Source organism: Setaria viridis, chromosome 6, assembly GCF_005286985.2.
Source record: "Setaria viridis chromosome 6, Setaria_viridis_v4.0, whole genome shotgun sequence".
Classification (NCBI taxonomy): domain Eukaryota; kingdom Viridiplantae; phylum Streptophyta; class Magnoliopsida; order Poales; family Poaceae; genus Setaria; species Setaria viridis.
This window is the reverse complement of record NC_048268.2, coordinates 28,745,698-28,813,095: the sequence shown is the minus strand read 5'-3', so window position 1 is coordinate 28,813,095 and position 67,398 is coordinate 28,745,698. Positions and strand designations below refer to the sequence as shown.

Here is a 67,398-nt window from a genome sequence, read left to right as displayed (position 1 = left end):
TTCGTGCGGGCTGAAATCAGTTTGACTGGAGTGTGATGAAGTAGTGAAGTTTACGTGTACCCAAAACGGCTTTTAATTTTGTTTTTTTTGGAAATTAAATATATAGTTTCGCATCCATTGTATGAGGAAGTAGGTTAGGAATCCCACGCAAAGGTGAAGCGTAAATGCACTGTATAAGCTTTTGATTTTCTTTTATTTTATTTTGTGGAAATTAAATGACGCACCTGTTCGTGCGTGCTGAAATCAGTTTGACTGGAGTGTGATGAAGTAGTGAAGTTTACGTGTACCCAAAACGGCTTTTGATTTTGTTTTTTTATGGAAATTAAATATATAGTTTCGCATCCATTGTATGAGGAAGTAGGTTGGGAATCCACGCAAAGGTGAAGCGTAAATGCACTGTATGAGCTTTTGATTTTCTTTTATTTTCGTGGAAATTAAATGGTATACGCACCCGTTCGTGTGCATGCTAAAATCAGTTTGACTGGAGTGTGATGAAGTAGTAAAGTTTATGTGTACCCAAAACGGCTTTTGATTTTGTTTTTTTATGGAAATTAAATATATAGTTTCGCATCCATTGTATGAGGAAGTAGGTTGGGAATCCCACGCAAAGGTGAAGCGTAAATGCACTGTATGAGCTTTTGATTTTCTTTTATTTTCGTGGAAATTAAATGGTATACACATCCGTTCGTGTGCATGCTAAAATCAGTTTGACTGGAATGCGATGAAGTAGTGAAGTTCACACGCACCAAAAGCGGCTTTTGGTTTTTGTTCTATTCCGTGGAAATTAAATAGTTTCGCATCTATTGTACGAGGAAGTAGGTTGGGAATTTCACCGAAAATGAAGCGTCAATGCACCGTAGCGGGTTTTGATTTTTCTTTTGTTATATGTGAAAATAAATGGTCTACGCATCTATTTGTGCATGCCGAAATCAGTTTGACCGGAGTGTGATGAAGTAGTGGATTTTATAACATTATATGCACCGAAAGCGGGTTTTGTTTTTTGTTATGTTTCATGGAAATCAATAGTCTCGCGTGCATGCGTAAGTTTATTGGAATCCCACGAAGAGGTGAATCGTAAATGCACCGCAACAGGATTTGATTTATTTTTGTTTTGTGGAAAATAATAGTCTACATACCTCTTCATGCATGCTAAAATTAGTTTGACTAGAGTGAGATGAAATTGTGAAGTTTCTATACACATAAAAGCGGGTTTTGAAACTTTTTTGTTTCATGGAAATCAAATGGTCTAACACCCCCCCCCCCCCCTCCTTGTATCCTAAAATTAATTTGACTGTAGTGAGATGAAATAGTGGAATTTTATACACATAAAGCGGGTTTTTAATTTTTTTTGTTTCAAGGAAATTAAATAGTATCGCATCTGATGCATGCGGAAGTAAGTTGGTTGGAATCCCATTTTATTTTTCCGAAATTAAATGGTCTATGCACCCGTTCGTGCATGCTAAAATCAGTTTGACTAGAATGAGATGAAATAGTGAAGTTTTTATACACAGAAAGCGGATTGTGATTTTTTTTCATGGAAATTAAATAGTGTTGCATCTAGTGCATGCCGAAGTAAGTTGATTGGAATATCACAAAGAGGTGAAGCATAAATGCACCATAGCGGGTTTTGATTTTTCTTTTGTTTGTAGAAATTAAATGGTCTACACATCCATTCGTGCACGCTAAAATCAACTTGATTGGAGTGTGACGAAGTACTGAGGTTTACATGCATCGAAAGTGGATTTTGATTTTGTTTTGTTTTGAGAAAATTAAAAAGTCTCGCACCCGGTGCAAGTGAAAGTAAGTCTGGAATCCCATGAAGAGGTGAAGTGCAAAAGCACCGTAGCAGGTTTTGACTTTGTTTGGTAAAATTAACCGGCTTCACACAGGTTCGTTTCCGCGCATACTTCTTCCACAAGGAGCAACTCACCATATGTAAAAACTTTTAGAATTTGCCTCACCATTCTTCTACTCCCTCTGTCCCAAAATAAATACACTTCTAGAGTTTACGTAAAGAGATCAATGTTATTCAGAAATCATTACACTTCGAGAGAAGAGAAAGTAAAAAAAGAAAACTAGTGCCATACCTAGATGTGCACTTATTTTGGGACAAATTTTGAACTCTAGAAATGCATTTATTACGGGACAGAGGGAGTACACAAAACCTGGGATTGTCTTGGTCTAAACACCCTGGACGCAGTCACGCAGGCCTCGATCATACTGTCCGGTCACCGTGAAGGCGTGGGCTGTACAGAGACGGGAGATCCCATACCGGAGATGGAACGATCGAGCAGCAGTACGACGGGTGACTGGAGAGAGCCGGGCAGTTCAAGAGACCTCTCGCTCCAGAGAGACCTATTGACCAGTTTTAAGCGAGGCTTTTTATGTCGACCTGATCGAACGAATCGATCGATCCATCGACGACAGGGCAGGTACAACAAGACCCATGGATTTACAGATCAGGGAAGGCAGCATACGATGGTCGACAATGTGTGTCTGCTGGTCCTTGGGCGTAGCGTAGCTCACTCGAGTGCCGGGGAGCGCTGGTCCCGGCTGGTCTATTCGTACCGTGCCCTTGGGCTCGAGCAGAGCAGCCAAGCTTCATCGATCTGGTTTGCATTGGACATTTTTGGGCACCTTCCCGGCCGCTCAGTTAACCCCCTATGGCACGCGCGCTGTTACCATTGCAGGCGAGCAAGAGTTCTAGGACCATGAGGAAGACGAGGACCAGCTGCACGGCACACGTGAGGAGGATGCAGCTCCGCAACGGGGATAGCTGGGGCTGGGAGTGTTTACAATCTGTCTGGGCACAGTCAAGATTGAAATCTAAATTCGTTGGATTTACTTTAGACTTGAACAGCAATGCCAGAATCATTTTCTCAAATGCAACCGGACTTCGGCAGTGGGCAGTATGCTGTTGCGGCTGTGGTCATGGGGCGTGGGCGACCGGATCTGCGCATAGGTGTGTTGGTTGCGCCGTGGTGGCGTGGCCAACGGCGGTAAGCTTGGTTACGAGCCAATGACATCATGGTGGCATAGCTGGTGGTACACCACCAGCGAGGCTTGCAAGTTGCACTGCGGTGGTGTGGCTTGTGGCGTTAGGCTGCCACTTGTGCCTCTGATCTGCACCTGTAGGGCGCTGGGTGGTACTGCTGGCCTCCTTGGCTTGGCCAAGAGGGCTCGAGCAGGGTGGCAAGGTGAGGTGGCAGTTGGAAGTGCCAAAGATTGAGGCCTGGCGCGTCGGGAGTACAGCAGCAGTGGTCACAGAGGCGTTGCTATTTTGATGTGGTGGTGAGGTGACCGGCCATGCGTGGTGGCGGTGATGGTGAGACCGGAGTTGAGTCGAGGTGGGTAGAGACCAAGTTGAGAAATCGAAGTGCAGGTGCCAACGGTGGTGGACGGTGGCCAGATGAGGGTGCTAGTGTGGAGTTTAGTGGGCAGGAACTTCTGTTTGGCAGTTGAGGGCGACGGTTTTGGTCAAGTCGTACGCTATGGTGACCACGAAGTTGGCAAGGAGGCTTGCGTGGGAGGAGGTGGCTAGCAGAAGCGTGTTTGCCATTGTAAGAGTGGTGTGGCGGCGGGCGGTTCCGCATGGCGGTGGCTGCTCCAGCGTTTGGAGGCTTTCCTGTAGTAGCTGGAGGCCTGGGTGACACTTCTGCTATCTTTGATGAGGCGACTAGGTTGTCGTGACCCTTGGTGTGTGACTAGATCTTGATCGGTGTGGTCAACTTGATGACGGTCAGAGGCAATTGTTTATGTATCGGCTTAGCGGCTTGCAACGGACTATGGCGGCTAGCTCTGATGTGAGGGGCTAGTTTCGGTGTGGTACAACGTCGTGAGACGGCGCAAGCACATCCGATGGTATGGCAGCTACACTAGTTGTAGCGATCTGTGGCGGTGAGCCCTGCATGGCAATGGCTGGCTCGGTGCAGGACAACATCAGGCAACACAAGCAGTGCGATGGCGTGTTGACTTGTCGGTCCTATCATCTAGTGATGGTGGTACAATTTGGTGATCAGCTTTGGAGTGATGAGCGGTCGATCCATGTGTATCCGTGGAGTTTTGTAGTGGCGAGTTGTTGTGACATTGTGGTGGTTGTTTTGTAGTGAGATGTGGTAGTGTCGTAGTTTTTTCTCCCATTTGTTGTTTTACCCAATCTGAGGTTACTTCTTTTTTTTAATATAATCGGCAGCTTTTCTGCCCGATTCGTTTCAAAAAAAAGGAATCGTTTTCTCAATCAAAGGTAGATCTTGTCTCTATCTTTTCCTTGACATCAACCCCCCGTTCGTCCCCTGAGAACGTTGACTATATACTCGGGCTACTCGCCATGCTGTCTTCAACACACAAAGCTCCCTATGAGGCTGTTTGGCATAAAGGAAGAGGTGCATTTTTCTGGTGGGTCTAAACGGATATGTCCTTACTGAAACTGATGACTGATCACTCTGTATCCCAGCTAGATACTCCTTAAGGTTCAGGTTGGCAGCCACATGGCTTCACTTTCTGATTAAATGTTGATGTGGATCAGATCGACAACTAGCAATTATTCAACGATAAAAATATCAAAGGGATACCAATGATAATGGACCATGCAATGGGCAACAACACACCTTTTAAAATTTCAGCTTGGGACTTCAAAAACAATATATAAGAGACATATGCAAAGGGGGACAATATTTGTGAAGATTGGTATAATAACCTTCCATTTTTATCATTTTTTTCTCCTTGAACTCAAAAAATTGAAGGTTTGTATATATTTTTTGAGCAAAAAGGTTTGTATATATGAAGGTTGAGAAGAAAACAGAAAAATCAAATCTATATATGTCGTCTTACTTTTCAGAAAATTTCCATGCTCATTACGTCTGTGCCCCTAGCAGTAGTTTGGATTTGATATCGCTCTTATCTGCTTGCATTGCCATACGATCCATACCTCTCGGTGAGCACTCCATGTTCATGTCATTCCTTCAATTTGTCATATTTCAGAATTGCTTTTCATGTGCCTGCGGCCTCTTTCTTCGGGGTTTGTCGGTTTGTCCTTCCATGTTTATGTTGATTTGCCTTTGGTGACCACTCCGTGTTTCTGCAGAGATAGGGAGACGCATGAAAAACATTCTGAAATTTCAGAGTAAAAACTGATTTCCTTTCATGTGGCTTCATTTGCATCTCCATATATCTGCAAGGATGAAAGCTACTAGAGTACTATTTGAGACTAAAAATTTGCCGGCCAAAGTACAGTGCTAACTTAGCTAGCTACTAGAGTAACTTTTTTCAATGTTTCTTGTAGAAAGTTGCATGAATCTACTAAGAATTAATATTGACATGGAGTTTCTGAAGGACTATATTTTGCTAATTTTAGATGGTCTGCTTTACTGGAAGTTTTTCATGGATTTGCGCTTAAGTGGAGTTTGTATGTAGCAATAATAATTTGCCGTGCTAGCTCAAATTTGATGAAAACAGCCTTCTTAACTACCGACCGATTAGGATCTAAATGAATTACTCCCTCCGTTCCAAATTGTAGGTCGTTTTGACTTTTCTAGGTTCATAGATATTATTATGCACCTAGACAAATACTATATCTATATCTAGATGCATGTTAATATCTATGAACCTAAAAAAGCTAAAACGACCTACAATTTAGAACGGAGGGAGTAGTATAGTATGGTTAAGACTCCGTGCATTCATTACCATTAATTCAATCGGTATATTGTTACTTCAAATAGGCCAATTATTGCTTTTTTTTAAAAAAAAGGCAAATAACACAACATGACACTATGGTCAGAATCTGGGAATCAATCGATATCCTAGTTAATACTTTGTCAGCTGACAATACATAGAAAAACAAAGTGATTAACACTGAATTGGAAAACTTATCTGACGTAGCACAACTTTGCTTCATTTAGCATCAATTTAGATATGAGATCAATGTCAAGCCAACAAAAAAGCACTGTGAATAGACTAGAAACTTCTCATTTCTATACTGCTGCTAAATGAAAAATGAGAAGTGTGAATGTCCCTCTTTTTTTTTGTGAAATAAGAACGCACCATGGTTCGACCAATATAATATAATGAGAATTTCTGCTTTGCAAGCTTGGGGTGTCGAGAGAATTGTTAGCAGTAAACAAACACGTGAGGTGGCGTAAGGTATAGGGTCAGCATCGTTCGCTACTATACAGGATTAATATGGAAAGAGGGAGGAGGAGGACCACGTACGGACGCTTTCAGTGCACAAATCCAAGTCTAGCTACCAGTGACCAGTTGCAAACTTGCAACATTTCATTGGAATGGAGCAGGACATGTTTCTTCAGTTTCCTGACCAGGCCTCTCGCTGCGCAATCCGGTCTGGGTTCAAGTCTGGCACCTAAGAGGTGTTTGGATACGAGGCGCTAAACTTTAGGAGGGTCACATCGGATGTTTGGACGCTAGTTAGGAGGACTAAATATGAGCTAATTATAAAACTAATTGCAAAACCCCTATACTAATTCGCGAGACGAATCTATTAAGCCTAATTAGTCCAAAATAGATTTGTCTCGTGAATTAGACTCCATCTGTGCAATTAGTTTTATAATTAGACTATATTTAATACTCCCAATGTGACAGGTACTTGAGGGTGTATCCAACACCCCGGACGGAGGGGAGAGACCGTGTGCTTCCATTTTTTTTTCTTCGTTATTAGATGCTACTTCTACTTCTTGTAACTGTATTTATCTTACGTCATCGTGGGACATCGTGGGAGATGCTGCTGCTGCTGCTACTACTACGGTTAGCGTAGGAAAGAAGTGGGGGGAAAATGGTTGGCATAGGGTGGCGCAAAAATACACTTCCACGTTATCTTATCATTGTTCAATGTTGAAAAGGATGCTTGGATAAAATTTGCCCATTTCATTTCAACATAATTGTATTGGGATAATGATGTATCTGTTTGAGCTATTCACAGAAATGGGGTGAAAATCTGCCCCCGCCGGGGCTAAGCTTCAAGCCTTGAAGCCTTGAACAATATAAGGAGGGAAAAAACATGCACGGAAAGAGCAAGGCCTAGCAATCCCAATCTGCACCATTTAATGAGAAGTTAATGGTGTACATTCAGTCGCAAGCCCATTCCTTTTGAACTGTTCGCTTTCCGAAGCATACTGTGTACATTTGATTCACTACCGACCATAGCACGCAACAAAAGCGAACAACAGACTAGGAGGGAGAGCACAGAGCACCATGGACGCATCAGGAGCAGCTCTACCGTGTAATGGCGACGACAGAAACTGGCGGACACAATTGGAAACCGGAAGGTCCCTGACCGTAAAACGAAAACCGTCACTACAATAGGAAGAGCTTGCAAGATCGTGCGCCAAGCTGCAACGTCCCCTGTTTCTTGATTCAACAAGTTGCCGGCTGGGTGGGTATGGATAGCTCTAGAAGACTAGAAGAAGAGGTAGCTGGTCGCAGAATCGAGGAAGAGATATCATTTTCTTTTGATAAAGGGACCGCGCGCGATCTTTGTGCAGTTTTTTTTTCTTTGAACGACAATTTCAAAAGTTTCTCAAACATAACTTTTTCGGAAAACACTTACATTGATTCATTACAAAGAACCCTGGTATACATATGATTGAGCACGTGCCTGAGAGTAGCAAAGGTGAGATACCGGGCCGTGCGCTCGTTGTACAGAAGCATTATCGAATTACTTGTACGTTTTTACTACTGCTGTCCAATTTTACTTAACGTTTTGTACGTTTGATGGTCTCCGAGACGTGAGTCTTTAACAATTACCTTTTGTAAGAGTAATTTTGTTGAAATTTATCAAAATTTAATTATTCGAAAGTAGTAGTCATTACAAGTTTGTACTGATATATTCGTGTGTATTTATGGTCAAAGTTTATAAAGTTTGACCGAAATATCCCTGAACCCAATGGAGGGAGTACAAATAAGTTTAATCTGTAAAAGCCAAAATCATAAATACATACCATTGACTTTCTATCTGATTCCTAGTCGCTTCTCGTTACGTGTCTTCAACGATGACAAGTGTCGGCTAACTCACCACATGTCATCAGCCAAAGCTCTCCGAAGTGACAAATGTCCTAATACTAATGCTACCAGAAGACGGAGCGAAGATTAAACGAGCTATTAGTTGGGAGTTGAGACATTGACACACGGTCATGTGTAATTTAGGCTCACTATGAGATGAGTTCAAAGAGCGAGAGCATTTGTTACTGCGCGAGTTCCGCGCGCTCGTATCCAACCGATCAGGCATTGGCCTCGTGCGTCCATCACCAATCGATCGACGCATCAGCACCGAGGAGCACGTACTGATCTGATGCTGCGGCATCATCCGCTTCCGCTCCGACAAACCTTAGGGACTGTTTGGTTATGGATGCTTATTTATAAGTTGTTTATTTGCTTATTTGTAGTTGCTTATTTATAAGTCTAGGTATTTGGTTTGGGTTGCTTATCTGATTGCATATGACATATTTGCCCCTGCCATCCTATCTTCCTCTACCCGAGCTCCTAGCGCCAGAAGAAGCGGGAGCGGCGGACTCGCTGGGCGCATGCGGCGGCGGGCGGCGGGCGGCGGGCGCAAGCGGGAGTCTCTCCCTCCCCATGGCCGCCTCGCCGTCGGAGTCCTCGCGCCTCCGTATGGGCGACGACATCGCCTGATCCGAGATCAACGGCGTCTATGACCGCGACGACTCCCTCAAGGTGAACACCAACCCCAAGTGCCTCCTAAAGAACCACCCCCACCACAACAACAGCTCCTCGCAGCGGTTCTCCGGCAACCTCAAGCCGACGGCCGCGCCCATCATCGGGCTCTTGGGGAAGCTCGGCGGCGCGCGACGGCAGCACCACTACCCGCCGGCCATCTTCCCCAAGAAGGCCAAGACCGGTGGCGGCGGGCGGCGGGCGCGAGCGGGAGCGGCGGCGGCGGGTGCGAGCGGCGGTGGGCGGCGGGCGCGAGCGGGTGCGAGCGGCGGTGGGCGGCAGGCGCGAGCGGCAGCGGGCGGCGGCGGCCGGCGGCCGGCGCAGCGGCGGCGGCGGGCGGAACGACGCCAGAGTGGTGATGGGAGAGAGGAGAGAGAAAGGGGAGAGAGGAGAGAGAATGAGGGTAGGAGGAGTAAAAGTGCCCCATAAGCAACTTATAAGCAAGTTTATAAGCAAGAGTGTTTAGGTTATAAGCAACTTATTTGCTTATTTTTAAGTTGCTTATGAATAAGCAACCATAACCAAACAGGCCCTTAGCCGAGGGGAGGAGGAGAACGGAGAGGCACGCCGGCCGGCCGGATCAGCTCGATCGCGCGTGCGTGCGTGCGTGCGCAGGCTGATTGACGCTCGATGTCTAGAGCAGTAGGCGCGCCTTCGTCGTCGCCATTAAAAGGGTGCCTGTCCTCGGATGGCATGTATGTATGTCTCCCGTCGCCATTAAGAGGGTGCCCGTACATAACCGTAACCGTGCGCCGCCGCCATTGCTGGTCACAGCCTCACAGGACAGCGGCCGCATGCATGCCCGTAGTATTCGCATCCTCATTTAGGCCGCCGGGAGCTCCAGTTTTCGACTGGTGTTTAGCCGAGGAAGTTTGACTTGGTTTGCGGATCCGGAATAATTCAGGTCAATTTCAAGTCAACTTGGTGGTAAAACGGAAAAAACTTGATTAAACTGGAAACTTTGTTGCGCTAATCAAATCAAACTACCTTAAACGATTAAGAAAAGGCCCCCTCTTTGCAAAAAAAGATTTCTGCATTGGTGAAACAAATTTGTGCTGTGCAAGCCTGATGTTGAGAACTCAAGCATGCGACATCGTCTAAGGTACAAGCCAGTACCATTCGCTGTTACTGTTATATATCCTGTACTGTATATTGATTCGGGAAAAGGGTGGCAAATGGATCACTACAGAACGAGCGTTTTTCCGTGCACAAATCCGAGTCTAGTAGCTTTCGGTCACCAGTACAACCTTTTATGGCTTGGAATAGGACATTTTCTTCAATTGCGTATACACACGCCCGTTGTCTCGGATGTCACTAAGGCTAATCCCAGTGGGAGTTTCATAGAGGTTTCATGCACATTAAATACGGTGACACATCAGCATATGTGATGACATGGCATGGTAGTTATGAAGTGAGAGAGGGAAGGAGTTTCATCAGGATGAAACTGTGTATACACTGTTTCCAAGACTATGAAACCTATTGAAACTTGCATTGGGGACTATAGAGTTTCATTTCATCTAACCATATCCGGTCACATGCCTCACAATTAAATGTCATGGGCATCCTATAAAATCGTGAAATGAAACTGTGCACTGGGACTCCCTGTTTCATTCATGAGAATACACCTCATGGGATGATGTGGCATCTTTGGAAACAGTGCAATGAAACCTTGCACTGGGACTAGCCTAAGATCGATTAGATCGAAATATAGGAGACCTGTGCTGTTACACTTTCAAATCTTTCTGGAAATTTAAATGGAAAATAAATATGGTTTATGATTCTGCTCCTAGGTCGGTCGCAGGTATTTCCCCCATTACTTATCATGATTAAATGACATCTTAATAAATCTTAAGAAGCTTGCAAACATCTCGCGGACAACCTGACTCATAAATAGTGTGTTATGTTATAAAAATTGTTTATGTATCAGCTTATTTATTGTTCATGAAACTTTCATTGAGAATGGTCTGAGGAGTATAAATTTACTCATTAGCGTGACTCCTATTTTGCTGTGATATTAGTGGGGCCATTTTGGTCAAATTGAACCCGAATTAATTCTTCTTAGTTCGCACAATTTGTCAGAAAGTTTACAATAACATGCAACTAGTAGATGGAGTAATGATCATATCCTTTTCGTCGCTGATTTAATGGGCTGTATGCACTCTCCATTTCTGAAACAAACATGCTGTTTGGTAGTGATCAGATGAAGATCTGCTCTGCTCTGCCGCGCGCGCCGAGGTCGATCTGCTGTGCCGCGCGGGCGACACCGCCGTGTCTGTTCTGGCGCCGGGGCCGCGCCACCGCGCCCCACGCTGGCTGCGCTCCCCTCCCCTGGGCTCAACAGAGGCCCCGATCGACAGGGACGTCGGCCGGCTCGTCGTGGCAGGTACCACGTCGAGGTCCTCGGCTTGGACCGGGCATTCAAACCGGCGTCGTCGATCGATGAACACAGGGAGACAAGCAGGGGCATCAGGAACAATCCCCGCGCGTGCGAACGCGCGTCATGGCGTCAGTACCGGTTCGTCGATCTTGCCCGTAGTCCACTGCCCGCGGGTAGGTTCTCCCATATCCGCACGAGCCATTTGGCCATCACGCGCGACGTCATAAACGCTCGCATCTACTTGGACGCGACGCGAACGCAACCTGTTTCAGATTCAGGCCGGCCACCCAATGGCCGTGGAGCGTGCATCAACGCCGGCCGGTACGCCGAATCCGATCGAAACCTTCCATTGGCCGCCGGAGCCCGGAGACCACCGCAGCCGGCACGCCGAACTGCGCGCGTGCTGCGAACACGCTCAGTAGGCGTACACTCTTCTTCGTTCATAAAAGAGCTTGGCCACCACGGGTGACAGGATATCGCCATCCTATCTCCATTAGCCGGAGTAGTTTAGCATTGAATGAATCGAGCACGGGCGGCGTACTACGGCGGCGCGTCGTCAACCCACGGGCCTATAGGATCGCCGCCGGACACGGTGCCCGGCAGGCCGTCGCGTAGAGTGCTGTAGTCCAACGTCTGAACCGTACGTACTGCCGACGCCGGCCGGCCGGTGACGGCTGACGGTTGCGCCCCCATCGATCGGTCTCGGCCGTTACTCGTTAGTCCACGCCGCGAGCTCGATTCATTTGCCTGGCAGATGCCGCGTGCGCCGTTGGCTGGGATTTATTCTCCGGCATGCCCTTTGACCTAGCTGGCCAGAGTGGCCACTGCGTGCACTAGTTCCCCGTGCGCCGCCGAAACCAAGTGGTATTATTGCAGGAAGCGAAGTCGGCGTGTCCGTGTAGACATGACGGGGAGGATGAGCCGGTTGATCTCTCGCCGTACTGCTGTTCCTTGACCTTTTTGTCCGTTTGCCATCAGTGTGGAAAGGAATGTACTATGACTGCATCGGCAGCCAGGCATGGGGGACAGCAGCTATGCCATCGGCCGGGCATGAACCTTGCGCCGCAATTGTTGATCAGCACCGGCCATTTTTGTCAAGAGGCGTCGCTCGGGGTAGCATCTGGTGGTCTCATCGTGTCGGCAGTCTCTCCACAACCTAGTACGGGTGTTTATACGAGAGGAGATAGATTCGAATCTGAAAGTGGCGGCTGTCAAAAAAAAATCTGTACCTGTGATCGAGGATCGCTAAAACTCGGCTGCCCGCCAAAAAAAAAAACGATCGCTAAAACTCGGCCCAAAATATGGGCAGTCAAAAAAACTAAAATAGTTCTCGAATGGGCTTCAGCTTTCTGGTGGATGCGTTAGATTCAGCCCACAAGGCCCAACAAGCGGTAGGTAGCGAAATGTGAACCAGACGACGAAAGCCCAACCCGGCAAGCCGCCAGATCAAGCGAATCGATCCGAGCCGTCCGCTCCCCGTGGCCACGCGAGCCAACCATTTATACCCCTATCGCCGCCGCCGCGCAGCCCTCTCCTCCCCTCTTCCCCCCCCACCTCCTCCCCCCACGCGCAACCAAGCCTCACTAGGGTTTTATCGGCGGCGGCGGCGAGATGGTGCAGCGCCTCACCTACCGGAAGCGTCACAGCTACGCGACCAAGTCCAACCAGACCCGGGTCGTCAAGACTCCAGGTGCGGGCGCCACCATCTGTTCATTCCTGCTCGATTTGGGAGGAGTTTTTTTCGTTCTCTTGATCTGTGCTGTGTTCTTCGTCGTATTGATGGGTTCGGTGGATTCGTGCAGGTGGGAGGCTCGTGTACCAGTACACCAAGAAGAGGGCGAGCGGGCCCAAGTGCCCCGTTACCGGGAAGAAGATCCAGGGGGTGAGTGGTGGGGGCAGCTTCTAATCTGGTTTTGGTTTGGTTGTGGATTCGTGTAGTCTCTGTGTTCTTGTAATGTTATAGTTCGTTAATCGTTGCTCCTAGGTACTGCAGTGGCGAAATAGTAGCTATGTCTGTGCTTATTGGTTGCTTAGATGGTTTACAGTTTCCTTTACCTTGCTATGGTGGATGGAATTTCTGTGGTACAGGCAATTTGACACTGCATTGTGCTTGTATAGGTCTAGTGGAGGATGTTTTGTACTTATAATGTCTTTATATCTTGTTTTTTCACAAAAACTCTACCTTGTGTAAATGGTGGTGTTATGTAGAGTGAAAGTCACTGGTTGAAATAGTTATGTGCAGTTCCTATGATTTGGGAGGTGTTGCTGTTTACTGGCATGTCATTGCCATTGCTTACAAATGGTGTGCTTGCTGACCCAGGGACACATTATTGATTTGTCAATATCTCTTTTCTGCTCCATGCTGCAGATTCGTCATTTTGTCTTGCGTCATCTTTTGTAGATATTTTTTATATTGTGAGGTACATACTATTGAATGCATTGTTCATCCTGTGGATACCTAGACTTTGACTATAGGTGGCTGAGTACCCTAAATTGATAAATTAGGAGAATCTGTGTTATTTTTAAGCCTTGCTGAGTTTTGAGGAACAGGTTATGTTATCTACCCAAATTAGCTGACCTTAGTCTAATCTTGGAGCCATTTCTCTCATCATGCTGTGTTATGTGGTGTTTGTTTATTTATATCTGATCTTGTATCCAACAGCTAATTGGAGTTGTGTCAACATTGGTTAAGTAAACATTTATGTTTGGATGCTGCTGCCACTGAAGCAACATTAGCTGAGTTGGCCTTCTGTTGGTGTTTGATGTTAGAACTTGCAATTGGTTGGTTTGATCACTTCACGTGTGCATGGCCTATATTTGGTTGTTTCTGTCGCAATCGCAAAATATTCTCCATAACTTATTATTTAGTTGACATCATCTCCTAATTTTCTTATCTGAACAGGCCCAAAGCATATTCATCTGCTGTTCAGTGTGAATTTTCTACCTAATATCTAGTGCTATTTTTACCATTTTTACAGATTCCCCACTTGAGGCCTGCTGAGTACAAGAGGTCCAGGTTGTCTAGGAACCGCAGGACTGTGAACCGTCCTTATGGTGGAGTGCTCTCTGGAACTGCTGTTAGGGAGAGGTCAGTAAATAGAGCTGTATATATTATGATGTGAAAAGTGAACCTGGGATCTCTCATCTTGTAGTCTTACAAGTTACAACTATTCATCTGCAGGATCATCCGTGCTTTCTTGGTTGAGGAGCAGAAGATTGTCAAGAAGGTCCTGAAAATACAGAAAACCAAGGACAAGGCAGCCACAAAGTAGAGCTCCTGAATGGAAGCGTAGCGCTGTTTTGTACACTGCGAAAAGTATTTTTGGTGGATGGAAAATCTAGTTGCCTTTTGTGTTGAATGTTTAGCATGTGAGAGACATACCTGTCGAGTTTAGAGCGTCTGGAGACTGAAATCCTCTTCACCTTTCATTGTCGAAATATCGGGACTTCTGTTCCCCTAGTTGCTTTGTTATGAATTCAAATGTTATCTGGGGTACGATCAGCTTGTCGAATTTACCTTCTGTTTTGTAGCAATCCTTTTCGTCCATGACCTGTTGCTCTTCTGTTCTATGCCATTTCTTGCATGACCATTGTGCCTATTTTATTGCTACTGTAAGCAAAATTCTTAACCGTTTAATTGTTCAAATCAACTGTGCACTGTTGGAACCATTTTCTTGCTTTCTCTATTAACTATGCAACAGCGAAACCACCCTTCGATATTTTCCTCTGATGTTTGTACACGATTGTGACACCAGCCAATGCCAAAGCTTAATATTGTTTTGTCGATCGGTACCCTAAGGATTTATTCAATTAGGCGCCCCAACAATTTTGCACTCAAGTGCAACATGATATCACCATAGCACAAAAAGCTTATCTGTTAGCATTTCTGTCGACAATGGTATAGTAGCTTACGGTATGAACATGGCACCCCAAACTAAAAGCTGAAAAAAAAATGCTTCTGAGGCTAACAGTTGAAGGCAATTCGCACACTGTACATGGGACCTATGAATAGTATCTTTTTTTTTTTAACTAACCTATGAATAGTATCTCTCTGTAGACTAGTGCAAAGCAAATTGCAAACTGCCCTGACGTGGCATGGCAGCTCAGCCTGGACAAATTCAACAATTTCACAGGTTATGTGAGACCAACAGATGATGCTTGATATTGTTACGTTGATACAAGTATTGAAACACGCCCAATATTTTCACACTCAGAAACTCACGTTTTCGCACTGAAAGTGCAATATCATCTCATAACACTGAAAATAATGTATGTACAAGTACAACACAGGGTTCCTTCTCTCTGTTAGCTTTGCTGTTAACAAGTATAGCTCACTGCTCACAGTATGTACATGGCACCCCTAACCAAAACTGAACAAAAATATATGTCTCTGCAGCTAACAGCAATGCTAACAGATGAAGGCAACTCACTCACTCAGCATCTGTACATGTAACCTATGAAATAGAAGTACCTCTCACTCTTTGTAATGCAATGCAAGTATCAAACTGCTCTAGTGTGGTAGCTCAGTCTGGACAGCAGCTGGGCTCAGGAAGGACTCCCAGGGTATGTTGCATCTCCAGTCCTCTGCAGAATCTGCACCCAGATCAAAAGGGAAGTTGATCCTTCCCACAGCTTCCCAGTCACTGCTGTTCATGCTGAAGCCATTGCCAGGCTTCCTGGTGGATGAGTCCTGGCTCCTGCTACCGATGCCGCCATTGACATCGGCAGAAGAATCGACCACAAATCCACTGAGCTGATGATCAGGCTGTGTGCTGAAGAACATTGGCGCAGCGGCTGTGGTCTTCTGCGATGTTTGCACTTCGAAAGGGAAGCTGCTGATGGGGAAGTTCTGGGGTTCTAGGGACTGGCTGCAGTTGAAGTTGATGAGCTTGCAAGAAGAGCCGTCTAGAGATGGATTGTTCACCTTGTTCTGCTGGTGACCTTGCAAGCCATGTCTGCTGGTGAACTGACTTGCAGGTGCAGGTTGTGCAGCTTGCAGTGAGCAAGAGGAGCTCTCCAGAGCAAACTCTGAAGCTTGCACTGACTGGAACGCAGCGAACATCTCTGCCTCAGTTGCACCTGGCAGTGGAGGCCCCCAGGTGTGCGACAGCGCTCGTTGCGCCATGGAGCTGGTCTTCTTGAAGATCCTACAGATAGTCCAGGAGTCCTGTTTGTGGCACAAAAGAAAAACCTCTTTCAGAAAACTGGACATGACATTTAAATCCAGCTCTTTTGAACTGCACAATATGAATTGATAGTGCTTACATTGAGTGGAATGGTCTTGTCAATGGGTCGCTTGGGGAGCGAGGGATCGTTAAGTGAAGGGAGCCTGAATTCATGCATCATCCAGTCAGTTTTCATCCCTCTTGCCGCTCTCCCTTTGTAGAACACAAGAGACTTCTTCAGGCCTATGCACTTGGTACCCTCAGAGGAGTAGATAGGCCTGTCTGTCCCTGTGGCCTTCCAGAACCCAGCTGCTGTGACTCTGTTTGGTCTCACGCTGTTGCGGTATTTCCTGTCCCTCGGACAATAGAAGTACCACTCTTTCTCACCAGTGCTCGCAAGCTCTGTCGATGAACAAGAACAACGGAGTCAGAAATGAAAAACTGCAAACTTATTCACTACATCTTTTGATGTTATCTCGAGTGAAAATATTTGAAGTTCATAGTTCACAAAAGTCCAATACATTCATGGACAAAAGGTGTAAGAAGTTCTGAAGTTGGTGGCAGCTTACTTGGGAGATCCCATGGATCATATTTGTAGATGTCCAGCTGCCTGATGAGCTCAATGGAGATAGGCTTTTGCTGGATCTTCCTCTTGAGGTAGAAGCTGACCAGTTCTTCATCAGTCGGGTGAAACCGGAACCCGGGCATGAGGATCTCATCTGACCTGTCCATATTGATATCATTTCTGGCCTCCATAAGAACAAAGAGATGAAGCTTGAAGCCTGCTTGCTGATTGTTACAAGCTTACAAATTAAGCCTGCTCTTGTACTACTTGTGCAGTTTCTAATGAATGGCTTTCAAGGATGAAGCTTGTGAGGTGAAGACAACCACCAAGAGCTGTATACTATTGCACTTGCAAATCTAATACACACCATGTGTATATATATGAAAAGCCAGAGCTGCTAGGAATGACTGGATGAGGCCCACAACTCTGAAGGATTAAAGAAGTGTATTTAGTTCCTTCTCTATTTGAAGCTGTCATGAATTGTTTAATGATGGATTAGTATCTCAACGAAGACAAGCTCAGCCAGCATCAGGAAATCCCAGTCCCTTTCGGTTCACACTTAGAATACTCAAGTACGGCAGTCAAAACAATCCTTAAACTAAACAACAGTGCTTCACTCTCGTCTAGATTTCATTTACCAGTTTGAGCCTCCCCAGGTAAACAAAGGAACTGAAATCCTATTCCAATACACCGAAGTTTGTTGGTATTCAAATTTTCAACGGTGCCAGGCAAGAGTTTGGAACTCTTCTCAAGTATGTTTACTTTTACCTGCATGAACTTCAAGATATATTCCTTCAGTATCTGGATCCAAAAATCCCTTCCCACGTAGATGTATGCATTACTTTAGTCAGCTTATGCTTTGGGATTCTAAAATAATTTGTGCCCACTAAATGCATTTTATGTTGAATTTGACATAAGCCTAACCAAGAGAGAGAAGAGTTTGTTTCCTACTACCTGATTTCTCTTCAGAAATTCTTTTCTGTTATCCAGAGACAGTGATGGCCTGACCTGTGTAACTTTCTCCATATTTTTATTAACTAGCTAGCGTGTGTGGCACTGCGAAGGGTTGGAATGGAGAAGCTTCTTATTCTAAGCACAGTTTGTTACACTAAATTTTATTGCAAATGAGTTGCCACCGTGGAAATCTGGTCCAATTTGCTCCAACAGTCAGCTTGCTTCATGGCATGCTGGCTATGGCTGGTCCTCCTTCCACATGGCACAATTAAATTGTTTTCTGCTCATTCCACAGTCCATAAAATTATGTTTATAAAATCACGAAACTTTTGAACGTAGAATGTTGGATAGACATGCTGAATAGGTGAGCCAATCCTACTAACTGCAGAAAAAAGTACAAAACACTAAGCATTTTTAGTACTGCCTCTGTTTTGCAATGTTTATATGATCCACATACCTAGATGCCATAATATTTAAGTAGTATTTAATGTAATATTGTTGAATTTATTCTTCTATATAGTGCCACAAAAGATTGAATTCCAAAAATACTTAGCTTTCGTGCCTAACTATTCAAACAAGCACTAAAGTATTTTCCTCAGCATTTCGTTCTTAGCTTTCGTGCCTCCTGAATATGCAAAGAAGCACTGAAGTATTTTCTCCAGCATTTCCTTATTTTGGTAAGCCATTTCTCCAATGCTTTCACATGATCTTTCAACATAGTATACAGCACAATACAGCATGTGTAAACTGCTTCACATCTGAAAGGTAAAACTTTAGTGTGCACTTCCCATGTATCTTTGTGTGTTAAGCCATACCACACAAACAAAAGCATCCAAGACTAATTACTATAAATCATAGACAATGACGCGAAAATTCTGCACGCGGTGAGAGTTTTTGCCTCCTCCAATCGCTTGAGGACAAGGTTTCGCCCGTGCGCGCGAGTCAAATACCCGCCAAAGTTTTTGTTCCATTCCCGTGTCTCCACAATTCCCGGCAACACCATTAATCCCCCCTGCTTTGGGAGAGCAAACCCCATCTCGATTTGGAGCGCTTGCTGTCTCCCTTCCATGGCCTGGGATTGCAGGCCCTGCAACCCAAATATTGTTAGAGCAGGGTTCGGGTCAACGTCAAACCCTTCAAACTGAAGCGAGGTAGCCTGCCATCTCCATGTCTTGTTCTTGGGTTCCCGGTTCTCGGAACAGATGTCCATGTTGCTCGTGTTGACAAGAGCAACTCCTGTCTGTTCTTGCTTGCATGCTCAAGGTCTATGGCAGCTACAAACTATAGCTCGGTGGCAAACTCATTCGGATTCTTTCCTTCTGCATTGCTCATCTAGTCCTAGTTGTGTTTTTTTAATATCCTGAAGTTGATCCGAGTAAGTAATTATCATTTAGTATTAAATAAGACAGCAAAAAGTTTTAAAATCGTGTAGCATATGGAAAGAAGAGGATCTCCAAGATGAAATACGTGCAAGTTCAGTGTGTTGCATCCCAAGATGCAAAATTTGATGTTCCTTGTAAACATCTCCATAATCTCATTTCGTCCAAATCAAGCGAGAGTTTGCACGATGAGAACTACCATTTATTACTTTTGTACGACAGCAAGTCATAGTGCTTTAAATTTTTAGTCAATCGAGTTGCATCAAGAGTGAATGGAGCATACAGGAATCTTGCAACGAAAGCATTGCTTTGGTACGATCTACTTTAGTAGAATAAAATCAAATACTTGCTCTGTAGTTGTTCAGAAAACCCTACAAAATACATGTTGATACAAGACGAAATAAATTTAGTTATGCAATTTGTAATTGGCAAAATTGACAAATTGAGCACGGGTTAGCCTAACTTTAATGTATTTTGGTGATTTGGTGGAAATGATTATATTGGGTAGGCTTTTAGTTATATTCCTAGAGTTGTTTTAAAAATCTATATTTAAAACATCTGCTTTGCCTTACATGCATATAGTAGATAAGAATGATCATTATATTACAGCAAATGGTGGTTAATAGATGAAGAGTCAAGGACAAGAAATGTCAAATTACATGTAGTACTACACAATTATAGCCATTTTCATCTCATTGAACATACCTGATTTACAAGGAAGTAACACGAGTCACATAAAAACATCAATGCTACAACTTACAAGAAAGGTCACTGTAACTGATCTGCCAATCCTAGTCTCCAGCTCAGATAACCAGTTGCTATCATACAACGAACATTCTTTACAGTACCCATCTTTATCCATGCACACAATGACACATAGCAGTATTTTCCGTTCTGATTCTTCCAAATCCGCAACACGTCTCTTCTTCTAATCTTCTTCTAATCGTTGCTGCGGTGGAGAAATAATTGCTAAGAAAGTAACATCAAACATGTAACATCCGGATTATAATGTGTTCTCAGGAAAAAAGTGATCATCCGAACGATAGAACCACAAGCATTTTTTTACCCTCTGAATAACGTTAGCAGGTAAGACACCAGCTACCGTGTTGATTATAATACAGTATTGAAAGGTCCCACCCCCTGGTTTGCATCTTGATGTTACTATCATTCACGGTTGTCTGCAATCATACAGAAACCCCAAAGTGGAAAGAAACACTAGCATTAAGATTCTGGAGATTGAATCTGACATATATGAAACACCACTGGACGAATGAAAATTGATTGAACTAAGCTAAAAAAGACAAAAGAAAGTTGATCTTCTACATATAGCCATTTTGTGAAATTGAAACAGTTGCAAGCAGACCTTAACCAATGGCCCGTAATTTCACTAGGGGATCCCTTTCAAGCAAAAGACAAATAATTGCATAACTTGCAATACACTCTAACTTACCAAGGCCTTTATTAAATTTATTTAATTTGCATTCACACAAGCATGCATTAATCAGACTAGTAAGAGCAATGGGTCACTATCAGAATACCTAAATATTGATCAACTGAATTAAAGTAGTGCAAATTCGATCCTAGTTTTCCCAATAATTCTTCGCAGGAGCCATCTTAGCATGTTTTATTACTGTAGATACCCAGATAATTTGGTGATGACCCTAAAGCATACCGTTTTAGGACCACACTGGTTGGATGCATGAAAAAAGAGAGCTGCGTTTCATTTTCATGTAAGCAAGCAAGTTAAATACTTCATCGATGGGAAAAGCTAAGGCCTAAGGGTGACATCTATTAGTCTAAAGCTTTGATCTGGTATTTGGTCATGGATTTAAAAGAAAACTGTGAACGAATATTTTTATGAAACCATTTCTAGTAGAAACTTTTCTGATCCAGACAATGGAGCAAAACAACTCATACAGACCAGAAGCTTGCAAGTGTATCTTGCATGGTACATGACACTCATGATATGTTAATTTTCCCAGTACTATGTGTTAACTGTATATCCCCAATCCGCAGAAACATAAAATCAGTACAGTGTGTAAATTCACGGAACTAGGGAATAATTAAAGATTAAAACAATATAGGAATATGAGAAACATAGGAATAGGCATCACATACAGTTGGTTCTTAGAAATTCTAGAACGCAAGAATTGTCAATATTTGTTTAGATGCTTCACTTTAAAGAAGCTCATAATTTTGGATAGAGGTAACTTAAGGAAAATTTCCATGTGGTACGACCTCAAGCTAAACTTCCTCCAAATTACATGTATATTGAGCCGTTTCGTAGGAAACCCATAGGGATCCTATAAGCCAACCACCCAATCCACTAGTCCAAAGAGCCACATTGGATTATTTTTTCCCCTCCTAGGATTCTATTCCAACAAAATTCTCTGTTTCAGATACAAAGTGTACGTTTTCTCATATTAAAATCATTAGAATCTATCATAAAGTGCATATGCTTATCAAAGAATTACGTTACGCATTGCCTAAATCGTCACAAATAGCATGGTTTCTCCTGAAAACTAAGTTTGACTTCATAACAGAGCAAATTATTAAAATGCTCGAATAGAAAAGAAAACAAACCTGATCATATGCATAAATTCTGAACGGTTAAGCAAGTGATTGTCTAATAGAGTTATCATTTAGTCCTATTTGAAAATCATCACACACAGAAGGCAGTGCAGGTGTAAATTAAGCTAACCAAGTGAAATCTTCAAGACGCCTGCAACAGCTCCTTTATATCATAACCTTGCAGCTGAAGCACAATAACAAAGCATTTTCATTATTCTGTCATACCCATAAGAAACACACTTGAAGAAGTCTGATTCAGTTGTAAAATTTAACTGCCAATGTATGGTGGGAATTTTAGATGTTTTCCCCTATGTGACCAGTAATATCAACGCTAACTCATTTGACCACTCCTAGAAAGAAAATGAGGAAGTAGAAGTGAGAAACGTTGAGGTATTATGATCTACCTGAAGAAAGGTTAGCAGCAATATTACTCCGGAGTTCCAAACAGCATGTATTGTAATAGGAGTAAGAAGATTGCGAGTTTGAGCATATGAAAATCCTAGGACAACACCTGTTGGGAAAAAAATGGTGAACGAAATATGGTCAGTTATAAATGTTAAAGCATGCTAACACAGCAATTCTATATGTTACATGTGATTCTAAGACCATCCATCATTATGTCTGGTCCAACTATATAAAGGTAGAGGGGTTTAGCATACTGCACGACGTTTTGTGATGTCATGCTCATGCCTAGTCATCGATATTGTAGGCAATTACCAAGTACAAAAAGCTGTGGAAATTCTCCTGGTGTAAGATGAGCGAACGCAAATACTGCAGCAGTGATAAGCACAGCATATGGAGTAGAGAACCTGTACCAGGACATATTATTAACAGCTTAATAGTACAATATTTCAGATTGCACCAATTTACAGTGCCATACTTCTAAAGACAAGCTTTAGAAAGAAATCTCCTGACCAAGAATTCATGTATATTTACCACATAGTCAAGGACACCATTAGAAATCCTCGAAACACAGTTTCCTCCAGAATTGGTGCCAAAATCCCAGTGATGCCAAGCAGGCAGGCAGTACTACCAATTTTTTTCCCGGAAAACAAAGTCAGTTCATCTTGTTATATCTGACAAACAACAGCTTACGAAAACACAGGAAAAGAAAGCCAGATAAACCATACCTGATACCTGATGAGCCAATCAGTGGCAATAGAATGACTAGCGAGTCAGTCTGAAAGAAGAGGTTCAAGAACTGGATCACTAGTGGTGAAATTTCACTATTAACATGCTTGACTTTATCATTTATGTTGTATGTTATATAGTTTGCTTTTTTCAGTGTCTTTGTTGTATCTAGGAATTTATTTAGCTGACGCACTATAATGGGGACACCATCTGAGTTCCTGACAAAGTCTCCCCAAGTCTCTCTGTGCGCTGCCATTGCTTCACTCAATTAGTCAATTGGTATGTTATGCAGATAGCAGACAACGCCAAGCATACAAGAACTAGGCGCATGAAGTTAAAGCAGGGAAACGGGAGAAACTGCTTACCAATTTGTGAAATTTTTCCATCTAAAATTCTATAGAAGAGTTAGTTCATCATAGTCATACTTCAACTGCTAAGAAATTTTTCTGGTTACAGTAGGAAGGACATTGCATAACATTCAAACTGCCCAATAAGATGGATAATAGATAGTTATGGAAGCATGGGTACCTCTCTTTGTGGTGTTTCACCATTCAAAAATGTCATTGCAGCTCCAGCTAAAGCAATAGCAATTATTGCAACAAGAAGGCCGATTCCAGCCCACAAAAGCCAACCATTTTGCAGTTTAAGTGGTTCCTCGAATTCTGAAAAATCAAATGATAAAATTGCATCAGAAGACCATTGTCCAGTGCTTAAGAACAAACTGAACACCCACTACTCAACCATACTATTGATGCCACAAGCAAACACACTAGGTGAATTAGGTATTAGGTTATTCTGTCTTTGTCCATTAAAATATCTAGAAACAATTCTATTATTTACTATTTAGCAAGCTAATCTTGGGAAAGAAACAAATGTGGGACAGACGTATAAGCAAGAATATGAAAGTAAAAATAACAAGATCAAATTCTTACTGTAACGAAAGATATCATCTGAGAATGGTCGAAAGGTACTGGTGATGCCAAATATAGATCCAAGCACAACAACCGTCGTGCTACTGCACTTGCAAAAAACAGAAAATGGCAAGGAAACGTGCATGCAGATTATTCAGAAGCTGAATGACAAACTCTGATAAATGTAGTGTATACAGAGGGGCAGGAACTTCGATCCATACAATTGTCCCAAGAAGAGTACTTCTGCCTTCTCATCTAGAGTTGCCTCCCCAACTTGAAAACCAAACTGCTCCAAAATAGATTGCTCAACCATTCCTGTCAAAAGAAAGCTGTCTAAATAACATTCAGCAACATTTTCAAGGAGGCACTTGCAATTCAACATGCTTTAGTTATTCCGGATTGCAATCATGGTAGAATATTGCTTCATTCTTGAGAACAGACGCCACAAACTAGTCTCCTCATTACTTATTTGCACAAATATTTTTTTTCCTTACACAACACCCGTGGGAGTGGTTTTTTTACCTTACTGCACATGCCACCATGGTGAGGGAAATGGTTGGCCACTCCCACGGCACATCCCACCGGCGAAGGACAGGCCACTCATCCGAGCTTTCCTCCTACCAAAACAACGCCATCCCAAGACAACTAATTACAATTTTCAACCGAACTCTCAAAAAGGCTCACAAATTTCATCGCTACACCCACAGCACAGAATTTCGTAGAGCAAGCACCCTATCTGGTGGAGGCGTGGGCGGCCCGTTCTCGGCATCGTAGGAGCATCGGCAGGCGAAGATGCCCGTCCACCGGCCGGTACCCGGCGGCCGCGGCACGAGCCGCTCTGCTACTGGCGCCCCCACTGGAAGTAGGCATGGTCTTGGCGAGGTAAGTGGGTGCAGGCTCTGCTTGGAGAGATGGAGGCACTGGGATCTGCTGCGAGATCGGAGGCACGACGGCGGGCAGGGGCGGAGGCGGAGGAGGCACGGCGGCGAAGCCATCGATACCGTTGGGACTTCCGGAAGGCACGCGGGATAAGGGACTCCAGGCTCTAGAGATTTTTCCTTTCTTTCTTGCGAATTTAAAAGGTTATTTTCTTTGCAGATCAAATCTCAAAATACATCAGATACGTAACATGAAACCATAATTTTTTAAGAAAATAATACATGTATTTATGATTGTTGCTACCGTAAAATGTCTGAAAATAGGCAGATCAATGGTCTTTCTTCTTTCTCTCTTTATCATTCTTCTATCCAACAAATCCAGAGCCAAAAGGGCCACAAACTTGGTTACGACCTCACTCCCCCGGCCAACAAACTCAAAGCCAATATTTTGGTGTATATACCTGAAGCAAAATTGTTGAACGGCTGGTATATATTGAATTGTAATTTTGGTGAGTGACATATATTATGGCTTGTTTAGTATGGAATTGGGCTGAATTTGTTGGCCCATAATGAATGGAGTCTAAAAATAATTGGACCTAAAAACACAATGTAAAAATAGGCAAGACAAAAAGAAGCAACATAAGCAAAGCCCAAAACTTAAAGGCTGCAATTAGGTGGCCACGCCGCATCCACGATGGCAGGCACGTCATATTCTTCGTCATCCGACATAAATATTCAATTTGTGATGGATATTTACCTCAAGTGGGAACTGTTTGTGACGTTTTTTTCATCATTAATATTGGACTTGAGTTGGGTTAAGCGACTCTAAAGTTATTCTATGACAAATAAAAAGGTTACATATTGAGTCGATGTGATGATTTTGTATAAACGTCACACAAGTTAATCAATCACGCTCAATATATGATGGAATTTTAAAATGCCATAAACACTGATTTGTGACGAAATTTGTCCATCATAAATTACAAAATTTGTTATAAATTACAAAAATTGTTATAGTACGTGTAGGCGACGTGGGGCGGCCGCCCCAGCTACCGCCGGTGTGCTTGTCTCGAATCCCTTTCCTCTTCGCGTCGAATCCCTGACGCCTAGACTGCTAGTGCATAGTGCGGGCGAGCGAGACCGCGAGATTGAGACAATGACGACGAGGCGAGCCGCGAGCAGGCAGACGCTCAGCTGGGCTTCATGTGGCCATGCGCGCCCAGCCCATTAGCAGGTTCGCGGCCCCTTTCTGTTCTAGCCCACGCAAAATCAGCTATAGCCTATAGCTAGGAGTCCGGAGTCCCAAAGGTTTTCTTTCTGAATGCATAGACGCTGGCTGATTGCAGGTCCTACAAAGCTAGAACGTGCCATCCTGCTAGGAAATTTTTTATCTTCTTTGGTCTCTGATCATCTGGAGTACTGTCTGTTGAACATTGTACCGAAGCTTCATAGTGAGTCTTGAACTCTTATAGAGGAGACTAGGAGAGTACATCGATCTACCGCCTCCAGAGCCAACATTGGCCTTCCTCCAGAACTTTTTAGACTACTAAGCTAGGTGGCAGCGACGAAGTGCTCTTGAAGATACCATTGTTCCCTTCACGCACTGAATCATCCAAGAGGCAAGCAGCAAAATCAGATGCCTTTCGGTGTTCCTTGGCGATGCGCCTACTTGATGCCACCAGTCACCAAAATTGGAGTAAGACATTGGTGTCAGCGTATGAAGACCGACCGAGTAACCTGAACCACACCTCCTTACTACTGTAAGAGCATTGCTGGAGTGGTTCGTGGTCTCACGCTCATGCATACAGTGCTGTTATCTTGAAATCTATGGCACTGATGCCTGTCCACCGTCCAAGATCTTACGTGAAAAAGCCAGCCCAAGAATTTGCATTTGCAAGGGGCTTTCGTCTTCCATAGAATATAATCTTGGCTCCCTTCATCACCATCTGACCAACGAAGAAGGCCTTGTTTGCCAATTTTGCTGAATAGTGAATACAAGATCTTTTCACTACGTTTGTGTAGCCTGATGATTTTAGGATTTAGTTCTAGAACTCGTTTATTTGCTACTTTACAAAATCTATGACCCCTTACAAATTTGTTACCAATAATAGTTTCATCAAAGAATATTAATTATTATATGCATTGCAACTCTAAACTTGCACTAACCGGGAACATTACATCGATGTTGTTTATTGGGAATAACGAGAACTGAACTTGATTGCCTACAAAAAAAGGTTCGAAGTTCTAACACATTGGAAGAAAAAACAACCTAGCTATCAACTATCATCACCACTACCAGCCTTGCACTACTCTTCGTCGTCTCCGATCGCATCAAATCTTCGTCCCCGTCTGCATCAGATCTTGTTGATCTTGGGCGCCACGACGAGGGGGTTCTTCTTGGCGATCTGCTCACGGTCGGCCGTCTTGTAGTCGAAGTCGCAGGCGTGCTTGTCCGTGTACCGGTGCACCGAGCAGAACGTGCCGCCGCAGCGGCAGACGAAACCCAGCAGCCCCACCTTCTTCTTGCACCCCGCCCCCGCGCACCTGCTCGGCGCCTCCACTCTCGGCGGCGCGCTAGACGTTGCCGCAGAAGAGATTTCAGACGGCGCCGACTGATGCGCGGGCGCGACGACCTCGACCTTCTCCGCGACAGCGGGGACGGCGTGGGCGTTCTTGAGGAAGTCCCTGTAGCAACTCGAGCACATGTTCTTGGTCGCCGCGGACCCGAAGAAGTTGCACCCGTTCACGCACATGACGGGCGCCGCGGAAGCGGCGGCGACGGAGGCCGCCTCGTGCTTCTCCGTCGTCTCCGCGGAGGAGACATTCTCCTTCTTCTCTGCCGGCGCCGGCGCCGCGTCGACCTTCTTCTCGGCGACTGCGGCACTGCTGGAGGACGACCCCTCGTGCTTCCCCTCCTCTGCCGGCGCCGGCGCCGCGTCGACGACCTTCTTCTCGGCGACGGGAGCGACGGCGGCGGTCTTGATCTCGTGCTCCTTGTAGCACTGGGAGCACAAGTTTTTGGTCGCGGCGCTCCCGAAGAAGCCGCAGCCGTTGGCACACATCGGCGTCGCGCCGGTGGTGACCTCCTGCTTCTCCGCCGCCATGGATCTCGTCGGTGGCACGGCTCGCTGCTAGAGGAACGGATCGGATCGCGTCTTCGAGCACGGAGGGAACCTGGCAACCTGCTGCTTTGTTTCGCGCGCGGGTGATTTGGTGAAGGCGGAGCGTGGACGTGTCGTCCCTTTTATTGTCGCATACTTGTGCAGGGGAGGCGGCCGAGACCGAAGCGAAGCTTGCGCCGACTTTGCGGTCGAGTCGGACCCGTGAGGGACGGTGGAGTTCCGATTCGCGCCTGATCCTTGCGACACGAACAGTCGAGTACGTGCCGGAATGCCCTCGACGCATGCACGGCGGTCCGTGATGCGTACACGTTTCGTGATGTCTCGATTTAAGGCGCTGACAAGCGGGTCCTTTGGATCCTGTCGTGAGGGAGGCCTATTATGTCGGCGGCCATGATTAGACAACGAAGTTTCACCAACCGTACGTGGCCGATGCCGTTTGGCAGGTCGGATTTTCTCCTCAACAGGCCTAATTGTTAGCCACGCTAGCTTTATCAAAATTGTGGCGAAACACTTGTGCAAGAAAATAATGAGATCAAATAAAAATAACGAATCAATAAATGGATCTTACTAAGTTGACTTTCGAATTACGTATGGCCACCCGCGAGATGGGCTCGTGAGAGAAACAATGGTACTAGGATTGATTACTATTACAATTTCTAGTCACCCATTTACTCCGTACAGGCTGCTGAAGCTTTTTTTATACACATTTTTTTTAAAACACTGCAGACATTCATATATACACATGCAAATTTGACCCTATAAATACACGTACGCAACACTACCCAGCTGTCGATGGGAGCATATACACATGCAAATTTGACCCTATAAATACACGTACGCAACACTACCCAGCTGTCGATGGGAGCGTAGCTTTTGCCACTGAAAGAACAGTGCCAGTTAAATCCTAAAATAAATTAAAAAAAATACATGCACCCGTATCAAGTCCAAGACTCTCATGGATGGGCAGATTCCATCACATGTAACTTTACCTCTAGGCTGAGCTAAACGCATAAATCTTTGTGTTTGCCCACTCCTAGAGGTCGCAGCTCAGAGAAATGAATTGGTTCAGGGTAATAAAATGAACTTTTTCCTTAATAAAATCTACCGAAACTTAAAATTGGACAAGAACCATACATCGTTTGGCGACAGGAAATGAAGATACAACTGGCCAGACATCCGTGGCAGAGAACTTCTATTGATCATTGAGATCTCAGGATTACATCACAAGAAGGAAAACCGTTTTGCCGGCTCTATGTATCATGACTGCCCATGCACAAAACTGTAATTACATCAACAGCAGTTCAGGAATAACACGTCCCAGAGCGAGCAAGAATGCTGCCGCAACCCAGATCGTCCTATCATACACAAGGGCTGCTGCTTGAACTCCGGTTAATTCTGCAAGGCCGTGCGACGATGCATGGTTGGCCAACGGGTAAAAAATCAATTTACGAAAATCTACATACACGGTTGCTGGTGCTCCGCTGCAGAAAGTCCACCCATTCCCAGCGCCGACGTGCGAAGCTCATCGGCTGACCCTGGTTATGATGTACCGGCCTTTCTCCATGTCGTAGATCGTCTTCAGCTGAGGCCTTCTCCACCTCAGGATGGAGAATGCTGTAAATACAACCACAGCTGTAATCAAGAAAAGTGGTGCCAAGCCAGAAGAGTCATAGCTGTTTAGATATGAAACTGATGAGTCTGAGTACTCTGTCCGGTTCAACGCTGTTTGCACAATGAAAGCACCTAATGCCCAGTCAACAGGCACACCGTGGATTTGATTTACAACATCAATCCTGAAACAAAACTCATGTAAATATTCAAGTTTGAAACAAAGAATAAAACTGTAGAAAAGGCTTCACCTCTTATGATCCAGCGGCATTTTTAGAGAATCATGTAGTAAAGCAATAATATATGCTGACGAGAAACAAAAGAGAAGCAGCTCTCCCTCATCGAAAGAACTGTACTTCTTCTTAATCTTTGACCAATCCCCATGGCAAAACTTCTCCCCAGCCACCATCAGATCAGAAAGGAAGGACTTTGAATGCAGACCAAAGAACTGTCAAGCGATCAAATATCAGAAATGAATAGTGTACCATCTGTGACTGAATATTGAAAATGAAAGAAAATGGAGAATCGTGACAGAAATGTTGCTTCCGCTGTTTTTCCTGCATTAAGTTTAAAATATAACTTTTTAAGAAGACTCCAACCAAAGAGAAAGGATCACACCTTTGAAGTATGGTAAAAGTTTTCCGTTGCCAAAAATTTCCCTTCCAGCTCTGGTACAAATGCTGCTCCAAGGCGGCATTCATGATATGCACATCCGTCTGCAAAGACCACTCAGTCACTTCTATTATGCCATGAAACAAACTGAGAATGAGAGTGCACCAAGGCTTATATTCATGAGACCATCCTTGGAGAGGCACCACTATTTATAACTTGAGTCACTGAAAATTAGTGCCTCATGTACCGAATTTTGGTACTCCCCCAGTTATAATTTTAGTACCTGCCTTTTTCCAAGGGGTATGGGTGTCAAAAACCTCTATGTACATTAAACTGTTTAAGACAAATTGCCACTTCTGCAAATTGAGTTTACTAACATTACAAAATGACATTTTGTCCTAACTAGTTTACAATCAAACACAAAATGATAAAGTTAACCTATTCTGTCTGAGTCAGTAGCCAAGCTTTTAACCCCGAGATGAACACAGGCTAAATCTCATGAGTAATGCAGGACTCTTTTTATCTATAGTAGAAGCAGTTGTCTCTACAAAGTAGAGTCTACTCTCATTGTTCCCTGCTGAATTCAGCAAACAAATATGAAGAAAAGGGAAGCACTTCTGAAGAAGGCCAAAAAAAAAGGAAAAAAGAAAAAAACGGAAATGTAAAACTCCACGAGGTATAAGAACAGATGGCTACCTTTTCCTTTTTGCAATAGTGTTAGTGCTGCAGATCTGCACTCAGAGAAGTTCCCCACAGCATGAGCAAAAGGTCTGTACCCAACCTTTGGATCAAGAACACTAACAGGAAGTTTAACTGATCCCACCATACTCGTAAACCCCCTCGGTGTGCAAGGATCTTTGTATTTCGTTTGAGTAATTAAATGTGTGGCCACTGCATAATCAAATCAGACATGATGACTGAAGAATTATTCTGGAGTTATATTTGGAATAGCTTTAGACAATATATATACATGTATAGTAGGGCAAGTCATAGGACATGGACTATGGACACAGATGAAGAATACAACAGCAATAGAGCCTTTTATCCCAACTTTTTTTTGTTTTTTGAAAGACCATCCCAACTAAGTTGGGGAAGACTATAGATGAAACCCAACAAGGGACATTTACAAAAGAAAAAAATAAACATGAGCAATGTGTCATGCTAAAAAGTTATCAAGTATAATAAAGTATATTTCTGTTGTGTGTGTGTGTGGTTCTTTGATGTCTTCCTCTGTCTGTGAGTGTATTTTAGTGATTATGTTGTGCTGGTGTTTGTGTGTTCGTGTTGCTCTCCTCTGGTTACCATAAAAAAAAAGGATTATAACTGAATGGAGTTCAAACAGCCTATACTTGTGTGCTACTTTGTTATTTCACATTGGAAAGGTAAATATGAATTGAACCAATTGACTTACTTGATTTAAGGCCAGGTGAGCTGAGCAAGTCATGGAGTGACTCGTATGCTACATTCTGCAGACAGAATCAGAGAAAACATTCAGAACTTACAAAATAATAGCAAAGGTGCACTTAAAAGAACATAAAGTGTGTCGTGGGTAAGGTGCAGGTTGTTCTATACTTCTGTGAAACTTTGCAATATGCAATTTAAGAAAATGATCATAAGTTCATAACAGATAATGGACAGAAAAGATCCATATTTATGCACACAACTCACCAGACCAAGTTGCAAAAAGCTGTTGCTGTACAGATTATATGAGACATCACCAAACTTAAGCACATGAGAGAATTCCGGAGGCAAAGGCTCACCCGTAACAAAAGTCACCTGTTTGATCACAAATAGGAATCAAGTAAAGACCTCACAAAATGTCAGTGTAGGAGGATCCATTCCTTAGTATGAAAGCAATACACGGAACCTGAACAGAAGCCCCACCAAGCTCAATTATCCCAGTGGTGTCGTGTGGATCACCACCTAGTGTCCCCAATGCATAATTTGCTGCAACCCACGCGTATATCCCTTCCTCAGCCCCTACACAGCATTTTGATGTACTCACATGGTCAGCTTAGTGAAGACACAAAATTCAATTCAACAAAACGTGCACTACACCAATTCAACACAACTGCGTCCAATTGTACTGAAATGCAAGCTCCCAAATTCAGCGGATGTACTTCCAGCTATACTGATCCATTGCATGCAAGAGCTCCAATTCAACACATTTCCGTCACATAGAACCAAAATTAGATAAAAGCTGAGCAATTTACTATGCAACATGCCTGAGATCACAGTGGCCCATTTGTCCTGAAACAGGAACCCCGATTGGCGAAGCGCGCCCCTGCATGACTCCAGAACGGACTCCGCCACCGCGGCATCGAGAAGCCGGAGCCCTGCAGTGGCCATGAGCCGCACCTCGGTGTCCGCCCACCTCTCCCGCGGCACGCGGCGCCGCGCAAAATCCACCAGCGGGGCCAGCGACAGCCCCGCGCCGTCGGGATCCGCCGCGAAGGACGACAGCCCCGGGTTCGCCTTCAGCGAGGCCGTGCGCGCCCAGTCCAGCTGCGGGGGCACGCCCCGGCCCGGACCGGTGCGGTAGGCGATGACATGGACGCGGCTCCCCGTGCTGCCGGCGTCGATGATGACGCCGTACCTCGGGGGCACCGAGCGGGACGCGAGGAGGAGCAGGGCGAGCGCGGACGCGGCGAGGAGCGCGAGGGCGCCGGTGACGCGGCGGCGGGAGCTGCTGGGCTGCCGCCGCTGGGAGCCCATCTTGATCGGGGCGGCGGGGGAGGGGGCGGGAGCTAGGGTTTGTTCCTTGGGCTCGCCGCGGGCATTGGGGCGGCGCATCGGACGGGGGGTGCAGATCGGCCCCGGCGGCTCGCTCGGGCGCTCGGGGGCGCGGCGCGTCGGCGGGGAGGTGGGGTGCCGGCGCGCCGCGGCGAGGTGGTGGCGGGATCCGGTGCGGGGGGTGAGCGTGGGGGCCCGGGTGTGGCGGGCAGTGGAGGGGTGATTGACCGTTAGAGATGGTTTCAGCGGACAGGTGGCAGCGCGGGAGAGCTTGTCGCGTTACCGTGGTTACGCCGTCTTCTCCGGTTGGAGCGGCCGCGGCGAGCTCAAGCTACCGTGACCGTCCATGTCCTTTCCTCGTAACTTTCGGTTTCGTTTGAAGAATTTCTCCTGGGCTAAGAAAACAAATGATTGGACTGGTTAGCATTAGCACTTTGTTGAAAGGCAAAAGGGAAGGAGACAATGGGAACGGAAGGAGGTTTGGGTGGCTAGCTGAATCGCATCGGTGCGTCTTCTTAGAGTTGATGGACGATCAAGAGAGTGTCTCTGATGCCTCGCGTCCTATGACGCAGGGGGCTTCTATCATATAAAAAAAAGTAAAGGAGATAATAGCTTTAATCTATCAACTATTGAAGTAAAAACCAGTGTCCATAAATGACAAAAGGCAAAATATATTTCTAGTCACATTAGTAGCTAGTACATGTGATCGAAATATTGAATAGTTACATCTGCATTAAAAATTAGGTTAACAGGTAAAGGAATAAACCATACTCTTTATTAGAGTCGAGTAAATGTAGCTTTACTATAACTTAAGCCATCATGATTTCTCAAGTTTGAATGAAAAGAAGTTATGCATTTAAATTAAAACCTCACTAGTGGATGATCTCAATCCACTTTATGTACCTAGCGCTTATTGACCATGCACTAGTTCTAACACTTTATATACCATCTTTTGTTAATTTACAACTCAGAAAAAATTTTGTGAGCCTCCTCTTATTGTTCTAGTTGAGACTTCGCTCGGTAAGGAAAATGTTGCCAAAAAGGAGACCTTCGCTCTTTAATTTATTCACCTTGGTGAAAACCAACCGTTCAGATTGCGACTGCGATAGAAAAGTGCTTCACAACCGTCGTCGATGAGTTCGTTCTAACATTTTGTCAACACCACGATTGCTTAGCTCATGGATGTGGTAGATCTGGCGACACAGCGGCAGGTTGGTATCACGCTATTTGAGGCCTCATTTGGTAGAACTACCAAAATGGCTTGGGCTCGAGCTCCTTTGGTGGAGTGGCTTCTCTGGTAAAGTTAAAGCCGTTTTGCAAAACGTTTAGTAAAACAGCTTCTCAATAGTAATACGGGTAATTTTATATACAGGTAATTTTATGGTCACTTGATGCTCGGAGATGTAGAGAAATTTGTGAAGCTTTTTTTCCCTCTTTATTGTGAGTCATTTTGCAGGTTCTCCTCTACTTCACCACCGAAGCCGATGGATTTTATCCTTTTAGTAGGGTTTTATCAAAAATCGATGAAGTCATTTGAGAAGATCCACCAAACAGCCCTGAATTTTGAAACAGAAACACCCGTACGTCCATGCACCTTGCACGCGAAATTCAAAGCGGAATCTGAGCATCTCGTCTCGTCCCTCGCTCGCGCCCGACCGCCCGTGCCGCGGGCCATGGCATCGGCATCGCGTCTCGCGCGCGCTCCCCGCCCCGCCCCGACGTCCTCCCCCTCCTCCGTCGCCGCGGCGCTCCTCGCCTCCGCCTCGGCCCTCCCCGCGCGCCGCTTCCTCCAGCTGCACGCGCACCTCCTCCGCACGGGCCTCCTCTCCCTCACCCCCACCCCCAGCACCACCTCCGCATTCCTCTCCCTCGCGGCCGCCTCCCTCCCGTCCCACCGCGCGCTCGCTGTCCTCGACCACCACCTCACCTCCTCGGCCTCTCTCCCCTCCACCTTCCAGTGCAACTCCATCCTCCGCGCTCTCTCCGACCCCCCCGACGCGCTCCGCTTCCTCCGCCGCATGCGCGCGCTCGGCCGCCGCGGGAACGCCTTCACGCTCGCCATCCTCCTCAGGCCCCGCTGCGCCCCGCCCCACGCGCGCCAGCTCCACGCCAACGCCGTCGCCGATGGCTACCTCCACGACGCCCTCCTGGCAACCTCGCTGGTGAGGTGCTACGCGAACGGCGGCGACGGGGACGGCGCGCGCAGGCTGTTCGACGAAATGCCGGTGCGCGACACGGTCGCGTGGAACGTTCTGATCACCTGCTACGCGAGGAACCGGCGGACCAAGGACGCGCTGAAGCTGTTCGAGGAGATGAGGGGGAGGGAGAGCGAGGCGGAGCCGGATGGCGTCACCTGCATCCTGCTCCTCCAGGCGTGCACGAGCCTGGGCGCGCTCGACTTCGGGGAGAAGGTGTGGGCGTACGCGGAGGAGCATGGCTACGGGAGCGAGCTGAAGGTGCGCAACTCGCTGATCGCGATGTACTCGAGGTGCGGGTGCGTGGAGAAGGCGTACCGGGTGTTCTGCGAGACTCCTCAGAAGAGTGTGGTCTCGTGGAGTGCGATGATCTCGGGTTTGGCAGCGAATGGATTTGGGAAGGATGCCATCTCGGCGTTTGAGGAGATGATTAGGTCAGGTGTTGCTCCTGATGAACAGACTTTTACCGGCGTGCTTTCTGCATGCAGTCATAGTGGGCTGGTTGATGAAGGTTTCAGGTTTTTTGATATGATGCGCTGTGACTACCGATTGAAGCCAAATGTTTGCCATTACGGGTGCATTGTTGACCTAATGGGCCGTGCTGGCTTGCTTGATGAGGCGTATGAGCTTGTGACAAAAGAGATGAGGGTTGCTCCAGATGCGACAATTTGGCGAACTCTTCTTGGTGCCTGCCGAATTCATGGTCATGTTGATCTTGGGGAGCGTGTGATCAGTCATCTGATTGAACTGAAGGCACAGCAAGCTGGGGACTATGTTCTATTGTTGAACACATATGCAGCCGTTGGGGATTGGAATAAGGTTGCAGAAGTCAGGAAGTTGATGCGGGAAAAAGGAATACAAACTACACCTGGCTGCACGACTGTAGAGCATAATGGTGAGGTTCATGAGTTTATTGCTGGTGATGATGCACATCCAAGAAAGGTGGAGATTTATAAAAAGCTGAATGAGATAAACAAGCATTTAAAGATCGCCGGTTATGTTCCAAATGTGTCATCAGAGTTGCATGATTTGGATTCAGAGGGGAAGGAAAGTGCCCTAACCTATCACAGTGAAAAGCTGGCGATCGCTTTTGCTCTCCTTGTGACGCCGCAGCACAGACCAATAAGGCTTGCAAAGAATCTTCGTGTCTGTGTAGACTGCCACAATTTCACAAAGTTGTTTTCTGGTATTTATAACCGTTTAGTTATTGTCAGGGACAGAACACGATTCCATCATTTTGAGGGAGGAAAGTGTTCATGCAATGATTATTGGTAGTCCATCCTTGCCTATCTGTTGCATTTGCAGCGCATCACAAGAATGTGATGTTACCAGAGCAACACTGAATGCTGGAACTGGCAACCTTGAGATCATAATTACTTGAGGAGCTTTATTATGATGACAAGAAGATTTTCACACAAGTGGTTTCCGGCTTTCTGCTGTCATTAGTTAAGTATCACGATCAGTACAGAATAGTGCCCAAGAAAATATCAACATAAGGTCTTTATAATTGGACTGCAGGTTCAGTCATATCATGTGATTTCAGGATTTTTAAGTAGAAAATATTCAAGATCTTGCCTACAACAGCAATATACAAGATTCAGATATTGACTAATTAGAAGGATCATTTATACTGCTAATAGAGACACAAACCTAGCTTATACCACGATATGGTGTCTTGACCAAAAAAACACGATATATTTTCATACCTTAGAACATCCTTCTGTAAAAGCAAAAAAGGAAGTGATGAAAAATCATGTGATTTCTTGTTATTCTATCAAGAATGCCTGATCAGGCTTCACTGACAAGCTCAAGTGCATTGTGCTTCAAACTAACGAAATAAGTGTGGTGACTACTGTTTTATGGTGATCACTTAACATTTTATAGATGTGCAATACAACAAGATAACATACAGAATACATGGACAGATTCTCATGCCAGCAGTTGAAGGACCGCTGAAATCTTATGCATGAGCAACAAGCACTTGTCTAATGCAAAGTGCACAATTGCATGGTCAACTGAAGAAGTTGCCCCATAAGTAATACTGATACCAAAGGTATGTTGCTGCATTTTTTTATGGCGGACCTGAAATCAGATTATCTTGTTTTGATTGATCATAGAATCCCTTTTGCATTAATATGTCCTTTGATAAACGATAGCAACTTCAAAATGCTGTGCCCATGCTTTAGTACTTTTAGTGTACACATATATCTGTGTAAAATCCAACCTGCCTGCATTTGACGGTAATAATAGAGGAGTGATGGCATCCCTGAAATCTGATGTTCTAATGAAAATCGTATCCTTTAGTTGTGTATGAATGCCTAAGGCCTGTTCAAAATTCTAGCAACACCAAGCCAAGTGTAAATTCTCCACTGCATCTGGCATGTCTATACTTGTCAGCAATGAATATATTTCTAAGGGAAAACACATCGCCTGTTTATTTTTGCTCCTTGAGCAAACAAGTATAAATTCCTGCAGAGATTAATTGATGTTATGTTACTTGGTTGTGTTATTGCTACTACTTTTGCCACATTGATTGAATGTTAGACAATCAGGAGCTTGTAGTTAATTATTAGTGCTGCAGTTCCTTGTGAATTTTGAAGTTCTGACAAGGAAAATGTTTGCTTGCACAGAGTGGAACCTGGTTTACTCTACGAGCAGATCCTGGAGATGATGTGATCTTTGAACTACAAACTCCCAAGGAGCACGGTACATGCATGTCCTGAATTATTGCTTGCATTTTCTTCTCCAGAACAAAGTCTTAATTGGCATAGCATAGCAGTCTTCCCCTTGAATATGATCCAACAAACCTTTACTCATCTTACTATCATTCATGACATCATTTATTGGCTAATCATGAGTTCTTTTCTGGACTGCAGTTGACCCCAAAGCCAGCATCCACACCTTTGATACATTGATGATTGTTGATGTGATGGCCGAAGGCTTGGGAATCAGGTAAGCGTAATCTATTTTTTCAATTGATGCCGACGAAATGACATCTTAGTTCATACTACGAATTGCGGGTCACGTCCAGTTATCCCAGCTGCTCCGCTAAGTCGAAGCTGAATGTTGTTTATTTCTCCTCCATGGACGTCTGGAGCTCCAAGGTCTGAACAGGAATACACAAAGTGAATTCAGTCCATACACAGTCATATGGAGGCTACCTTAGTCTATTTGCGTTGATGTGACATTGTGACACGTATCTGTTGCTTCCTCTCCTCTGTGACAGGCATATCCGGAGCACAGTGGGATATCCCCATGCATAGAGAAGGTTCCTATTTGATGTCTCCTGATTCGGTTGCCATCAGCAATAATTGATCCTCGATTAAGGCATGTATCCTTTGGCTGTTGATCAGAGTTAGCCCTGCTTCGGCACGTTTATCATCATCGATCGTACTGTGATTGAGGAAATGCACATGCTTTTTTGACCAAAAATTTGTTGAGACCTCTGATAGGGTATCAGTTAGGTACACCCTTAACTAAGCTGGGGAGATGCTTTTGTAGCCAATCAAATACTGGTGCGTATCTGCACGCAATCGGCATCGCATCTCCAGTGTATTATTAGATCTTATTTTTCTCAGAGAGATTATCAGGTTTCTAATGTATTCCTTTTTGAGTGACTGTCGTTTACCTTAACTGAGGAAGACTTGAAGCAGGGATAAGAAGACGCATGAAGCAACAATGTCACGTCCAACGTTGAACGTTTCTTCAACCAAACCTTTTGAAAAAAAAAATGGTGTTGTCAAGCAACGCCAGACTTGGCGTCTCAGATGAGTGTTCAGCGAGACGAAGCAACACATCCTTTTGTGGGATGATGACAAGCATTGCGTTAATTGGACCTACTCCTGACCTGCTGCGGGTTAATCCTTGCTGGATCACGGACGACAGCCGACCACGTCCCTCGCCGGTGACGTGCTCCATCGATCTCCGGCGAAGCACAGCCGGTTTCGTTCCCCATCAAATCCTAGATCAAGTTTCACCCTATCCGTTGTGGAAAATTGCTGTCGAATTAAAGCATCTATCTACCACCGAAATTGATGTAACAGCTGCCTGCCATGGTGTGCCGTCCCATGCCCTGTCTCTACTACATATCTCCGTCCCTCTCGGACATGCCGGCATGGAATGCTCTCCTTGGCACGTCTCATCGACTGGCGAGTGAGATGGCGTCCGTGCTCCGGCCGCCACGTTCACGGGCATGAGGCTGCCGCGCTTCGCTCGCTCTCCGGTTTCCCACCGTGACACCGAAGTCTCACCAAGTCACCAGCAACACGGACGCACACGTACGTACGCCGTTGCCGGCGACACGGTACGCTAACTGCAGCATTGGCCTTATCATCGATCTCCATCGGCCGACCACACACGGGTCCATTCCCTGCACGGCTGCACCACGCGAAAAATGTCAGCTGCGGAACGTGCCAAGCGCCGAGTCACACGGAAGGAAGGAGACGTGCGTGCACAAGTTTTTCTTCTTTTTGGGGGAAAAAAAATGTGCATGGAACTTTGACATTAATTTCAATTCAATGATTTGTGCTCCAAAGTCTGATTCACCAGACTACAGCCGTGCCGACTACCCACTGAAGCCACCCATGCATTCCTGAGCGTTTTGGGCTCGATCGACCTCCTCCGACCTGTCACTCTCCAACTGGACACGCCTCCAGCAGTCTACTTGCCTTCCACACCCATCAAGCTTTGCAGCTTGCAGGCTGCAGCAAGCAGAAGCAATGAATCCCTCCTTGAATTGCAAGATTATATCTTCCTTTTTTTTTCTTTTCGTCCCATTGGAATATGCTGTACTTCCATAGCTATCGCCATTGACATGCAGTACGCGTGCACACCATTGCTGTGCCTGTGAATCCACACCTTTCCCTCCCGATCCCCCACCCAAAGTTTCCTATAAATCCGCACCCCCGGGTCCTCGCAAACCTCATCATTCAATCCACCGTCGTCTCCGTTTCCATAACTGCAACCACGCACACAGCCTCGTCGTCGATCGATCGATCCGTCTCCAAGAATCCCTAGCTAGCGCAGGTCGAGCTCCGGCCATGGCGTCGGCGCGCCTGTCCCTGGCGGCGGCGATCCTGCTGATGGTCCTGGCCGCCGTCGCTCCCGGGCGCGCGGCGGCGCAGGACTACGACTTCTTCTACCTCGTGCTGCAGTGGCCCGGGTCCTACTGCGACACCAGGCAGAGCTGCTGCTACCCCAAGTCCGGCAAGCCGGCGGCCGACTTCGGCATCCACGGCCTCTGGCCCAACCGCGACGATGGCTCCTACCCGCAGAACTGCAACCCCGACTCCGAGTTCGACCCATCCAAGGTGCGACGTGATCCTTCTTCTTTTTCCTTGTTCTCCTTCTCGGCGGTTGCTGCATGCGTTTGATGCCGGCGTGCTCTTGGTTTTCGCGTGCCACACATCCTTGGCTGGCTTCACGTTATGGTTCATGTTCTTGGCGCTTTGCTGTTTGTTTGACGAGCATTTCTTTTTGTGCTATTCGGAATTTCTGGGGCATCTTTAACTTGTTTATGTTTTGTTGTTCCGAACATATCCCCTTGTCATATATCGATACAGTACGTATCTATGTGGACGATGATCCAACATCTCAAAATCATCTTTTTGGTGTGGATTTGGAATTCAAATCACGCAATAGCGATGATGTGAGGAAGGACAATAGTTGTTCCTTTGGCGTCACTCCAGCAGACGACCCTGTCATCCCATTGAATTCTTGTCCTCTCCAAAAGCAACACTTAGCCCTTGTTTAGTTCCACCCAACTCCCAACTTTGACACTATGCAAAAAAAAGATTCCCCATCACATCAAACTTACGGTACATGCATGGAGTACTAAATGTAGACAAAATTAAAAATTAAATGCACAGTTTTGTTGTACTTTGCGAGACGAATCTTTTGAGCCTAATTAGTCAATATTTGGACAATAATTCACAAATACAAACGAAACGCTACAGTGTGCTACAATGCTGTAATAGTAATTTGGCACCTCCAAACTTCGGCAACTAAACAAGGCCACCTGCAAAATTCGTAGCTACAGTTTCCTTCCCCATACTGTTAACACTCTGTTCTTTCAATGAGAAAAAATGTATCAGTGATTTTTCGTTGTTGTTACAAACTGAATTTACCGTCATCCCAGTTAAAAAGAAAAATCACCCTTGCAAGAGAATCACATTATTCCTGCACGTCCCAAGCAAGCACAGTTCCGAATATTCGTTGCATTAGGCACGGTACTACATGGAGATGTTGCTGTCAGTTTGTCACGCTAACATGACACGGTGCGTGACGCGTTGGCAGGTGAGCGACCTGCTGAGCAGCCTGCGCGCCAAGTGGCCGACGCTGGCGTGCCCGACCAACGACGGGCTCCGCTTCTGGGGCCACGAGTGGGAGAAGCACGGCACCTGCGCCTCCAACGTCTTCGACGAGCACGGCTACTTCCAGGCGGCGCTCCGCCTCCGCGACCGGCTCGGCGTGCTCCGGGCGCTCGCCGCCGGCGGCGTCAGGCCCGACGGCGGCTACTACACGCTGGACCAGATCAAGGGCGCCATCCGGGACGGCACCGGGTTCGAGCCCTACGTGGAGTGCAACCGCGACGAGTCCGGCAACAGCCAGCTCTACCAGCTCTACTTCTGCGTCAACGCCGCCGGCGACAGCCTCGTCGAGTGCCCCATCCTCCCCCGCGGCAGGCCCTGCGGCAGCAGGATCGAGTTCCCGGCCTTCTGATCTAGTAGCTGTTTCCGGTTGCTTCAAAGAACGTGTCCTTTTGCTATCATTCTCCTGCAAGAGGATGGTGATGGAATTGGAATGTTCATTTCCCCAATTCATGGTTAGTTTTGCAAATAAAAGAAGTGCTCATGTGCTGCCAGAGCAATGGAGCCAATTCATCTGTATGGTGCTGAATCGATGTAAACATGACACGCTGAATATTTTCACATCTGAGAGATAAAAATTGATAAAGCCAGTTCGCTTATATGGTGCTGAATCGATGTAAACATGTCAAGAAGAATCTTTTCACATTCGGAGATAAAATTGATAAAGCCAGTTCATGTGCATGGTGCCAGATTGATGTAAACATGCCAAGCTGAATATTTTAACATTCAGAGATAAAAAAAATTGATAAAGCCACTTCATGCATATGGTGCCGGATTGATGAAAACATGTCAAGCTGAATATTTTCACACTCAGGAGATAATAAAATTGATAACCAAAGGAGAATCATTTTCATGTGATAGGTTGGGTGCATATTTACGGCAGTGATTGGTACTGTAAATTCTTTATAATACAAAAAAGAATGGATCAATCGCAGTTTCCCTGTCCCAACCTCGGGACCAACTTTCAGCAGCTGCAAGGAACATTGGTCTTTCAGTACCGGTGGCGTTGACAGATGCCTGGCGTTGTCGACGCAGCAAGCAATTGTGGCTGTGAACGAAACCATGGCGTGCACGGGCCGGCATTCCATCTCCAGGTTTTCCCGTCCAAGCAAAAAAATGGTTCAACAGCAGAACAGACGGAAACGCCAGATTTCCGAGCAGAAAAACAAGCTAGAGACTCTCAAGTCCCAATCAGAAAACAGGACAGCAACAGCATGCCAAATTCTAAAACCACCTGCTTGGTTGCGAGCTCCGAATTAATCTACCAAGACATATGCCAGCTTCCAGCCGTCCCTGTCGAAATAGAGATCTAACATAACAAATTCGACAAGTTATTGTCAACCAAATGGACAATTACATAGAAACAAAGTAATGGCATAAGTAGGCAAGGAAACAGAGTTGTATTGTTAAACAGCAGGCAATACGACAGTACAAACACAACCACAATAGATCTTTGGTACACATTGCTTTCGTAAAAATGCTTTATTAGCTCTCTGGTAGTTTGTAAACTCCAACAACCTACAGAGTACAGACACAACCACAATGGAAAAGGAGCAAAATTTATGTGTTGTGTTAAGCAGGGCCTGGTTCAGAAAAAGATAACTTGGGGGGCATCCAGCACCCACGTACGTATCCATTAGAAGCTAACAACAGCCACAATTGCAGCTCGTCTGGAGCATCTTCCTACTGTCGACACAAAAAATTCTAGGCTGTAAAACTAAAAGCCATTGTGGATTCTAGATCATTGTTCATTTATTCTCTTCTTGTGGATTTTCATTTCACCCGCTTCAAACAGACGCGGCAGCTTCCTGCTGTTTGTTTGCGAACGCGATGCCCTTCTCAATGCTTCCCTTCAGCTCAGCCTTCAGTGCCTCAAGCGCCTTGGCCTCGTACTCAGTCACTCCCTCGAGGTCAGCGGAAACAGATTCGACACCATTCTTCCCGAGCTTGACTCTTGATGCAAAGAATGGCAGATCAGTAAGCTCAGACTGGATAAATGTGCACTCATAGACATCTGGATCACCAGCCAGTGCACGGAGAGATGACTCGACAAAACGGGCAGCAGCATAGGCCATGGACAGGGTAGCAGACCCTGCACCAGCCTTGGCCTCCACCACCTCTGTCCCGGCATTCTGTATCCTCTTTGTCAGCTCATCAGTTTCCTCTTCTGTGAAGGTAACAGATGGCCTGGTCTTGGACAATAACGGCAATATTGTAATCCCAGCATGACCGCCGACAACTGGGACGTCAACATCAATGAGCTTCAGGTTCTTCTTCTGTGCCACAAATGTGTTGGCCCTGACAACATCCAGGGTGGTAACTCCAAAAAGCTTCTTGGGGTTGTAGACACCCTTCTGCTTCAGAACCTCAGCAGCAATTGGCACTGTGGAGTTCACTGGGTTGCTGATGATATGGATGAACGCGTCTGGGCAATTGTCCGCAACAGCCTCAACAAGCGACTTGACAATGCTTGCATTGATGTTAAAGAGGTCATCACGAGTCATGCCCGGCTTCCTTGGGACTCCGGCAGGGATGACAACAACATCCACCCCTTTCAAGCAGTTTGCCAATTCCGAGGGGCCAGTGAAGTCCAGAACCTGAGCAGGTGAATTGCAATGGCTCAGATCCGCAGCAACACCCTTGACATTTGCAATATCGTACAGATGCAGCTCTGACACGAGAGGAGACATCTTGATCAAAAGGCCTAGGGGTTGTCCAATCCCACCGGCAGCACCAAGTACAGCCACTTTGTAAGATGCCTGGGGAGATATCTGAGACCCAGACGTCGCCTTCGGCACAATCCTTGGAGCGACAGAGGCACGGAGGGATGCATTCCTGCCCAGGAATGACGACTCAAATCCAAAGCTAACAGATGATGATGATGCCTTTAAACCATAGCGGCTTGTGACACCATGGTTCCTTGGCTTTTGGATCAGCCCAGCCTGCGCGCTAACTGAGCTGAAGGCAACAGTTGACGCCATGCCTGACTGCAGAAACAAAGTTCTGTTAGATTTATATATACGCAGATGATATAGCAGATAATAGACAGAGCAGTAACTAGAAGAATCAGATGTTCCAGCTACAGCAATAGGTCTAGAACAGAACAAAAGCAGTCACAAGAAATTGAACCCGGTATCATTTGGCTACGGGATGGCACATTGAAATTCAATCTCCCAACCATCACTAGCACAACCGAGGACACACTCACTCTACGTGGACCTCAACTAGCATTCCATCCACATACAGAAAATGTTCATGAGATGTCAACGTGAATTGCCCAATAAAATAAAATCACGTCTATGGACAGATTCCAGAGCGAACAAAATCCTTCCCATGACTTGTCGCCATTGAAAATAAGACTAAATTATATTCCTATCACTCAAATTTGGAGCTAGAAATCTAGATTAAACAGCCCTTCAAATCATATTCAGCTAACCAACAAGCAAGCTATCGGGCACACCATCTCTATCCGGAATTGGACACAGATGGGCGAAATCGAGCAGGTTCTCCTCAGAACATGCCATCGCGGCGGCAGCCATCTGGCCGAGTCGAACATATCGGGACGACAACTCCCCGCTGCATGCAGGCACAGCAGAAACACCTAGATCTACACACGCCAGCCCCAGGACGAGAGAATGAACAAACAGACCAAATCAGGAATAGATCCGACCTGCAGCGACGCGAGATGGGCGCGGCCGGGATCCAACCTCAGGGAGAAGGAGGGGGGGAGGGGGGGGGGGGGGGGGGGGGGGGGGGGGGGATGGCAGTGGGTTGCTGTCTCACCTCCGCGCGGTCTCCTCGGCTGGCGGCTTTTGAAGGCTCCTTTCCCTGGCTCGCCTCGCGCTTGGTGGGGCGGGGGAAGGTGAGGGCGGCGCTCGGGAGCCTCGTGAGCAGCGGCAATGGCCAGAGGCCCAAAGCGGGGAGGGAGGGGGCGGCGGCGGCAAAGGAAAAAGCGCTCCGGCTCTGGGCTCCTCAGTCGCAGGAGGGGCACCCCCGCGGCGGCGCTTTTTATTTTGCGTCTCGACGGAGACGGCGATGGCGACGGGCGGCCTTGGAAACAACGGCTGTGGACCCAGCAGCGGAAGGCTGGAGGGCCCCCCGGAAACCCTTCTTGCCCCGCGCGCGTGGACCCGGCCTAAGGAGCCGAAGGCGCGCGCGCGCCTGGACCGTTCGGGCGGGCCTGGTGCGCCGGGTGTTCGTAGAGAGGGGTAGGTGAGGCGCACGCGGGTGCCTGGAGCCAAGCCAGCCAGCCAGGACGTGGCGGCGCCGTGCACGGGGGAACGCCGTTGCTTTTCCGGCACATTTTTTTGGTTGCGCTGCGTGTGAGGGGGGGGGGGGGGGGGGGGGGGGTTGGTGCGGCCGGCGGGAGCAGAGAGGGACGTGTCTCACTGTCTCTCGACGTCTCGTCGATATTTCCGCGGTCCTACACGGACGGAACGGACGGCTCCGGTAGCTTTCGCTTACGTGCGGGCCCGGAAAACAAAGGTTCAGTATGAAGAAGAGCAGGGGGGCGCTGGGCCGTCAAAGTAGGCCTGGGCCAGGCTTGGAGCCTGTCTGTTGTCCTGTTACGTACTACGTCAATTAAACAGGGAAAGTGGGTCTGCTAAGGATTGAGTACAATGGGCTGCTTATGTGTCACGGCCCACTTTTCCTCCAGCATGTCTAAAAACACACGGCCCATATTTCAGTTTACTGTTTAACGAACGCAACCAAGGCCAGGCCTTGGGCCCCTGGCAGATGGCCTCATCTCTCGTGCGTGCGACGAAGGGAATGCGTTCTATTGTTAAATCGCTCTTCAAATTTCGAAAATTGATATTGCAAACTTGCATAGGTTTCCACGTGACATTTGCAGATATCTGAGCCATTTAGCATCAGGAACACCTAGAAGCGGCTGCAAACCAGCAGCAGCTACAGAAGTTACAGCCAGTGCATTTTCTTTTCATTTCTAGCTGCACAAATCTAGTCTTTTTTAGCTGTAGATGCTTGAGCTGCAAGCGTGCATGCAGTGCCCTTCAAGACTAGAGATACAATAAGCATGCATGATGTCTGCCAAAAGTTTTTTTTTCTACCTCAACTCCGAGGAAAACCTCCTGGCGACTGACGCTGAAGAGCTCCTTTGCACACCAGCACGCCCGTGAAACACGCAAGAAGATTCATTTGTCTTCCAAGTGATCGAGTTTTGCGCCTTGTAATCGGACACACTCCGTTCATGCAACATCTGGTAATAAGCAGACTTGGACAACTGGTGTATTCCATTCTGCGTTCATCTCCAAATGATTGGCTGTAGATGTACTTGGGGTAGCCTCTCACAAAGATGGATGATGTAGTTGTACTCAACTCTGTGGCTTGAATGGACAATAGATCTTCAGGCTTCTTTCCTTTCTGGTTCTTCTTTTCAAGAGGCAAATATTCAGATTTCCAGAAGCCACAGCGTATGCATGCGGCATTATATTACTGCTCGTCGCGTGCACGTGCCATTTTCGCGGATGATCAAGTGGCCGTCGGCATCAGGAGAGCACTGGAACGATCGACAGTGGAGCCACGTGTCCATGCCGCACGTCGTCGCAGGAAAACATCATGGAGATTGGGACCCTGAACCTGCATGATGCATGGGCATGGCTGGCGGCAGTGCATAATCATCCTCTGTTTGGCACTCGATCCAGGGGTCGCCTCTTGTTGGTGCTTGTTATTGGGGGCCTTTATTAGTGCTCGGAAAAAATCCCGTGCCACGTGGGAAAAGGCATGCAGGATAGATTACTCTGGACCAAGGATACGATGGAGCATTCTAGGTCCCAGGACAAGCTATTTACTTCCTTCGTCTCAAAAAAAATAGCTTCTCGAAAAGTCAAACAATTTCAAATTTAATCAAATTTATAAAAAAATACTAAAATTCACATCTTCAAATAGATTTAGTATAAAAATATATTACATGATCAATCTATTGATATTTATTTTGTACCATAAATATTTGTATTATTTTGTATAAATTTGGTCAAATTTAAATTTGGTTGATTTATCGGGAAGCGAGAGTTGCTTTTTTTTTTAGGACAGAGGGAGTATAACTTCAACAACAATCCAGAAAAAGGTTGCCAAGGGTTATTTTGCTGATTGGCTAGCTGCTGCCAGATGTTGTGCAGCATGTGCGAGAAATTACAGTATGCTGTGAACGAAACATGAATTGATCTGTACTGAGTCTTATGATGGGCTGCTTAAATAAAATGCTACGTGGTGGTTTAATTTGGACCTTGAATAGTCGTAAAGACACATAGTCGTATCCTACCACAGCAACCCTAAACCCCGAACCCTATCAGGTCCTTGCCATATAATACTACTCCAACAGCATTTCGATGTTGTGAACTGAACGTAGTTCGGCTGATAAGATTTCTTGTGGTGGAACCTGCCTATCAGAGTTCGACAGCGAGACGCTATTCTTTCAGTAGTAAGCGATGTAGGCCCGTCGACAGCGAGGCGTCAGTAGTAACTTCGTCAATCTCGAGAATTTGCTAGCTCAATCTTTCATAGGAGCGAGTGTGCGTAGTACGTGAGCGTCTGCGTCGTACCGTGTGATTCGAAAAAAAAAAAGTAAACGTCACTTACTTGTATAGGGAACGGTCTCTGGCCCTAACTGAGCTAAAGCGAACTCTTCTCTTTTGCCCCCCTTTTGCGAATCAGCTTTCACGTAAACGTTCGCCTCTTCGTCGTCACGGAAAACGTGACCTTCAATTCTTCTAAGCAGGTGTCCTCGCTATCATGTTGTACATGGATTTGGCAACATTTTTTGACAACTTACAGAAGCAATCACTGAACGAGGGAACCTCCCCGGCACTGTAGTGAACTGAGTGGTAAACAGATCTTCAGGTTTCTAGCAGCCACCAATGCCAGCAGGGGTGTGTATCCTCTCTCATCGATCACATGCATGTGCCTTTTTTTGTTTCTGCGGCCGGATCAAGTGGCCATCGGCATCAAGAAATAGTGCAGTAGCCATATCGACGACGGATCGATCCCCGTGTCCAAGTCCCTCTTCTCCGTCGCAGGAATTATCAAGGCCTGCATCCACGGCTCGGCACCAGTGTATTATAACGATTCTTTTCGGCACTGGATCTTGTCTGCCGCCATTCGGTGGCAGTAAGTAGCCTGCTGGTTAGTGCTTTGTTGGGGCCTTAGCCTTATTGCTTTGACAAAATCCAAGACCGTTGCGTCCAATCAACATGCGTGTGTTATATATATGCCAAGCTAATTGTTCTCTCGAGTCTCATCGGGCCATCCAACCTTAATTATTCGTGCTTGCTATTCAGTGATCGACTACTACTTAGCTAATTAGTCTGTCAACTCGTGCTCCACTAAAAACTACTTAATTTTAAAAGGCAAAAGTATTAAAAACTCATAAAATTGATTAGGACATGGCTCTCTTTTATTTTTAATTAGATAGTTTAGATGCAAACTTAGGTGTTATTTTTAATTATGATAAATGTGGGTAATTTAGATGTAAATTTAGGGATTTTTTAGATTATTTTTTAATGGTATAGTTGGGTAATTTATATGAAGATTAAGGGTTGCTTTAGGTTATTTTTCATAATGACCGAGACCAATAATTTATATATAGGCTTAATGGTTAATTAGACTATTTTATAATGGTAGAGGTGAGTATTTTTTTAAAAAAATATAATAAATATAATCACTATTATTATTACCGATGGTTAGAATCCACTAGATTGATATGGCTCGATATTTCTGGATTTTGTGAAAAAATTATAGGATTTTTTCTAATGAGTCTAGTAAGAATCAGCATGGATCATAAGACACCGCAATGTTCGAGGGTGGACCACGTGTGCATGTCGTCGTTCGTCGTAGCAGGAGAACACTGGGGTCCTATGCCTCAAATGACACCAAGCAGTGGTCGCCTGTGGTTGGTGCAAATCATGCTGCTCTTGACGAGAGCTTGCTTTGACAAAATGCTGTGCCACATGGAAAAAGGCAGGAAAAGATGGTGGCGCGATCTGGATCGCTCTAACTTTTCCGAACAAGCTAAGCCGTGGAGTGGAGTAGGTGCAAGTGCAATCCGAAAGAGGTAGAAAGAGTGAAGAGCTATCGTTAATTGGCTAACACATGTTGTGTAACACGAGTAAGGAGTGCCAACGTGTCGCTTGTCGGTAACGGCCCGGCCCCCAACGGTGGTAAAGAGAGCTCCCTTTTTTCTTTTTTTGAATCAGCTAAAGATATACGTGTACATTCACAGGATTGGGCTACATATATAATATATTTTACTGCCAAGAAGTGCCAAACTACCAACACAGAACGATGCGACATGTGTTCCCCGATGCAGCATACAGAAGGTGCGTCTTACATTGCATACTTTCTTGTAAAATGGTGGTGTATGTTGAGAACCTAGCTAATGTAAAGGTAAAAAAATTTATTTTAACCCTTTTAAATCTAAAATTATATAAATAACTTCTCCCTATCTATACTTTCAAGAAGTAGCCCTTTTGATCACGCCAAGCTTTTTGACGTGACTAATACTTAGGTTACACCACGTGCAATGACGTGACTAATGTGCCACGATGGTATAAATAAAAATCGAGTACAACGTGGAGTTGATGTGACGAGCTAGTCGCGCCACACACCATCTGGCGTGACTAAAGGCACAGTCACGCCAACAAGATGGCGTGACCAGCTCTTTGAGCTGCTAGCTGCCTGCCTGCACCTTCAGCCTAAATCATTCTCCCATTTTTATTAGCTAAAGACCTTCTAAATTCACTAAACTCAACGAGTATAATCTATATCCATTTTAAGTGTTTGCAGTTCAAAACATGATGTGAAAATTTGGAGATCCAATTACTAAATAGGCTAAGTGTTATTGGTTGTACCTATAGAGATCAAAACTAAGTGATGGAAACTTTGATTCAGTTATTCGTCCACGCTCCACGGCTCTAGTGCACGTCGATTGTGTCATCTGTAAACATCTCATGGTGTTTGTTTGGTTTTTTTAATCTTTTTAGGAATTATTTTGTGTTCTTAACTGGGAATGAAATCATATTTATTACTTGTGAATCGTAATTAAGAGTTGTAGTGGATTAAGTTGGTATGAATGATCTTTGTGAATTGTGATTTGTCGGTGTGAATCGTATGTGTATTTTAACAACCAAGCATGCTTGTTTGTTGCTGCTTCGTACTAGGAAACAAAATTGATGTGGCTGAGGTGGATCGAGTCAAGCCAAACTAGCTTTTCTGCTCGTTAACGAGCCGAATGGGGCTAGCTCCTTTAGACAACAAGCCACGTCAAGTTGAGCCGAGCCAGCTCATTAACCACCCCATATCCAAACGCATGCCTCACATACGCATACATTGTCCAAGCTCTCGCTATCTTTCTCAGGTGATGGCTACAATTCATAGCAATAATGTCCTTAGGTGTAGACGACTACAATTCGTAGTGACTATGTCCTTAGGTGTAGACCTTTACAATTCGTAGCATCAATTTCATCATCAGGTGTAGACGGTTAAAATTCGTAACGACAGTGTCCGGCTACGTTTGTAGCAACAATGCTCGGATCTAAATAGCTATCTTTCTACATAGCGACAATGTCCTCCTCCGCTGCGGGATGAGGGGCGGTAGCAGGAGGCCCATCTTGGCCACGAGGAATTTTGGCAGGAGCCGGTGCTTGGAGGGGAAGAGGCACAAGACGGTGGAGATAAGGGGCGAGCCAGCAACGTCCAAGGAAGAGGCCAGAGGAACGGGGAGAGGAGTGGTGAGAGGTGAGAGGGAGGGGTAGTATAGATAAATCTTTCTTCAACTAGCATTTAGATAGTGGATCCAAACACCCATTAGCTAAACTGTAGCTGGCTAAAAAAAGTCCCCAAACTTTAGATGGGTGGATCCAATAACAGGGCCTAAGACCCGCTTCTGGAAATCTTCATAATTACGTGTGTTAGTTTTTTTTAATCAACATCTTCTCTGAATCACTAGATATAAAAACATTAACTCAAAATAATATAAAAGTAATAATTTACTATGACATGGTGATGACCCTATCATCACGGGATCTCCACAAATTAAAGCCACCAATAACTCATAGGTTCCACCCACTTATATTTATGCTAGCTCCCTATTGTATATGGATGACAACAAACCAACGCAGCTTAACTGGAGGTTTTATCCAATCTTACTTTGTGGATGTAAATAACCGTACGCACCCAACAGGCCTTGGGAATTGACAAGCTGTACATTCGCTGCAAGTTATATCCTTAAGTATTGACGCTGAAAATGGAAGAAGATAAAATTTTCACAAGCCATGTATTTTGTAATTTTGTATCATCACGAAATTAATGAAATGTATCTCTCACAAATATGGGTATGTGCCAATCTTATTTCTTATCTTCTTTTGTTTTCACTAAGTAAGCTCATGATTAGAATCTTTAGTATCGATAAACGCCTTCTTGGAGTTCTTTTTCAAGGACAATCAATAACAATTAGCCTTTTAAAAATTAGATTTATTATTTATTAAACCATATTTTGAAGTGCAAGCACTTAAAATGGAACGTATGCACTCTATAGATCATACTTGTCAAGTGTAGTGAATTTAGAAGGTCATTAGCTAATTAAAATGGAGGAACGAAATAGGCAAAGTGATCTGTTTTTTTATGCACTAAAATTCTAAATGACAATTATTATATATTCTAGTAAAAATAAATACACTTGTACATGTAAAATAACATCTTAGAGAACTTAAAACTCCAAGTTATGAAATCGTAATTTCTAGTACAAACCAAGCTATTAGTATGAGTCCAATACCACTTAGCCTATTTTGAAATTAAAATTTTCATTTTCTACGCTATTCTTTAGAGTGAACGTGTATACCATATATATTATACTTACCAAGTTTGAAGAAATAAAAGCGTATTAGCTGAATAAGGCTTAATCAACTGAAATTTTGTGCACTTAAGCTAGCAACCTGGCTGTTGCTTGTCACGCCAGGATGCATGAGCTGCTTGGTGTGACTAGCACCGCCTCACTTAGACACATCCGCGTCACGTGGAAATCAATTTTGTGTTATGCCAACATGACATTTTATTCACGTCATTGCATGTGGCGCGACTCAGTTACGAGTAGCGCCACAGAGCTCGGCGCGATCAAAAGGGCTAGTTCTTAGAATATAGATAGGGAGGGGTTATTTATAAAATTTTATATTAAAAGGGGTTAAAATTAAAAAAAATCGAAAAATTGACGGCATCAAAGTTGGTTACACGTACTCCACGAATACACGTCTTTTTACAAGGTGATATCGAATCTAAGGCAACTGCATCCAATCATTAACACGTACATAGCGTTTGGTTCGAGGAGTGGTAACGCAAACCTCAATGTAATCCAATCACATAGTAATCAGCACCGGAGTAGGCGATTAAAGTCTCTGTTTGGTTGGTCGAGGTAACGGTATCGCAAAGAAGATAGACTTCGAGTCACGAATTCGCTGTCCAGTTCCTCTTCTCCATCTCTTTGCTGCTTTGCCCAGGAATTCAAGAGCTCAACTCAGCAGAACCAATCTCCAGAAAAGCTGGTTCAAGTGCTTAGCGTTGTTCCTCACTTCCTCCCCTCAGTTCTTCCAGATTGAAAAATCGAACTCGTCGTGCCTCCAAATCAAGATGCTGACCATCAAAATCGAGCTCTAATACTTTGAATCGAACCCACGTCTAGCCAATTCGATTCCAGATAGCCAAAAATTGAGTTCCCCATTCTTTTTTCCTTCCACCTTCTCGTCATATTGCACTGCTCCGCCATTGCCGCACAGTAGAGCTCTCAGTACAAGAGCAGAGACACCTCGAATCAGCGGCAAATTGGTTTCCCCCGGCCAAAATCAGCCTCTGCTGCTTGAGCGGAGCTCCTGCAGCCCAAACCGTGGCCTTTTCTATTGGATCAAGTTCTTGAGCGATTCTGCCGTTGCCCAACGCTGCTCCTGTTCGTGTCTTCCAACCTAGGAACGATGAGACGACGAAAGCTATTACAGCGACGGACAAGCGATATCAGATCTGAGTAGGCCGGTATCCGATTACATGGTAATGGATTACGCACTGAGTCGAAATAAACACCCGTAATGGTATCTGTTATCGCTACGTAATTCGTTTACCTTACATTCCACGAAACAAGCACTATCGTAGCGCGACCAGCTGCCAAACTCATCTCAACAATTCAAACCCCACTTATTTGACCTCTCCTCGCCGGACGAACATCAAGCAAATCTTGACGGATCTCGACAAAAAAAAAAGGAGGTTGAAACCGATACATGATGCCAATACAGTACAATGTGTCTGTGCAGCGACTTGTTTGGTACGATCGAGGGCGTGCGTCTGCATCCAACGGAGGCGTCACGACCAACTTTATTTCAGGATGGACGTGACGACGGCACCACTCCAACCTATAATGGATCGGAGTCGGAGACGAACCAGGATGTGTACGTCTGTGCGGAGGTGACCTCCGTCCTGCTTCGGCGTTGTTTGTGTTTCCATCGGTGCGAGCGTCAGCGAACGGTGCGCGAGCGCGACAGGTGACGTCAAGGCACGGACGTCATGGGCTCGTGGCATTGACATGGCACTCTCGCGTGAGTGACACACTTTTGCATGTGCCCGCGGGTGACACAAGGACACTGTAGGTCGATCTGACGGAACATGCAAGGACAAAGACAAGTTACTAATGATCGAGGTTTTTTTTTTTCTTCAATAAATGATACTAGGAGTTCAAGCGCGAACAGATGGAACGGTACTTGATGGAGGTAGTTGAGTATTGAGTATGCCCGAGGACGGACCTTAATGGTGGCCAAAGGTTGCCACGGCCCTTGCTATATGAGCACTACATGAAGTGGGGTTTTTGGTTTGTTCCCTTGCTTGGTCTCCTGTAGAATTCTCTTCGATCTTCGACATTGGGTATGCTGAAGATAATTGTTCAACTATATCAAGAGACAAGGATACTGAATTCGAAAGGACCAGCGATATAAACTGGTAAAGGAGTGACTGGGCATTCCAAAAAGAACGCGATGGTTTCGTGTTTTGCTCGTTTTTTAGGTTGCTATAAAAGCCATATGCCTTATTCCAACTTTGGAAGGTATATGATGGTGAAAAGAGAGGAGGGGTGTCCCCAGATGCTGTGGAAAAGCTTACTATGCTTTAGCAATAATATGAAGTTCGTCTTCGACAACTCTGGGTCCTGATGAAATGATTCTCTTTTTTTAGCATCTTAGCTTTTCAGGCCAGGAATTGCCCGGTTGCTTTCCCTGTGTATGTAAAATGTTTAGTGTTGTCGGTTGAGTTGTAGCCAAACCTCTCTATCTTCTCAAAGTTTTCTTGGATTTTTTGTTTGTTGTTATCTTGGATTCTTTTTCTTCTTTTATATCTTGTCATCCTGTTTACAGTTTCATGTCTCTTATATCTTAAATCTGAGTCATCTCAAATAAAGGGATTCCCGTAGGATTGACACACGCCCGAATGTGTACTCGCGCCTCACATCGGTGCCCGGTGTGGTTGAGTGTGCATGCGGCCGGCCGGTGACTAGTGGACGCGAATCCGATCCAGTGTCCCGTGTCCGCCCGGCCATCGAGTCCCGACACGCGATACACGCCGGCGAACAGCGCAGCCAGTTCGATCCTTGCACATGCAGATTCGCTTCAGGCCGACGCGGCAGCGGCTGACGCCGATGGGGAGGCGATCACTGGCCATGCATGCAAAAGCCTTTATTCCAGCGTTGGCACTCGGAAGTGTGACTCTGTCACTTGCAATGTTGCAATGTATGAGACAGCGTAGTAGAGGTTGCAATTTTCTGTGTACGAGAGCTTGGGCCAGCTCTAGTTGCAGTGTCTACGCTACGCCACGAGGTACGCACGACCTGCACGATGGTGGTTGTGCGTGTGCCATGGACGAGGGCGCCCTGGCTCCGAAGCACCTAGGCGTCATCTAGGTTCTTTCGCATCTCTAATAAAGGTGTATTTCGATGATAAATAACAACCATTTACTTATGACTAACCTGTATGTTTTGAAGTGAATCAATATTGGTTATCAGTGAATCAATATTGGTTATCTTGTTATAAGTTTATTGGAATATGGCCCTTAATTTGAATTGAAAAGTGGACAGGGAGCTAATGCGACGAGGCTAAGGACTCTTTTGGTACTAAGTGTCACAATGAGATGAAGGACATTTAGTGTAGTATAGGGTTTACTAGTTTCTAGCTCTTGGACCGTACTATTAAGAGGGGTTTCAATAATAGTATCTTGATCTCGCAATAGGCTAGCCATGAAAATGATGCACACTCGGTGCTCTTTAATACTTGGTAGCTCAAACAACTCATGGAAGAACACTACAAGCGAAGAAATCGATGAAAAACTTAAAGAAGATTGAATTGGATGAGTTGAAATGAAAAGGAGATCGTAGTATATTCCGACGCTATGTTTTGTAGTAGCGTCGGAGCAATTTTTTGGGGGCTGAAATCACAAGTCAGGCATCAGTTGTTCCGATGGCCTAGCATCGGATGAATTGGTCGCAGGCACTGGATGTGCCGATGCCTGGCAAGATGGACCGTCGGAGCAAGCATATTTTCTTTGTGAACTTCCAGAGAGTTTTGGCATAAATCCTCTTCAGCACCAGATGTTCCGATGTCTGCTAAGTGACCATCGGATGAATGCATTGGAGCAACCATATTTTCTTTGATTCCTTCCAGAGAGGTTTTGACCAGAATATCTTCAGCACCGGATGATCCGACATCCCATGAAGAACTGTCGTAGAAACCATAAGATGAATGTTTCACTGTTACTTTTCCAACAGCTAGAATTTGGACTTGTGAGTGACCGGATGTTCCGACGCCCCGGGAATAGAGACCGTGTTCCGATGGTGTACTTTTCTGTGTGCACTTTTCTAACGGACCATGAGCAATTAAGAGTGTGCTAGAGCTAAAGTGTGATTAGTGAATTGCCAAATCTTAATATTAAGGACTTCTCTTAGTGTTGGAAGGTAGCAAGTTTGCATCTAGTTCATGGCTTAGCTAAGTGCTGGTCAAGTGAAGCATTGAAGCTTGTTACTCTTGGTGGTTGACGCACCTAGACGGTCTTGGTGACCTGGAGGTTCTTGGTGAGCTCTTGGAGATTGTGCGAGTCCCAAGAAGAAGATATTGTACACGGTTTGAAGCTCGCCGTTCCAGAGATGGAGAAGGAGCATTATTAGTGAAGCACTTGAGTCTTAGTGGCTTGGGGGAGCAAAACCCTTAGTGGGTGTTTCAACGTGGATTAGGGGGATCGTCAACTCCTTGATACCACAGGAAAAAATCCGGTTGCCTCGTGTCCTCGATCTTTACATTTCAACACTTCTTTTGAGCATTTATTTCCTGCAATTTACTTGTCTTTTTGCTCTTGATCAAGTTGTGCTTACTTTGCTCATATCTTGCCTAAGGAAATGATGATCATGTTAGTGTACTCTCCTTGCTAGGTTCTTTTGTTGCTAATGTGCTTAGCTTCTAGGCTTGAACCTTGTAGATTGGGCAACATTAGAAATCTAGGTTAAGGTTTGCTTTTTTTTTCTAGAAATTTGAAAAAGTCCCAATTCGTTCTCCTTCTTGGGTCACTGATGCTCATAGACTCTCCACTAGCTTTAGGCTCTATTTGTTCGAGCTTTCTGACAGCTTCTCAGCGTAAAAAGTCAGAAGCTCAAACAAACAACAAACTTCTCGTGTAGTTTCTGGAAAGTTACAAGCTCAGAAAAACTGAGTTTATGTGAGAAGTTTTTTCTAAGTCTTTTTAGCCTTTTGAATCCAGAAAGCTAAACACATCTTCTTAAAAAAAAGGCAGCAACAGAATTTAAAAAAATTTAAAAGTTGCAGCTCAAACGAACACAAACGAGGTTTAATTTGAAAGGTACGACGCACTCTACAACTCCTGTAGCTATCCACATGTGTGCGTCTACGTACTGTGATCGAGACACTGCTTGCCATTGACGATGCTGCTAGTCCTTTTGTCTACGTCCTTGTATCCTCGCTAGCTGGTCCTTGGCTCCTTGCATTCTATGATTGGGAACGATCCATGTGGCAATAAACTTTCCTGGGACGATTAGGTCCTATTTTATCAAGTGGATGCTCTGAGAGCATCTGGCATGTCAATTTGTTTCCGCTCACGAGCTCGTTCAAGAAAGGAAGTCTCATGCGCACCATGCCTTTTTTTTTTCCTTTTTTACTTTGAGTTCATCAGTCATGGAATAATTTTGCTGGTAATAGAAGAGACAGGAATAACGACGACCTGGAGAGGGGAGTATTAGGGCGTATAGAGGCCTGCATCATGTGTCCACAGATCTTAACGTGCGATTCATCGCGTATTCACCACATGGCCAATGAGGCCCGTCTTCAAGACCTTGCAAAAGATGTTTCAGATCAGAATGTTTACCGTCACCGGTCTTCCTCCGTCGGGCGCTCTTTCAAGAGACATTGACAACGGAAAGTAGCTTCGCAGCGACCTCATTCGGCCGCACGCGTTCGCCGCACCCGCAGACGACGACGACTCCTGATCTGTTCGGCAGTGAAGTGAAAGTAGCCTCTCGACTGGACCTGAGGTCTGAGCAGCCCAAACTACGGGTCTGTTTGGCTCCCGCGTGCTAAACTTTTAAGTACCCGTTACATCAAATGTTTGGATACTAATTAGGAGTATTAAACATAGTTTAATTACAAAACTAATTACACAGATGGAGTCTAATTCGTAAGACGAATCTATTAAACCTAATTAGTCCATGATTTGACAATGTGGTGCTATAGTAACCATTTGCTAATGATGGATTAATTAACCTTAATAGATTCATCTCGCGAATTAGCCTAGGGATTCTGCAATTAGTTTTATAATTAGTTTATGTTTAGTCCTCCTAATTAGTATCCGAACATCCGATGTGACACGTCTAAAGTTTAGCACCTTGTATCCAAACACCCCTGCAGCTCTGCGCCTCTCGTGACTCTGCAGCTGCTGGCGGCATACCAAACCATCAACATCAATGTTCAGCTTGGTGCACACAATAGTATTTTACTACTCCCTCCATCCCACAAAGAATCTTTGCACAAACCAATAAATAGGTAAAATAACGCATATACCTCTACTCCAACGATATTTTAAATGAAAGGTAGTCTCAAGCACCAACTCACTTCAAGAAGTTACTAGAAATTTCTATATGCACTTAGCTAGCACCAACTTACATGCACCTACACTACTACTACATGCTAGAGTTAAAAAATTTTTTGACAACTCTTGAATCCTAAAATTGCATTCTTTTCTGGACGTTGTGTCACCGCTTGGACGATTGGATCTGGAATTCCGGATCCTGAGGCGAGAAGAGACCAGGAGCGCGCGGACAAGTTGCCAACTAGGAGCGGCACTAGCTTCATCCCTTGTCCTTGTCAGTGATCTGCTCCTGTCCTTGCTGGACACTGGGACGATCGCTGCTTCGTCTCCCTCTAGCTGTGGCTGTATACCCTCTTCAGATCGGACATCCGAAACCTCTGGTGGCAGAGTCGAGCGACATGAAGCAACGGAGAAGTGAAAAGGGAAAGCAGAGCAGTCGCGGACACACACGGCCACACACGTTGGGGAGAGGAAGGAATCGAGGAGCGCCGAGGCTAGCCTGGCAAAAGGTGACATGCCGCCAGTGACATGCGTCTTGTTCCCCCACGTGAAATCCGCATCGGCTTTGCCGGTGGAGAGCGATCGATCGCCGGTCGGATCCTCCGCGCTGCCAACTCGGGTTATTGCGTCCTCGGGATAGGAGGACGGAACCCTTTCGACGGTCTGATACTGAATGGGAAAAACGCCGCAAACGTCTACACACCAGCTTGCGGTTCCATAGCCAAGTTAAAGAGGCTGATCTCTCTGTAGTCTGTACTACCATGCACACAGCTGTGGATGGCGTAGTCAACCGGAGCTTGACTTCTTAGTACTCTTATTAGGACCTTAAAACGCCATCAGTACACCGTACCACTGCGTCAGCAAGGAGCTCCTCCAGCTCATTTTCTAATAACTAAAGTTGTTGCCCATGCTGATCTCGCATAAATATTAATCGGATTTTCTCAAGTTGGGAGCGCCCCAACAAAACAAATCTCTGATCCTCTCAAACCAATTTCCTTTCAGTATTTGTGAACAGCTGAACATGAGTGTGAACAGCACACGGTTTGCTAGCCGGACAAGCCCCCGGATCCGGCGAATCACGCACCCCATTGGCCATTGTTCATTGGCTCATTGCCATCTCGGCTGGCCAGTCACCACATCTTCTTCCTCCACTCCCTTTACCTTTTCTACGCCAATGATAGGGGCACCACCAAGTGGCCCCAGAAAACCCCGGCAGTCACCACCCCATGTCATCAACCACTCCACTGATCCACTCCACTCCATTCACACTCCCCCTCTGCTTCACCTCACACACCCCACAGGTACAGCCTCTCACCCCCTCTCATGGCCACGGCCCACGGCCATGGCCATGTCCGTGTAACTAACCACGCATGATTTACACTGACTCACCCAGCTCTCACCAACCACCAGGTCACCGGGATTAAACACGGCCATCTGTATGCAGCAAGATCCTGCTCCTGCCCATCTCCCGCAGAGGAATAAAAAAAAACACAGCCAAGAACAGCATGTGCGCTCACGCGCGGCGCCAGAGCCGTATATGAGCATCGTCGTCGTCCTCGGCGTCCCCATCATGGCTGGGGGCGCCACCACCACCATTCCATATGCCCCCGTCCATGCTATATAGCCCCGCGCCATCGTACGCTTCCTCCATCTTCTGCTAGGCGCTAGCTGGCCGGCCGGGGCTATCTATCTAGTGGAACCAGCGAGCAGCCCGCTAGCTCGCCTCGCCCAAGATCCGGCCCCGCGCGCGCGTCCGCCCAGGCAGGATCCATGGACGCCGGCGGTGGCCACGGCGGCGCCATCAGCATCGTCGCCGAGGAGGCGGCGCGGGTGTGGGCGGAGCTCCCCGTGCGCGTGGACTGGGCGGCCGTGGCGTCGCAATGCGCGTGGGCGGCGTCGCGCGCGCGAGCGCTCCTCGTGGTCCCCGCGGTGCGGGCGCTGGTGTACCTGTCGCTGGGCATGACCGTGATGATCCTCGTCGAGAAGCTCTTCGTCTGCGCCGTGTGCCTCGCCGTGCGCGCGCTCCGGCTCAGCCCCGACCGCCGGTACCGCTGGGAACCCATCGCCGCCGGTAGGGGCGGCGACGAGGAGTCCGGCGACGCCGCCAAGTACCCCATGGTGCTGGTGCAGATCCCAATGTACAACGAGCGGGAGGTGAGTGGCCGATCGATCGGGCCGCAGGCCGGCATTGCTGCCGACCTGCTGCCGTAGTGGTCAGCTGTAGCAAGCAGGGTGGATTAATTTTCAGTCCATTTCTTTTGTCAGCATCAGAGCATGTTGCTTTGACCATGAATGTTGGTGGTAATTGTGGGATTAATTATGTTAATTCTCGTTGCATGTTGGCGTGGATTCGCAGGTGTACAAGCTGTCGATCGGGGCGGCATGCGCGCTGGAGTGGCCGGCGGGGCGGTTCGTCGTCCAGGTGCTGGACGACTCCACGGACCCCGTTGTAAAGGTACGCCGGCGACCTGGCCGACATCCTCGACCCTTTTTTTTCCTCATGCATGCACGCACGCGCACACTGTTTTCTCCTCGCCGTGTGCCCAACTGGCCGTGCTGCGTCCCTGACTTCTTTTTGCGTCGTGTAACGACCAATCATGCGTATCCACGGGTGCCCAATCGGCCATGCACCGGTGGCCGATGCCAACAGAACGTGCACGAGAGCGTTACCACTGCAATCGTGTCCGTACCTTTCTCGCCATATGCGCGTCCTTTTGCGATTGGCATGTGGCCACTAGCGGAGCGGCGCCGGTTGAGAGCTGGGACGGGGACGAGACGGTCAATTCGGTCGGGGAGGAAACTCCAAACTCCTACCACCGTCCGCACCGCAGGATGGCATGGCATTCAATACCCATCCCCGTCGCCGGCCGGCCGGCCGGCCGCCCGCCCGCCGTGTAATAAGGGGCCGGTTGTTTCTTTTAAGTCACTCCTAAAATTTATGTCACATCGATTATTTTAGATACAAATTATGAGTATTAAATATAGACTAATTATAAAACCAATTGCAGAAATTGAGACTAATTTGCGAGACGAATCTATTAAGCCTAATTAGTCCATGATTTGACAATATGATGCTACAGTAAACATGTGCTAATGATAGATTAATTAGGTTTAATAGATTCGTCTCGTGAATTAACCTTCATCTATGTAATTAGTTTTATAATTAGCTCATATTTAGTCCTCCTAATTAGCTTCCAAATATTCGATGTGATATGAATTTTAGTTCGAACTAGAGATACAAACACCCCTAAGACGAATATTTCTAGCCTCCGGAGGGAGGGAACCGAGAATTGCCGGGCCGTTATCCCTTGGTCTGGCACGCCTGGCGCCCTGGCTGCGCGCGTGTCCCCGCCTGCGGACACGTCGGCGTCGTCATTGCCATGTAGGCACGCGCACTCGGTCGCTCTGCTCTGCTCCCAAGCCACTAGCTAGCTTTAACAAACACGTGGGCCAACCGCACTCACGCGTGGAGCGGACACCATGAGGCGGCCGGCGGGGCCCGGGGCGACGGCGGAGGTCAGGGCAGCACGGCCCCAACCCCCAACGCGAGGCAAACCCCGGACCGGCCACCCGCGCGCGAGCCCCACCGGCAAGGCCAAGGCCACCGGGTACGGAGCGCGCACGGCACGGGCTCGGGTGGCATGGCAGCTAGCATGCTGCTGGCTCGCGCGCGATCGACAAATGCCTGCTCGGTGCGGTACGAATGCTCCAGTGGCCTCGTATGCTGGGCTGCACCGCGCCCCAGTGAGCGCCGGAGCGATGCCGATGCGAGATTGCGACTTGCGAGCGATGCATTCATGCATGCCATGCCACCGCCAATAATTCACTGGCGTCATGACTCGTGAGCAGTAGTGGCGTGTTCTGACTTTGGGGGCGCTCTCGTTGCTTGCAATTTGCCGGCTCATGAACGCGCCGGAGGCCACAGAGCATGCCGGCTGACATGGAGGTGGAGCGCAGACCCGTCGCCGGGGTTCCGGGAGTAAAATAGCGCCCATCGAGCAGGCCGCGCCCGAGACGTGCGCGTTGTTTCCTACCAACAGCGACCTGCCGCTGGGCAAAGGTAATCAAGCGAGGAGTGGTGGAGCTAGTGGTGCCGGCGGGGGAGTTGTACGCTACTTGCTGGCTGGTAGCCAGCACGCAGGACGCAGCCCCCTCTTTTGGGCGCCGCGGTGGAGGAACGCCGGCCGGCCAAGTTGTGCAACTGGAGTGTTGCGTGCGAGGTAGAAACAGAAATATATAGAACACACGACCACGACAGCTAGCGTTGTACTATACCTGAACAGCTCGTGCGTGATCTACCGAACGGATCTGTGGCTGCCACTTGATCGATGGACCGACCCATCGATCTTTCCTCTCTCTGCGCCCACACGAACAAGTCTGCGCGCGCGGCAAGCCAGTGGTCCAGCTTTACCTAGCCATGCACCGGTCGCGATCGGTCCACGCCTCCACGGTACCTTGTTCCTATGTCCTATATATATTTGATCTTTTTTTTTTTGCTATCGACAGTGATGGAATTAGAGCACAAAAGCACCTTTAGGCTTTAGCTAGAGGATAGCCAGCACGCTCGAGATTCCTAAAAAAGTTTCTTTTTTTTTTGATAAGTGATTCCTAATGTTTTAGTTCCAATCATCGGTCATGCTTGCCCGCCAATGGCAATCGCCACGTTACCGGTCGTGACACACATGCGTGATGGCAAATGCTATATTATCGGATTTGCCAAATACTCTCCCACACTCTCCAAACTTGGAAAGCAAGTTTGGCTTACCAAATATGCATGGTCACGTGCATAAAATGAAGAGTACAAAATGGAGAATATGTTGTAGCGCGAAATGTAAATGCTTTTGGAGTGGATGGAGAATGTGGATTTTTAGAGACGAACCTAGCTATTGAGATTTGAAGAGTGCAAAATGGATAGTCTTTTGGAATAAGCAATTCAATATGGAGAGAAATATTTTTAACAACTCGGCTAGAGAGTTAAATGGAAAGTTAAAAATGAATAGTTTCCCGAGGGTTTCTGTCGGGCGGAGGTCAGACGGAATGCGCCGCGCTCGCACGTTCCTCTTCCTGCTCTTCCTCCTTGTGTTCCTGCGCTCCCGTGACCTTCATCGCCACCATTTTTTTTTCCCCTTCTCGCAGCACAGGAAGACATAGGGCCCCTTCTAGCTCGTGACGACGAACGTCCCCTTCGGGTTCAAGGACGTACACGGTGTGCGTAGGTCCTCGCACCGGAGCCGTGCGTTTGCCGATGGCAAATTGGCAAGCACGGCCACATCCTTCCCTATCTATCGCCACTCGCCAGTTCGCCACACGGCCACCACACAGCTCGCATCAAGTGCCAGGCGGGACGGGACGGTCGATTCAGCCTCAGCACGTGCTTCCATCTCCATCTGTCGCTCGCATAGTCGCATCGCATGCCTCCAGGGCACCGGATTCAGAAATAAAAAATGGTGAACGAAAATGGAACAAATCCCGGAGAATTCAGGCCAGTTGTGCAGCACGGATGCTTTGTTCGCATCCTCTCTACTTAACTCGCACGCTCCAAAACCATCCTTCTCTCTTTCTCAAAAAAAAAAAAATCCTTCTCGGGTGCAATGAGTGGGAAGCTATGGCCATCGCGTAGCTCCGCATGCGGCCAAGCTAGAGCAGGAAGCAGGCGGCGAACTGGATGCCGTGCCGTGGGGCGTTGCGATGCGTTAGATCCGATCCCGGCGATCCGGTGGCTTCCCGCTCGCGCCTGCCGTGCGGCGGCACCTCGGCCGCCCCCGTCACACTCACACCGGCCGGGTTGGAATCTGAGCCGTGCGGTGCGAGCCTGCAGGGCAGGCAGGCATGGTCGTGGTCGTGGACTCTCGTTGTCTTGTGCCCCTGCCGATGCCACGCCCCACTGTGGCCACTAGCCACGATTCGCTGAGAGGCCTCACATGGTATCCAGGGAGGCTGCCTCCCCCGAGAAGTGTTCTTGTACTGGCGCTCCCCATTAAAATTGACCACTGTTCTTGGAGCTCATCTCTTGAATTTGGTCGTTCGGAAAAAAGCAGTTGGAGCCAACAAGATCGCCGCTAGGGGGTAAACGAAACGCGCTCGACGAACCGTTCCAGTCGCACGCACTGTCGTGATGCATCTCGATCGAGAACGGCATCCCGTTGGGATTTAGGGGATCAAAGGCGGCCTAGGCTTCCCTCGAATAATTCCTGCCAGAATTCTTACGTTCAAAGTAAACGGAGCTCAAGCTCATTTCAATTTTCATCTTTTTAGGAGAATTTGAATGTACATGTACATTTAGAGTAGTACTAGTATAGAAAGTCGTCGACAGGACCATCTTGCCAAGAATTTTCACACTGGTTCCAAAAAGAAAAAAAAAGAATCTTCGTAATGGGCTGCAAGTTGTTCCTTGCTGCTTGCTGAGTAGATACGGGCTTTCCATCTAGCGAGCGTGTAGGTAGGCCCATGTGGGTGGGCTGGACTGCAACGTCATGGGCTTACTGCGAAAGGGTTGGTCGCCCCTAGACGGAACTCCGGCGAGTCCTCGCCGCCTACGCCGGACGTGGCGGCGCGCGGACGCGCGGCGTGCGCCGGGGGCCTGGGACTGCATCAGCGAGCGGCGTGCGCGGGAGGTGATATCGAGGGGTGGTACAGGGAGGCGTCGGAGTAGGATATCTGATGTGTCATCAGGGCGTCTCGTGCCTCGCCGTCAGAGGTATGACGCATTTGGATTGGGTTCAAGGGATTGGTAGCTACCTTGTCTTTCCATAGCATGTGGATTGCATCCCGGTAACTTCTGTTCGCTCGTAGCATTGTAGGTTCGAATGTCATATCCTTTGTTCTGCACGCTATGCGTCGTTTTTGATTTTGAGTTATTCTGAATTTCTGATGCCATTGGACACTGACCAGCATCGCGAGCACAATACCAATAATTCACTCTTTGGACTCTAATTTCATCAAGTATTAGTGATATTACCACTACCAGCGGTAAACATATTAACTCTTTTGTTTCCATTTTCAGGATTTGGTGGAGATGGAGTGCCACAGATGGATGAGCAAAGGCGTGAACATAAAGTACGAGGTCAGGGGGAACCGGAAGGGGTACAAGGCTGGCGCGCTCAAGGAAGGATTGAAGCATGACTACGTCAAAGACTGCCAGTACATTGCCATGTTTGATGCCGACTTCCAGCCTGAGTCCGATTTTCTCCTCAGGACTATTCCGTTCCTCGTGCACAATCCGGAGATTGCCCTCGTCCAGACTCGCTGGAAATTTGGTTAGTACAGATGCGATCTCTTATGCAAAATGTTAGTTTGACAGCTGACAGAAATGATATATTGCGATAAACTTTACTTGTTCTAAGCGTCGGTGAACCATATGTGCAGTCAATTCTGATGAATGTCTGCTGACAAGATTCCAAGAAATGTCTTTGGACTACCATTTTAAGTATGAGCAAGAGGCAGGATCGTCGGTGTACTCATTCTTCGGCTTCAATGGTACATCATGTGCCCCATATACATAATTCTACTATCAAACTCAGAAAATTAAACGATCTGCTGTTCGTTAGCCTTACAAGAGCAATGTTCATCTTTCAGGGACAGCTGGTGTCTGGAGGATTTCAGCGATTGATGATGCTGGGGGCTGGAAGGACCGGACAACAGTGGAGGATATGGATCTGGCTGTCCGCGCGATGCTGCAGGGATGGAAATTCGTTTACATCGGTGACATAAAAGTATGCTGGTTCTCCTTTGCTTGCTTGTAGGAAATTTCAGAACATAATGAGAAACGAACCTAACAGTCCACAGAATACTGCATATGTCCGTGCTTAGGTCAAGAGTGAGCTACCTAGCACATTCAAGGCATACAGGTTTCAGCAGCACAGGTGGTCATGTGGACCGGCAAACCTATTCAAGAAAATGATGGTAGAGATTTTAGAAAGCAAGGTTTGTGTTTTCTTCAGGCTGCCTCTACAAGCGCAGCGTATAACAACATTGGCTGACAGGTATAGCTTTTTTTTCTTGTGTAGAAAGTGTCATTGTGGAGCAAAATCCACCTATGCTACGATTTCTTCTTCGTCGGGAAGGTTGCTGCTCATACAGTGACATTCATCTACTACTGCTTTGCAATCCCTGTGTCAGTTTTGCTCCCTGAGATTCAAATCCCGCTCTGGGGGGTTGTCTATGTCCCAACAGTTATCACCCTCTTGAAGGCTCTTGGCACCCCAAGGTAACAAGCATGGCAAGATTCAAGTTTTCGAATGAAATTGCAGTTGTCACATTCATATAGCACCTGATACCTGAAAGCTCCTCGCTGTTACAGTTCATTTCACCTGGTGATCCTCTGGGTCCTGTTTGAGAATGTCATGTCATTGCACCGGATTAAAGCTGCAGTAAGTGGTCTTCTGGATGCTGGAGGACGAGTCAATGAGTGGGTTGTCACCGAGAAGTTGGGCGACGCCAACAAGACAAAGCCTAACATCAATGGATCTGATTCTATGAAGGTGATTGATGTGAAGCTAACAGAGCCCGACGTGAAGCTAACAGAGCCCCTTGTACCAAAGCTCGTGAAAAAGCGGACAAGATTTTGGGAGAGGTAAGTTTATTTATTATCATTGAGATTTTCTTGAAGCTAACATGTTACCCTCCATTCAAAATGTAAGGTTTTATTTTTTCCTAAGTTAAACTTCTTTTAACTTTGACCAAGTTTATAGGAAAATGCACCAACGTACAACGTGAAATTAGTTTAATTAAATCCACCATCAAATGTCTTGATACCTCATTTATTGGGTATTGTAGATGTTAATATATTTTTCTATAAACTTAGTCAAAGTAATCCGAGTTTTTCTTAGAACGGAACTAAAACCTCTTATGTTTTGGAGCGGTGGGAGTAGGTACTTTCAAAACACTAATATAGATTCTTACATTCTTATATGAATGAGGATAGTGTTATTGGCATACTTTCCAGTGTTTTCAAATGCTTACAAACAATCTCTATATCAGGTACCACTGCTCAGAACTTTTCGTTGGAACCTGCATAATTCTGTGTG

General features: G+C 46.3%; 9 protein-coding genes across 25 annotated transcripts in view; 4 read left to right on the top strand and 5 right to left on the bottom strand.

The window, feature by feature from the left end:
- The first annotated feature begins 12,588 nt into the window (after positions 1-12,588).
- On the top strand, positions 12,589-14,593 carry LOC117861448 (large ribosomal subunit protein eL34). The gene is made up of 4 exons (XM_034745009.2): positions 12,589-12,749; positions 12,862-12,941; positions 14,038-14,147; positions 14,241-14,593. The coding sequence occupies exons 1-4, from the start codon at positions 12,671-12,673 to the stop codon at positions 14,329-14,331; spliced, it is 360 nt and encodes a 119-aa protein (XP_034600900.1). The 5' UTR covers positions 12,589-12,670; the 3' UTR covers positions 14,332-14,593.
- A 167-nt stretch (positions 14,594-14,760) lies between these two features.
- LOC117861447 (protein FEZ) lies at positions 14,761-17,456 on the bottom strand. Its single transcript, XM_034745007.2, has 3 exons — positions 16,794-17,456; positions 16,325-16,626; positions 14,761-16,226 (listed from the first exon to the last, which is right to left on the bottom strand). Exons 1-3 carry the CDS (start codon positions 16,978-16,980, stop codon positions 15,570-15,572), a joined length of 1,146 nt encoding a protein of 381 aa, XP_034600898.1. The 5' UTR covers positions 16,981-17,456; the 3' UTR covers positions 14,761-15,569.
- A 2,321-nt stretch (positions 17,457-19,777) lies between these two features.
- Positions 19,778-24,801, bottom strand: LOC117861157 (uncharacterized). Of its 5 annotated transcripts, none has more exons than XR_004641705.2 (12): positions 24,467-24,801; positions 24,258-24,352; positions 23,957-24,064; positions 23,757-23,839; positions 23,353-23,486; positions 22,824-22,873; positions 22,630-22,722; positions 22,411-22,502; positions 22,098-22,204; positions 21,824-21,877; positions 20,189-20,300; positions 19,778-20,091 (listed from the first exon to the last, which is right to left on the bottom strand). XR_004641705.2 is itself a non-coding variant. In XM_034744663.2 (11 exons), exons 1-10 carry the CDS (start codon positions 24,728-24,730, stop codon positions 21,836-21,838), a joined length of 1,068 nt encoding a protein of 355 aa, XP_034600554.1. In that variant the 5' UTR covers positions 24,731-24,801; the 3' UTR covers positions 19,778-20,300; positions 21,824-21,835. The 5 variants fall into 5 exon arrangements, 3 of the variants coding, with proteins under 3 accessions (XP_034600554.1, XP_034600555.1, XP_034600556.1); XR_004641706.2 differs by having other exon boundaries at positions 19,778-20,071; XM_034744663.2 differs by having other exon boundaries at positions 19,778-20,300.
- A 1,948-nt stretch (positions 24,802-26,749) lies between these two features.
- LOC117862140 (zinc finger A20 and AN1 domain-containing stress-associated protein 9) lies at positions 26,750-27,798 on the bottom strand. The gene has a single exon (XM_034745655.2). The coding sequence runs from the start codon at positions 27,715-27,717 to the stop codon at positions 26,968-26,970; it is 750 nt and encodes a 249-aa protein (XP_034601546.1). The 5' UTR covers positions 27,718-27,798; the 3' UTR covers positions 26,750-26,967.
- A 1,090-nt stretch (positions 27,799-28,888) lies between these two features.
- On the bottom strand, positions 28,889-32,967 carry LOC117861250 (probable apyrase 6). 3 transcript variants are annotated; one of them, XM_034744775.2, is made up of 9 exons: positions 32,181-32,967; positions 31,823-31,935; positions 31,624-31,731; positions 31,367-31,421; positions 30,652-30,846; positions 29,962-30,059; positions 29,595-29,791; positions 29,442-29,528; positions 28,889-29,367 (listed from the first exon to the last, which is right to left on the bottom strand). In XM_034744775.2, exons 1-9 carry the CDS (start codon positions 32,746-32,748, stop codon positions 29,181-29,183), a joined length of 1,608 nt encoding a protein of 535 aa, XP_034600666.1. In that variant the 5' UTR covers positions 32,749-32,967; the 3' UTR covers positions 28,889-29,180. The 3 variants fall into 3 exon arrangements, with proteins under 3 accessions (XP_034600666.1, XP_034600667.1, XP_072150546.1); XM_034744776.2 differs by having other exon boundaries at positions 28,889-29,349; positions 32,181-32,869; XM_072294445.1 differs by having other exon boundaries at positions 28,889-29,528; positions 32,181-32,870.
- Positions 32,968-34,347: 1,380 nt separating this feature from the next.
- On the top strand, positions 34,348-38,574 carry LOC117860178 (pentatricopeptide repeat-containing protein At3g47530). 8 transcript variants are annotated; one of them, XM_072294444.1, is made up of 5 exons: positions 34,348-36,936; positions 37,514-37,589; positions 37,760-37,835; positions 38,110-38,214; positions 38,526-38,574. In XM_072294444.1, exon 1 carries the CDS (start codon positions 34,362-34,364, stop codon positions 36,156-36,158), a length of 1,797 nt encoding a protein of 598 aa, XP_072150545.1. In that variant the 5' UTR covers positions 34,348-34,361; the 3' UTR covers positions 36,159-36,936; positions 37,514-37,589; positions 37,760-37,835; positions 38,110-38,214; positions 38,526-38,574. The 8 variants fall into 8 exon arrangements, with proteins under 8 accessions (XP_072150545.1, XP_072150544.1, XP_072150543.1 ...); XM_072294443.1 differs by adding an exon at positions 37,915-37,987 and having other exon boundaries at positions 38,110-38,574; XM_072294442.1 differs by having other exon boundaries at positions 37,760-37,987.
- Positions 38,575-39,456: 882 nt separating this feature from the next.
- On the top strand, positions 39,457-41,850 carry LOC117860180 (ribonuclease 1). Its single transcript, XM_034743436.2, has 2 exons — positions 39,457-40,192; positions 41,178-41,850. The coding sequence occupies exons 1-2, from the start codon at positions 39,923-39,925 to the stop codon at positions 41,601-41,603; spliced, it is 696 nt and encodes a 231-aa protein (XP_034599327.1). The 5' UTR covers positions 39,457-39,922; the 3' UTR covers positions 41,604-41,850.
- An 868-nt stretch (positions 41,851-42,718) lies between these two features.
- On the bottom strand, positions 42,719-45,257 carry LOC117860179 (malate dehydrogenase, chloroplastic). 4 transcript variants are annotated; one of them, XM_034743434.2, is made up of 2 exons: positions 45,035-45,257; positions 42,719-44,234 (listed from the first exon to the last, which is right to left on the bottom strand). In XM_034743434.2, exon 2 carries the CDS (start codon positions 44,230-44,232, stop codon positions 43,039-43,041), a length of 1,194 nt encoding a protein of 397 aa, XP_034599325.1. In that variant the 5' UTR covers positions 44,233-44,234; positions 45,035-45,257; the 3' UTR covers positions 42,719-43,038. The 4 variants fall into 4 exon arrangements, with proteins under 4 accessions (XP_034599325.1, XP_034599323.1, XP_034599324.1 ...); XM_034743432.2 differs by having other exon boundaries at positions 42,719-44,238; positions 45,035-45,256; XM_034743433.2 differs by lacking the exon at positions 45,035-45,257 and adding an exon at positions 44,922-45,005 and having other exon boundaries at positions 42,719-44,238.
- A 14,370-nt stretch (positions 45,258-59,627) lies between these two features.
- The window catches only part of LOC117861076 (probable glucomannan 4-beta-mannosyltransferase 11), an 8,602-nt gene continuing 831 nt past the window's right edge, over positions 59,628-67,398 (top strand). Inside the window, exons 1-9 of the mRNA XM_034744541.2 lie at positions 59,628-60,526; positions 60,729-60,827; positions 65,376-65,628; positions 65,738-65,848; positions 65,948-66,084; positions 66,182-66,295; positions 66,379-66,578; positions 66,672-66,944; positions 67,352-67,398. The exon at positions 67,352-67,398 is cut by the window's right edge and continues 831 nt beyond it. Coding sequence (XP_034600432.1) covers positions 60,143-60,526; positions 60,729-60,827; positions 65,376-65,628; positions 65,738-65,848; positions 65,948-66,084; positions 66,182-66,295; positions 66,379-66,578; positions 66,672-66,944; positions 67,352-67,398 — 1,618 coding nt within the window. The 5' untranslated portion in view covers positions 59,628-60,142. The remainder of the gene's footprint in view (positions 60,527-60,728; positions 60,828-65,375; positions 65,629-65,737; positions 65,849-65,947; positions 66,085-66,181; positions 66,296-66,378; positions 66,579-66,671; positions 66,945-67,351) is intronic.

Coding starts and splice junctions, on each gene's coding strand:
- LOC117861448 (XM_034745009.2), top strand. CDS start 12,671: ATGGTGCAGCGCCTCACCTACCGGAAGCGTCACAGCTACGCGACCAAG. Junction 12,750..12,861: donor CCGGGTCGTCAAGACTCCAG/GTGCGGGCGCCA, acceptor GGATTCGTGCAG/GTGGGAGGCTCGTGTACCAG. Junction 12,942..14,037: donor CCGGGAAGAAGATCCAGGGG/GTGAGTGGTGGG, acceptor CCATTTTTACAG/ATTCCCCACTTGAGGCCTGC.
- LOC117860179 (XM_034743434.2), bottom strand. CDS start 44,232: ATGGCGTCAACTGTTGCCTTCAGCTCAGTTAGCGCGCAGGCTGGGCTG.
- LOC117861250 (XM_034744775.2), bottom strand. CDS start 32,748: ATGCGCCGCCCCAATGCCCGCGGCGAGCCCAAGGAACAAACCCTAGCT. Junction 31,422..31,623: donor GCTTTTTGCAACTTGGTCTG/GTGAGTTGTGTG, acceptor TTCTGTCTGCAG/AATGTAGCATACGAGTCACT. Junction 29,792..29,961: donor ACTTTTACCATACTTCAAAG/GTGTGATCCTTT, acceptor ATCGCTTGACAG/TTCTTTGGTCTGCATTCAAA.
- LOC117861447 (XM_034745007.2), bottom strand. CDS start 16,980: ATGGAGGCCAGAAATGATATCAATATGGACAGGTCAGATGAGATCCTC. Junction 16,627..16,793: donor TGATCCATGGGATCTCCCAA/GTAAGCTGCCAC, acceptor GTTCATCGACAG/AGCTTGCGAGCACTGGTGAG. Junction 16,227..16,324: donor ACAAGACCATTCCACTCAAT/GTAAGCACTATC, acceptor TGCCACAAACAG/GACTCCTGGACTATCTGTAG.
- LOC117861157 (XM_034744663.2), bottom strand. CDS start 24,730: ATGGCTTCGCCGCCGTGCCTCCTCCGCCTCCGCCCCTGCCCGCCGTCG. Junction 23,840..23,956: donor GTACTCTTCTTGGGACAATT/GTATGGATCGAA, acceptor TTGCAAGTGCAG/TAGCACGACGGTTGTTGTGC. Junction 22,874..23,352: donor GTGAAACACCACAAAGAGAG/GTACCCATGCTT, acceptor CTCTTCTTTCAG/ACTGACTCGCTAGTCATTCT.
- LOC117860180 (XM_034743436.2), top strand. CDS start 39,923: ATGGCGTCGGCGCGCCTGTCCCTGGCGGCGGCGATCCTGCTGATGGTC. Junction 40,193..41,177: donor CCGAGTTCGACCCATCCAAG/GTGCGACGTGAT, acceptor ACGCGTTGGCAG/GTGAGCGACCTGCTGAGCAG.
- LOC117862140 (XM_034745655.2), bottom strand. CDS start 27,717: ATGGCGGCGGAGAAGCAGGAGGTCACCACCGGCGCGACGCCGATGTGT.
- LOC117860178 (XM_034743430.2), top strand. CDS start 34,362: ATGGCATCGGCATCGCGTCTCGCGCGCGCTCCCCGCCCCGCCCCGACG.